The sequence below is a fragment of the Punica granatum genome, chromosome 2, assembly GCF_007655135.1.
Source record: "Punica granatum isolate Tunisia-2019 chromosome 2, ASM765513v2, whole genome shotgun sequence".
Classification (NCBI taxonomy): domain Eukaryota; kingdom Viridiplantae; phylum Streptophyta; class Magnoliopsida; order Myrtales; family Lythraceae; genus Punica; species Punica granatum.
In genome coordinates, this window is record NC_045128.1 from 16267727 (window position 1) to 16339815 (window position 72089).

Sequence of the window (72089 nt, forward strand, 5' to 3'; positions counted from 1 at the left end):
ATACGAGCCTTAGAATTGAACCAGACTTGGACATTGGAAACTTTACCTCCTGGCAAACGACCCATAGACTGTAAGTGGGTGTTCAAAATAAAGCGACGGGCAGATGGAAGTATTGAGCGTTATAAGGCACGTTTAGTTGCCAAGGGATTTACTCAGGTGGAAGGTATTGATTTCCATGAGACTTTTGCTCCTGTAGCAAAATTAGTCACTGTGAGATGTTTGCTCACTGTAGCAGTGGCGAGGGGGTGGGAGATGCATCAGATGGATGTGCAAAATGCTTTTCTGCATGGGAATTTGGATGAAGAAGTATATATGAGATTACCGTCGGGTTTCTTTTCACGAAGAGAAGGGATGATTTGTCGCCTTCGAAAGTCTCTTTATGGCCTTCGACAGGCTTCACGTAATTGGTATTGTAAATTTGCAGATGCTTTGAGAGGATACGGATTTCATCAATCTGGCGCCGATCACTCCTTATTCATTTATTCAAGAGGAGATGTCTTTCTGGGAGTTCTTGTTTATGTGGATGATCTTATAGTGGTCGGCAACAATGCTGCTCAATGTGCTTCTTTTAAGAAGTATCTTCATCAATGCTTTCGAATTAAGGATCTGGGTCCACTGAAATATTTTCTGGGAATTGAAGTGACTCGTGCTAATTCAGGTCTTTTTCTAAGTCAGAGGAAATATGCACTCGATATTCTCATTGAATGCGGTATGTTGGGGTCTCGCCCTTCTTATGTACCTATGGAACAAAATCATGGGCTTTCTGTTGATTCGGGTTCACGTCTTAAGGATGCAAGCAGATACAGACGTCTAATTGGTCGATTGATTTATCTGACCATCACCAGACCTGATTTGAGTTACTCAGTACATGTATTAGCTCAGTTCATGCAGGATCCACGTCGATCTCACTGGGAGGCAGCCATGAGAGTTGTGCGTTATCTAAAGCAATCTCCAGGCCAAGGAATTTTTATACAACCCAACTCTCTGGAGCTGATAGCCTATTGTGATTCGGATTGGGCAGGCTGCCCTATGACTAGAAGATCAGTTACGGGATATTTTATTATGCTTGGGGGATCACCGGTTTCCTGGAAGACCAAGAAACAGACTACAGTATCTCGTTCATCTGCAGAGGCTGAGTATAGAGCTATGGCTGCTACTGTGAGTGAGATACTTTGGTTACGGAGTTTGTTAAGTTCTCTTGGGGTTAGAATTGATCGCCCTACACCTCTATTCTGTGACAATCAGGCTGCTTTACATATTGCAGCTAACCCTGTGTTCCACGAGAGGACCAAGCATATAGAGATAGACTGCCATTTTATTCGTGAACACATCCAGTCTCGAATCATTGCCACTGCACATGTCTCAACTAAACTACAGCTTGCAGATATATTCACGAAGGCGTTGGGTCGAGATCGGTTTACCTTTCTCCTTGGCAAGTTGGGCATTCGACAATCTTATACTCCAACTTGAGGGGGAGTGTTACGAGATATGTTCAAGATACGCTAAATCTCCTATGACAATATCTCGGGATACATCTTGTAATATATATTTTTATTGTAATCTCCCTAAATTAGGCACCTTTTGATATTCACCTAGAATTAGCTTATTCTAGTTTCCTTTTCAGCGATGTATATATATGTAATGTCTGGTCATCGAATAAACTCAAGCATTCAAGACAATTCTTGTCTTTAGCAAATATTAACAACAAACTAGCAATATAAACACCGATGGTAGATTATTAAAGTAAAGCAATTTTAAAAACTTGTTTAGTAATTACCTTAATTCAATTATCAAAAACAGACTTCTCACAGACAATTACAGTTCTCTTGGTCATTCCATCAAAATCCACTTCCATTACGCATCTTGTAGATAGCATGGGTTTGCTTTTTCAAAGTTCTAACACGTGACTCAATATGTGTTGAACCCTTAATAGTTGTTCCTAGTACCTTCTCTTTCAAACCTCTCTCGAGAAATTAGAGGTAACCACTATTGAATTGACCACTGTCGGCTCTCCATCTTCCACTATGATAGAGATGCATTAAGACTCTTATAAGTTTGTCATCCGCATTATGCATCCATATATGGCCTTGCCGCTTCCACTATTCATTTTCTAACATCTATAAATGATGCCAAAAAAATCCAAAGTTTTGATAGTACACAGTAGAGGAATATGCAGTCAATAAACAAACAAACAAATAAATAAATAAATAAATATCACAAATAGAATTAAGAATATCGACATTTCGGTATTAATATTTCAAACTCTATTTCCAGATAGAGATACATATAAGAACTAACCATCCTTGTAGAAATTCTTTCAGTAATATAAGATTAAACATTCAAAGTTTTATAGTAAATGCTTTGTTATACAAGTATATTAACTTTGTCCCCTAGCACTCCTTCATCGATCAAACATTTCTTGAGCTAAATTATCTCGTCAAGCAGTCCACTCATTAGATGTTTCAGCGGGTCTAATTTGATCACTCTTCTTGGCCTACTTTGAACTCCCCAATCTATTTTTCAGATGCATCAATTGGCATTTCACATCGGATGTGATTGTGTATAGCTGCACATACCATAATTATCATGCACTGCACTTTTACAGAGTAAAAAGACCTTCATCTCAAGATTGCCATATTCCATTGAGAAGACCGAAAGAACGATGTTTGTAATTCAATAACTCGTGGTTGGTCATCTTGCCTACAATCATTCAAATGATACATTTGTCCTCTATACGGTATAAGAAGACCAGAATCGTTTGGATAACCAGCATTACAAGATAGTAGTATCCCGTATAATTAGAGATAAAATATTAGATTCTTATTATATATTAAACAATTTTTATGATAAATGAGGGTAAATTATGATAGGATACAATCTAACACTTTGGTATAAATTTTTTAAAAAATGTGACAATTAGGTACAAATTTGTTTCAAAATGTAACAATTAGGTACATTTCGTCAACTTCATATTAACACGTTAACTTTTGATGATATGACTCCTATGTGGGTGTCGACCTGTTAACCTTTGCCACATGGCTCTTGCATGACTATTCACATGTCAATGTAGAATTTTTAAAATGAAAACTCATTTAAGAGATTTGAAATTAAACTAAATAAAAATAAATATAATCCCCTTCTCCAACCCATCTCTCTTCTCGCGCTCTCGGCTCTGCTACGGCCTGCCACCCCTTGATGGCCGACGTTGGGAGTCCTGAGCTTGCTCGTGCATCAACCCATGCCCTTCATCTTTGTGCGATCGACCCTCTCCCCATCCCGCCTCTCTCTTTGCGAGATAGCGCCCCCACACCCAATTCGACAGAACTCAATCGAGCTCGAGCTGGAAGGATGAGGTAACTGTGAAGAATAGGGAGATCTTCGAGGAGGATGAGCTCAGTCAAGCTCGAACTAGAACAATTTCTTTGTTTCCCTTCCCCCCTCTTCCCCTTTGTTACTTTCCTCATCTTTATATATATATATATATATATATTTTTGATGAGACCACTAACAGTTTAGTCCTCCAATTTTTCAATAGCCACCACTTGAGTATCTGAATTTTCAAAAAAAAAAATTGATCCCTCAATTTCAATTCCGTCTAACAGTTTGGTTCTATCGTTAAGTGATTGAACGGAAAGCTAACATGGAAGCTGAGTTGGCCCAAACGGCGTCAAAGTCATGCCACGTAGGTACCGAAACGAGGTCGTTTCGCAACCTGCACACCGAAAAACAAAAACGACGACATGCCTTGCCGTCCTCACCTCCCAGCCTTATCAAAAACGAAGTCGTTTGGCAACATACTCCCTGCAGCGGAATAGAAGCGATGCCATTCCATGCTTCCCGGCCACGGAAAAACGACAGCGTTTGGCAGCTTCCCTTGCAGCATCAAAACAATGTCGGCTTTCTTAGTATGCGTCGGTCTTGGTTTTCAAAGGCGCGAAAATCAGCCCCAAAAATCTGTCAAACCTAATTGCATAACTGAAAAAGGAATTTTCCTAGCTAACCCGAGAATCAAACAGAGAGAAGGTTAAATCGAGCACGATTTCGCATTCATAAAAGGGAGTGAAGGTTACAATGGTATGAAGTTTGTTGTTTTCCTGCCATAGAAGATCACATATAGACTTCCTCGTGCTGATCAGTGGTTATGGACCACTGATGTTGGTTTTTGTTCAGTTTGTTTATTGTTTTAGCATTTATATGTTGGCTGGTAGGTGGACAAGGAAAAAAAAAGTAAACTTTTTTTAGTTGTGGACCATGCTTGTCTTTATGGTGTTGGACATCATGCTATTGTTTTGTCTTTGTTTATTCTATCCCTTATTTGTTTCTTTTTTTAAATGTCAGACAATGTTAGAGGAGAATGATCGGTCGGATGGGGGATATGAGACTGGTTCTGATGCGAGTGAGGATGAAACATACGAACCTGGATCAAAGGAGTATGAGGAGTATGTAGAGAATGAGGATGATGATGAGGAATTTTTCGCAGAAGCATTTCAATTTGTAGATAAGGTTGCAAGTGATGTAATCGAGTCTTCAAGACAGAGAAAGTCAAAGTAGAGAGCTAATGTTGGTATAAACATTTCCTCAGAGAATGAGGCGTCAGAAACTATTCTGAGGGTTGAATATGATGATATTCAAATACCTGAGTTTGATTATGAAAGACATATTACTGAGGAGTATCAAGGATTGAGAGGGAGTGATGACGAAGACAATGGGATCATGCCTGTTGATTTTGCCTAGGCACCATTTGGTGAGGTCCACTTGAAGTTAGAAATGGTGTTTCCCACCCTTAAACTGTTTAAAGAGGCTGTGAAAGACTATAACATATATCTTGGGAGAGTTGTGAAGTAAGAAGAATGACAAGATTAGATGTAGTGTTGCTTGTGTTGTGGAACATTGTGAGTGGAAAATATTCTATTCATATGCTGAGCATGCAGGGGGTTACCAGATAAAGACCTTCTATCCCACTCACACTTGCAACAGGGTCTTAAAGAATCCTCTAGCAGATAGAAAATGGGTGGGAAAGAAGCTAGTGGATGCCATGAGGAGTTATCCTACTATTACAACCAAAGATGCAACGAAATTCATGGCTTATAATTATCAAGTTCAATTGGTGGAGATGAAGTTGTATAGATCTTTGGAAATAACCATAGGTATTGTTGAAGGATCTGAGAAGGAACAATTTGCTGCACTTTGGGATTACTGTCAAGAGATTAAAGGGAGCAATCCTCGGTTAACTGCAGGGTTAAGTATTCATAGGATGGATTAGAGTTTGCCTCTTAGATTCGAAAAAATTTTACATCTATTTTGAAGCAACCAAAAGAGGGGCATTAAGGGGTTATAGACTTCTCATAGGTCTTGATGGTTGTTTCTTGAAGGGATATTATGGAGGCACTCTAATAGCAGCAGTGACTCAGATTCCAATTAGGCTTTCTATGTCATTGCATACGCAGTTATTGAGATGGAGACCAAGGAAACATGGAAGTGGTTTTTAACAAGACTGTTTGAGGATATAGGGTACCTTAATGAACATGGCTGGGAAGTGATATCTGATATGCAAAAGGTTATTTCTATCTTTAATTTATGTGATTATTAATATGCCTTTATGTCTTTTACATCTAACTATTATGTATATCTATAGGGTTTGCTGCTAGCAGTTCAAGAAGTATGCCCAGGAACCAGACATAGGTTTTGTGTGAAGCACTTGGAAGCAAATCTTTGGAGCTAATGGAGAAATCAAGAGATCAGAGTGTTATTATGGAACTGTGCTTTTTCGAAGACTATGAATGAGTTCAATGCTCATTTACAAAAGATCAAGGAATTAAATGAAGCAGATTGGATTTACCTGAAGAAATTTGATCTACATAACTGGACTAGAGCAGCTTTCAGTTCATCAACAAAGAATCCAGTGTCAGTGAACAATGTATCTGAGCAATTCAATGCAGTCATAGTCAAGTTTAGAGGCAAACCAATCATCACAATATTGGAAGATATTAGAGAATACTTGACTGTGAAAATGAATAATTCTATGAAAGAAATTGAAAGTTATCATGATCCAATCACTCCAGTAGCTCAGACCAAGCTAGAGGATGCTAAGAAACATGCCAACAAGTGGCATCCAATGTGGGTGGGGGATCCTGGTGGCTCAATGTTCCAAGTGTTGCACACTTACAGTCCAAGTGACAAATTTATAGTTGACTTGAATGAGAAGAGTTGTTCTTGCAGGGAGTGGGATCTTAGTGGCATTCCCTATTGTCATGCAGTGGCTTGTATATGCCACAATAGGTTGCAGCCTGAATTGTTTGTCCATGCATACTTCTCCAAAGAAACATGGCAATCCATCTACACACCTTTCATTCATTTACTAAGAGGACAGACGTAATGGGAAAAGAGTGGGCTAGATCCAATCTTGCCACCACAATACGTGAAGGGTGGTGGAAGGCCCAAAAAGAAAAGAGACAAGAAGAAAAATATAGCACCCAATCCATTTAAGGCCAAGAGGAAGTACAACATTGCAAACAGAAGGGGTCTTTTTCTTTTTCTTTAGTCATTCTCTATTTTCTATGCATTTTAGTGCTTATTTTGCTTTTTCCACAACTAGTTTTTTGGATGGAGAGCATACAGATACCAAGACAAAGTCCAAGCACCTTGACTTGGATGCAACCAGGCCAACTAGGTGAGAACATACCAGTTTTCATCTTAACACCTAGCCTAAACCTGCAGAGAAACAACTAGAAAGCTCTGAGGTCACCCTCACGCAGGCCTCTAACACCAGCAGCTCCCTCACCTCCATTTCATGCCTTAATACCGCTTCATGCTCCTACCCCAATTCCAAGTACTATACCTACCTCAGTGCCAATGCATGCTCTTGCCCCCAGGTCAGTGATTGGTGGTCATGCAACAGGGTCTCCTCCTCTACCATCATTTCTTCCAAGGACGACTAGGAGTATGGCAAACAAGTAAGTTAAGAGGTCCTCATCTAGTTCAAGCCATAATGGCAACTTATGAATCATGCTCTACTCAAGTTCAAAAAAAGAAATAGCATGAAGAACTAAAGTAGCAACTAAGGTGCTGGTTTCACGAGGCCTACGGAAACGTAAAAGGAATAGAAATTCAAAATTTCCTACTAATGAAACTAGATCCCAAGACCTACTAGTAGAATGGGAATAAATAAAGTGTACATGGAATCTTTTAAACCGTCGACCAAGCATCCCACGCGTGACGCCTCTACCGGTATCCACACCGACTTCGTCGACGAGTTTTCGAGATCGGCGGTGCTAGCGGCCAATGCTTGAAGGAAACACTGATGCAACAATTAGTTTTATTAGACTAATTGACCTCTTCGAATCGAACAATTCGATTCGAACGTTCATAAACATTCACGTATGCAAATGCATATATCCACTTAAACACACGCACACATATATACATTCAAAGCCATCATCAAGAATCCACATTCTGACAGCAATTTTATATGCATTCGGTGAATGCATTGAATTTGCACGACTTTCATGCAAAATGGCCACATGGAATACTCTTGGCCTCCATGCAAAGTTCCACATGTGGCTTTGCATGTGTGTGCGACGTGGCCCCCAAAGTATGGTCCTGTGTGTCTTTGTTTTGTGAATAAATCAGGTCCAATTAAATCTAATTAATCGGGTCTAATTGATCGGCAAATTTAATCTCATTAAATATCTGATTAACTAATCACACTGTAACTCGTCTAATCTCTATTAGACAGTTTTAGTGTTCAAAAACCATCCCGTCGATTTGGTCGTAGTGTGTGACCCTGTAGGTTCTCGATTACGTTGACAGTAATATCGAAATCTTTATTTCAATATTACAAACAGTGAGCGGCATCTAGCAATGCATCATTGCTACTCAAGTAATCGAAAAGTCAATTTCTCGACGAACCTTGTGACCTATATTACTATGCAGTATAATCCATCTGTCCTCTATATCTCTATTGAGCCCAAAGCATGGTCATTGTCATCCTTGTATGGCTCAATCTCTCTTTCTTGGTTTATCGGGTAAGTCTATCAGAACAAATGAGATCGATATCCCTATATCGACTCAATTGGGTATGCATACACTTATAAACTCTGCCTACCAAACGGCCGTGAGATATCACTCCCATTACGTAGGAGGGACAAATCCTATCTTGGTCACTCACATTCCTCTCCATGCTCTGTGGTATACCCAATAACTATCTTTATAACCAGCCTGTTACGGTGGCGTTTGTCAGTATCAAAGTATAAGACATTACATGTAGGAAACCATGGTGACATCAAGTCAAAGGACCACTGCACCATAATCACTATGAGATCTGCTAATGACAGTCACATAACAACCCATGTAGCAGTCTCATGACGGGTCAATCCAATACACATTACTCCTGATGTATACCTACGGTGTGACTCAATGTTTCTACATCCATGACCTGTAAGACTTGGTCATCAATCTACACCCACACTAGTCTAACCGCATTATCGTTGTCCTAATTAACGATAATACTTTGACTAGGGATATTTAGGAATAGTGTTAAGTCATTATAGGATCTCACAATCAAGTCACATTTGATGCCTGTTGAACCTACTATTCCAAGGACGTTATTGTGTAAAATTAATATGTAACGCAACCCACACAAACAGAAATGCCTCGTATTATAATGAAATATATATGTCACATTACAAAATTGATGACAGATTGCCTTTAGGGCATACACCAATTCCCAACATAAGGAATCATTAATGGAAGCAAAAGCATTTTTTGGTATATTTAATGATAGTACATATGCAAGTATATATGAACTAATATTTACTCCTCGTTTTGTATTTTCGTATAGTTGATGATATGGTTAAGTTGGGCTTTTGGTATAGTTGATGCTTATGATATATGCAATGTCAAATTAGGTACATTTTGTATAGGTGACCAAATAGTAATTTCTTGTGGTCAGATTGTCATTTTCGGACTAGTTGGTACCATTTTTTGTGTTCTTGAAATGTTTGTCTGACCATTTGGACTCTAACCTTGTAATGGAAGTTAGTATATGCAACAATTATTCTCAAGAATCTTCAAAATATGGTGTTACTGCACAGTTGATATTACTGAAGTTAGTTTTTGATGTCTCAGTTATTGTTTCGTGTCTCAGTTGGTGTTACTGATGGAGTGCCTTAGTTGGTGCCTCAATTTGCTCTTTTCATAATGTGCGCACTCGAATTTAAATCTCGTCGGGGTATGCATGCGCGTGTCTAATGCAACGCGGCTTGGGAGTGTCCATCTTCCCGTGGGGACGCGTGACGGACACGCGTGAGAAGGAGTCGCCACTTACCATTTTACAACCCGAAGATCGAGGGCCGGCAAGTTACCCGGATCTAGGGGTATGAGATACACCTAGTATGCTAAGGCAATGGTCTGTACGGAATCGAAAATTCCGAATTCGAGGGTTCTATTACGTGTGGGCCTATATCTCACACGCCCTTTGGGTACTCTAACTTGCTAGGCTTTCCATTTTATTTATTTACCGCATGATTTAGGGTTGCACTCGACTCGCTCATTTTGACACCGTAAATTCGAAGAAAACACTCCGACCGTCCACTCTTCGACCGGGATTCTTACATGAATAAATGTACAACATAAACCCATACATTGTTCTCTCAAATAAATAAAATACAAATTACAACAACTGAATTCCGATCGGTTCGCATTCGGTAATTATTCTACTCGTGCTCACTGTGTGGTTTGAAAAGACTGAAATTGAAATTAAGATGCGCGTTCAGTGTTTGGGGGAGTGGACCCCGTGATCGACGGTTAGGGGCGTTGGACCCCATAAGAATCGTATCCTAAAGGATCGGGCTCGATTCGCGTAACAAACAAGTGCAAGAACGTAACAAATAAGCACAAATAAACAAACAATGGGGTTTTGTTATTGCCGAATTTATGTGAATTAACTGATTATTAACCGGGGTATCTTGGCATGCAAATCCTACCCTAAAGCAGACAAAAGTGGGCACAGGGTATGGATCGATCAAAGATCGCCCCGGGAGGGTATTTCGCATTTGACATTATCTTCACGAGGGCCTAACAGACGTGATGTCTGTAGTCAAGTCATATTTTTGTGGGTTGCTTTTAGGATTGTTCTATATTATGACACTACGGTTGTTATAGGTTATTATAGGACATGGTTTCTGCCCGTAAACCCTAGAACCTAGCGCCTAACCCATTGTTGCCCATTTTGTCTTAAACCAAGTACACAATTAGTCCGGTATTTGTGTTTTGAGCCAAGCCACCCGAACTAACTACCCGAGATTATGCTGGAATAACAAAAACTCCTCGGTCAGCTAGAGCGGGCCATGCAGATGAACCTGCGCCTAGACATGTAGCCCATCCCTACCCTAATACCGTAATGTTACTCTTATTCTAACCATAGGGGTGTCGCTAAGCTGCAAATAGAGGATTTTGCCCTTGAGGTGAAAATTATTTTCAGAAAAGAGAGACTATGCGATGCGGGCCACCTCGGCCTGTGACCAGCGTCGACTGGTCCCCTGAACCTCCCAGGGTTGTACAAGAACCCTAAAAGAGCTAAAGGACCGGTTAGTCTATCCGGAAGTAATCTAAAAAGAATTTCCACCCCCCGACCTGAGTTTCCTGAAATCAGGTGAGGCATCGAGTTAAGAAGCGCAAGGCCTTTCTAGACATCCATGTCTCATCGAGCCACGTGTCTCGAGTTTTATAAAATTTGCAAGTTTTGAGAAGGGCACCAATGCATGTTTGCAACCTATTGACACGTGTTACCGGTTAATTACCGATTCGTGCAGAATTATTAGGGCCAAGTGAGTTAATTAATCACATGAACGTCCCAATTTTCCCGTAAGTGAAATTATTGATTACATTAATTAAAATTTGCCAAATGCTTTAAATCTACAGGTTTCGGGCCACCGAGCCAACCATTGGTGGACCGTTCGATGTGAGCCCTAATTTTCGACCGTCTTGAAATTTAAAAATAAAAAACAAATTGATTATAGGCCGAGTATGCATGATTAAACTGAATCGTGTGAGGTTTCGATTAAAAAAAATAAAGCGTTTAAACACGGATCAAGAGCACATTATCACTTCAAGTGTGATAAACATACATATTTTACACAATTGATGCTGCCATGATCACAATAACCATATACAAACATACACAAACATAATATTAACGGAATCGATAAAACGACACCGACTCATGGAAGCGGGAAAGCATACAAAGAGCACGTATTATCATGTTCTACACGCATAAAGAACGAGATAAAAGCATAATAAATGAGGACATGCACATCGCCGGCCGGAGATCCAAGTAGAACAGGGACTGATTTGAAAATTCGGACAAAGTTCCAAGGGACTGATTTGAAAATTCAGAAAAAATTCAGGACTGTGTTAATATTAAAGAAAATGGCCCAGGACTTGTTTGGAACGGATTTGAAAGTTCAGGGGGCTGATCTGAAAAATGAAAAATGTCGTAGGGACCAAATTGAAGCAACATAAAAAGTTCTCAGAAATGGATTAAAAATTCTGGAAAAATTCAGGGCCGCATAAAAATTACTGAAAATGGCCCAGGACTTATTTGAAACGAATTTGAAAGTTCAGGGCTAATCTGGAAAATGAAAAATGCAGCACGGACCAAACTGAAACAATTTAAAAAGTTCTTGGGACCAGTTTGAATCTTCTGAAAACTCTGTGGCCTAACTGAAAACGTCAAAAATGGTCTTGGACTTATTTGAAGCAGATTTGAAAGTCAGGGCTGGTCTGAAAAAAAAGTGGAAGTGATAGCAGGGACTGAACTAAAACAAAATAAAAAGATTTCTGGACTGATTGAAATCGTCTGGAGATTTAAGGACTGCACAGAAAATCTCAAAAATGGCCCAGGACCTATTTGAAATGGATTTGAAAGTTTGGACTGATTCGAAAAAGTTAAAAAACGTTGCAAGGACTGAACTGAGACAAACTGGAAAGTTTATAAAAACGAGTTTTAAAATTATTTTGTTCATCAACACGATTCACGAATGTTCATTCCGTATTATCATCATGCAAGCAAGCATAAACGTTCGAAAATGGAGCCCTAAACATGCCACTAAGTCGGGAATTTTATACCTTTTCGGGTTATTGTGGAGAGGCAACGTATAAGGTTTCGAGTTGTCCACGAACGGTGACAGGAATGGGCTTTTAAAGGGCTGGCCATAGCTGAAAAAAAAATAGAAACAAAACATAATGCAACAGGAAAGAAAAAGAGAGACAAACAACAAAGAAAGAAAATGAGAAAAGAGTTGAGAGCAGGAGGCTTAGCTCGGGCATATTCAGCTGATAAGCGGAGCTCAAGAAGGGCGACAGAACAGCATAGTAAGTCAAGGGGAGACCCAGACAACTCGAGCACATCTTACGGGATCAAGGAAGCTTGACAATAACTCGAGAAGTAGTGGCAATGAGTAGCAACCAAAAATGGAGCTCGTTATTAGGCATCCGTGTCCATAGCAGCTACGAGAAGGGCCGTAAGTGGGAACACAGCCCTCAACGGCTTGGAGGATGCTTGGTCAGGAAAGGCAATGGCTCAGCAACTTCGATGGGGGCAGCAACATCAGCGATAACCTGCAAAAGGGAAGAAAAAGGAACGGCAGTTACAAAGAAGTGGGATGGACAACAAAGGAGCTATAAAGAAATGGGATGAACAACAAAGGATCAAGAAACATAGTAGCAGTCATTGATCAATAGCAGTGGTTACTTCCACATTAAATCAGTTGGCAGAGAGCTCAGGGAGCTCGCGAAGGCATGACAGCACCAGGAATGACCCAAAAGAGCTCGAGGAAGGTTCTAGTCTGCAAAGAAGAAGCTGCAGGTGACCGTGACCCTTTATGGGAGCTACCCGTGAAGATGATGAGCTGAAGGTGTTGAGCTCATGATCAAGCTAGTGTTCGGAATGAAGGCCGGTTGTGTTTTGGAGTGTAAAGGAGACCGAAAGAGGGAGGGAATGAGCTGCTCGTGGCTCGAAAGGAGACTGAGGAAATAAATGTTAGGAGGAGGTTTTTGGACGTGAACTTGGGGTGCATGAAGATGATGGTGCTGATGGTGTTGATAGAGTTCAGCTGGTGATGGTGAAGAATCGAGGGAGTTGTTGTTGCCAATCCCGAGCTCTCAGGATTACCCAGGAAGAAAAAGAAAGAGAAAGGTTAATAGTGATGGAAGTTGTTGTTGCTGATAGCCTCCCCCAAGTTGCAGCTGAGGAGGAAGAAGAAAAAGGTCATGTGAGGTAGCCGGGATCAGAGCCTTAGGGATGGCCTTTTCTTGTCGTCAGACCTCCTGAAGAAGTTCAGGCTCGGGCAAGTGAGTGCAAGAAAATGCAGAGGAGCAGATGGATGGCGTCTGGGAGAAGAGGAAAAGGGAAAAGGGTGCTTGTACTCAATTTGTTCAGCTGGAGCAGAGGGAACAGAGCTATGACCAGCAGTCCATGGGTATGACCTGAGCATCCGAAATTGGTCTGAGCTGCTCGTGAACCTTTCAGCCTATCCAATATTTTTCCTTGATCCCTACGAGATTTTGGCACATCCTTGTAAAATTTGAAGATCGTTCGACCTCGGGAAGTACCCGAAAGAATTTTTCTTCAACAGCTGGCCAAAACTAGGAGATTTGGTTCCGATCTGTGGGGAAACCTCTAATTCTATACTAATCTAGCCTAAAACGCATCCCATTTTTCTTGGTTTTCTGAATCTTCAGTGAATTGGGAATCCAATGACGTTGGTCATGCTTGAAAATACGAAGAATTGAATTGTTTTTGAATTTTCTCCCTCGACTGGCAGAGCCTGTCCCGGTTTAACTATTTTGCGCATGGTGTGCTAAAATATTCAGAACTCTCTCTCCGTATTGAATCTTGGGATGAGTGACCCATCATATCGAACCTAACTCGATTTCCTAGGTCAGTCACATGAAATTCACCCTTTTAGGTTCAAGATTGATCGAGATATAATGCGTCGAATTCCGTGCTCAAGTTGTTGTATTCACTGTTTAGGCACCTTAAATCCAACGAATTTCATCTCTTTGCTCAAATGGGCTCTCGACGTGATTTTTGTGTTGATATGTCCCCGACTCACCAAACCTTGATCTAAAAATATCGAACTTGGCTCTAGGATCCATGAAGATAGTCGTTCTCACCGAAGAAAATGATACAGAGACGTGATTTCCTCTTTGTCCACTGCTTTTGGTTCGAATATTGATAATTTGTGCCCTACTCTTCGGGATCAATTGTGTGTGCCGCAAAATTTCATATGTTGCCCTCGCCATTTTTTTGTTAGAGTTTTGGGATCTTAGTTGATGTTTTGTCCTAGAGCCAGTGGACCAAAATGGAGTGCTGACAGCTTGCCTCTCTTTGGTTGTGCTCGGAGAGAGAATGCAGACAAAGACCATGTGAAGCAACCCGTTTGGTCCCAGCGACCGTCTGGAAATTCTCCCAATAGTTGCTTGTTCTCTTCTTTTGGATGTATGGGAGAAAGTCGTGCAAGCGCAATAGACTTGTTCGTGGGAGGAAAAAAACAAAAGGAATCATGGCAATGAAGTGGGGAAGTATAAATTTGTAACTCAGAGCAGTTAATGCGAGGCCGAAGCCCGTGAAAAAAGTAAATGCTGGGCCGAAGCCCGTGGAAGTTGTAAATGCGGGGCCGAAACCCGTGAAAGCAATAAATGTGGACGCAAAGTCTAGAAAACAATAAATGTGGACGCGAAGTTCGAAAAACAGTAAATGTGGACACGAAGTTCGGGAAGCAGTAAATGTGGACGCGAAGTCTTGAAAACAGTAAATGTGGACGTGAAATCCGTGGACACGAAGTCCGGAAGACAGTGAATGTGGACGCGAAGTCCAGAAAGCAGTAAATGTAGACGGAAAGTCCAGAAAGCAGTAAATGTGGACACGAAGTCCAGAAAGCAGTAAATGTGGACGCGAAGTCCCAAAAGCAATAAATATGGACGCGAAGTCCGTGAACGCGAAGTCCGAAAAGTAGTAAATGTGGACGCAAAGTCCAGAAAGCAGTAAATGTGGACGCGAAGTTCAGAAAATAGTAAATATGGATGCGAAGTCCAGAAAGCAGTAAATGCGGATGCGAAGTCTGCAGACGCGAAATCCCGAAAGCAATAAATGTGGACACGAAGTTCGAAAAATAGTAAATAAGGACATGAAGTCCGAAAAGCAGTAAGTGTGGATGCGAAGTCCAAAAAGCAGTGAATGTGGACGCGAAGTCCAGAAAGCAGTGAATGTGGACGCGAAATCCAGAAAGCAATAAGTGTGGACGCGAAGTCCGGAAAACAATAAATGTAAGTTGATGGGAAAGTGTAGGAAATGTAGAAGTAAAGATAAGTGCTAGAGAATAGCGCAGGGCGCTGAAATGGGGCGCTTGGCATTGGGTCGGGGCTTTGCTAGTATGGTGCAGCAGTAAGCGTGGCTTACAGTTTGTCGTATGATTGCGCGCATGCTGGATGACTTGCGTCTCGTGCTTGGCGGGGATGGTCCGATCGCTATGTTCACCGGGGATGCTGTTGTTTGTGAATGTTGCCATAGGGAGGTGGTGCTGTGGGTTGGACTGACTCTCGGGACCAAGTCGCATCTTGTCTCGAGGAACGAGTGGGAACCGCACGAGGCTCACCCTCAGAGATGGGTACAACCTTTTGTTAGTCATGTGGACTGTGGTGTGCGCTGAATGTGCAGGGTTGATGCTACCCCAAAGGCGCTGATCTGTCGGAGGCTGGCGTTGCTGCTAGGATGAAGTTGCTTCGTTAGTGCCTTGCCCCTATGGCTGAGGTGTGTTTGATTTGCCAGAAGCCGGCCTTGCTGCTGGGGCTGTTGCCTGTTGGACTGCTGGAAACTGGGCTCGTCGCTGGGGTTTTCGTGGTTTGCCGGACATGCCCCAATCTCGCGATGAGGGACTCGAGCTCTGAGGTGGAGCGCCTACATACCCTGAGGAATTGGGAATCAGAGTCCACTGTAGTTTATCCGCTTGCAGTACCTGTGATCCTGACATCATTGGTAAGTCATGGGGGTTATTAGCGATGCGTAAACCCAAGTAAAAGAAAATTTTGCAACGCATGCTCTTCAGTTTCAGATCGCTTAAGTGACCCATGGAGAGTCTTTGTTTTGGGGAAGCGAATAGGGTCTCGCTTTTAGAGGCCCTGATGCAAGGCCTCCGGGCTCCTGTTGGCCATGCATGGGCATATCGAGATGTTCTCAAAGATACCACAACGGCTCTACTGGTTGTTCGACATGCCCGTCGGCTTAGGACCCTTCTCGTCAAGGTGCCGTAGGGTGGCTGCATTTGTGATCCGCATGGGAGATTTCTGTGCAAATTTATTCTGATCTCGTTCTAGTCATTTCCGAAGTGTTATGACTAGACTCCCAGAAAGGAGTGTCAGGGATTTTGGCTTTGTAGTAACCAATTGAAGGGCGGCTGTGACCCATTTTGGAGTTATGCAATGACAAAGAGAAAAGAGAAAGCGTAGGGAGCACGTTGCTCCAAGCTAAAAGGATACACGGGTTCACGCCTACAGCGAGATGTACCCCCCTTCTCTTCCGTGTTTTTGTTGGTGTTGATTGTCTTGAACTGCTTGGATTGCGTGCTTGGTCGCTCGCTATACTCGAGGAAGAATCTGCCTTAGAGAGTTGAGTCGTACAGGAGAGCCGATCGGGGATCATGTTGGAGTAGATAACTTGGCCATTTCCCTTGGGAATCCCTAGTCTGCGCAGTGTGCGAGAGCCTAGGGTGACTATTTTGTTTCTCTCTCGTTTTACTCTCCTTTTACTACGGTCACCCACCTCGGGGCCGTACCTCTCAACCTAAAGGGAATGAGCTCTCCTTTTGCCATGGCCGCCCATAAGGGGTTTTTGGCCGTGCCTCTCCTTGTCCTAACTTTTGCTTAAGCCATCCCCAAAATGGGGTTTTCAACTTAGCGAGCTCAATTCTTTTGTCTCTCGAGTTTGCAAGGGTGAAGGGTTCGAAGGATTCAACCTCCGAGTGCGTTGTGATCTGTCTCTGTTGAGGAGTTGCGTCTGCTGCTCCCCTTTTTGTCTGGGTTTGTTGATTTCTTCGAATTGGCGGCGCCAAAGTTTTAAATCTCAGTGGTGCGTTTTTTTGTTCTTTGGCTGGTTTTTCCCGCGTCTTTTCTCTCTCTTCATTGGCGGGTTTTTCCAGCTTTTTTTCGCTTTGTTTTTTTTTTTTGCAGCTGGGGTTTGTTTTGTGCCCCGTGTCTTTGTTTGAAACTCCTCGACTTTGTATCGTCGAAGCTGCTTTGGTGTTCTTTGCCCCGTGGAGACTTGTTGCATTTTGCTGTCCCAGCGTCATTTTGTGAGAGCCGGCTTTCTTGAAAGTTTGACTCTTGTGCACTCGGGAGCCGAATTTCGTGTCATTTGCCCTTGCAAGCTTTACATGTGAATTTCCTCTATTGTCTAGAAAGAAAATAAGAGATTGCCCATGTGCTAATGTTGGACGAGGATACCCCGGTCTTCATTTGTTGAAGTGCAGATGCTTTGTGCGATCATTGTCCCTGATCGTGTCTTCTGATTCCCCTAGCGGGTGCCTTCTGGAGAGGTATGCTTTTGAAGCCGATGGATGCATTTGGTCCCGGGGCTCGTTGTCACTTGACGACTGTTAGTGGGCCTTTGCAGTGGTGGTGGCCTCGGGGCGTCGCTCGATCTCAATGGAGACGCTTGCGGTGACGTTGAATGGTTTGTTCGATCGTCTCTTTCTTCGACTTCGAAGGGGGGGTACCTCTTGATCAGACCCTATCCCTGTCAAAGTAAAAGGTGAAGGGCCCGACAGAGTTCTCGAGGAGATGTGAACCCGTGCATCGTTCTACGCCTGTGACCGGCATGACCGTGTGAAGAATGACGAAGAAAATGTTGCATTAGACGATTGTCGCGGTGGATTATGCGGTAAGAAACATGGAGTGGACCCATGAGAAAATCTTTTTCGTCCTGCGAGCGACCCATGGGGTGCCGCACATGAGGGACACTCAATTCTGGGAGTCCGGTCATTACCACAACAGAGTGGTTAGACCGTGACTGGAGGTCGCATAGGTGTACTTCCCCTGATTGCGGGTAGGCATGCTCAGCCGTCCTAGGGAAAGCTTGAGGAGTTGGGTCCCACTAGGCATGCGAGTCGGACAGGTCCGACATAACCAATAGGGCGTCTTCGAGACTATCCTAGTGCCCCTTGAATGGTTCGTTCATGCCGGGAGCTTGTTTGAAAATGCAAATAAATGTAAAAGAGCATTTGAAGGAGAGTGCATGTTGCCCCAGTGGCAGGTTGGTGGCCATAACGAAGGATGGGTTGGGCCCATTCTTCGATCGACAGTGTGATCGTGCTGGCAGCCCTGTGGCGGGTGGGCTGGGACATGTTGTGTTCGTCGGAGCTATTACCTGTGATCTTTTGTGGAGGGGGGGTCAGCCCTCATTGTCGAAATCACGGGGGTTAGCTGAGAAAGTTTTGCTGTCCTAATCCTAGACATTCGGTATTCAGACTGTCTTCTTGTTGGGTACTTCCTGCAATGAGATAAGAAAAACAATGAAAGAGCAAGAACTGTCTGCAGTTTTAATGCAAGGGCGAAAGGGAGTAGACTGGCCTGGTAGGCGTTGTGCGAGCACGCCGAAGTACGCGCACGAGGAATGTTGAGGATGCGGCACGGGCAAGGAGAAATGTGCTCGCACGACGCTGAGTAACGCTCTCGGTCGCGCAGAGGGACATGCACGGGGCATGCCAAAGAGCGTGTCAGGACACGTTAAGACATAGAGGTGTCTACCGGCGAAATTTGGCACGACTCACCTTTTTGATCGAGAATGTGTGGTACCTGTAAAATAATAAATAAACAGAATACATGCGATGCATAAGTTTTGAAAATATTAATGCGGTCATTCACATTGACTAGGAAGGTTCAAAGTACAATGCAAGTTTTGAAATTGAAGTCCTAAGTCGATTTTTCACCGCGCTTGGGGCGTGAGCCTACGCCGCTTTGGAAAACACCGATTCTAGACCGAGACCTCTCCAAGGCAGTATTTGCTTGGGCCAACTCTTGATCACGTCTCGAAAGCTCAATGTGGGTGCCTACCAGTTTCCTCAGAGTCGACTCTGGTTGGTGAGTTCCTCATCCTTCTTGGCTATACCCAGCGAAAACGAATTGCCTCAACTCTGGTGCTGTGGAGCCGTCCAAAGCGGCTGCATCTGAAGAGAAAGATGCCCTGATAGGTTTGCTAGCCTCACTCTATGAAGGCTTGGTGAGATCCTTCAGTGCGGTTAAATGAGGGTTTAATATCCCTCAATGATTGGTGCGGATTCGGTGTCTTGGATGTCGAAGACCGTGTTGATGGGATCCTAGAATGAAACAACTTCAAGGAAGTTCCAGTCTGTTTGGCGAGTGGCTAGTAGAGGGATGTCTCTGATGAAGGCGGTGACGTAGTCGTGGTTGACTGTGTGCAAGACTAGTCCAGATGCGGTTGATGTCGTTTAGCGGTGGCAAGACGCAGTCGAGGCACGGACAAGAGGCCGATCACTGCAACCCTCATCAAGATGACAGGAAACCGACTTAGGATTCGTTAATATGAATGACCCCTAACTTTTTGAAAAATCGTGCGATGCATGCTTGCAGGAAAATAAATGCCCACGGCTTAATACACATGGTACAAAGTTTATGTACAATCTCTCTCAAAATAGAAAAAGACTCAAAAGTCTTAAGACCGACTCAATGAACAGCTGCTGAAGTCGGGTTGGAGGCTGGCATGGAGGCATAGTACGATGCATGGCTTGGTACTACAGGGACCGTGCTACCTAGGGATGGGGGCTCCCAACTCAATGGTGTGAATTTCTTGAAATCAAGCGGGGTCTTTCAAGGCCATGTCGGCGGCCCAGCCGCACGGCGTGCCCATACTCGAAATCCCTATCTAACTTGTGCTTCCTAGTATCGGTCGAGGGACGCGACCCATAGGTACCTAGTGTTAGCGTGATATGCAATGCAAGTGCTTTAAATAAAAGTGCGGAAAATAGATAAGCAGGAAATTGCGAAACGCAGTAAATAAACAAGCAAGCAAAGCAAGCCTTGAACGAGCACGAACCCTCTAAAGAAGTCCCCAGTGGAGTCGCTAAGCTGTGCGCACCCGAATTTAAATCTCGTCGGGGCACGCATGCACGCGCCTAATGCAACGCGGTTTGGAAGTTTCCATCTTCCCGTGGGGACGCGTGACGAACACGCGTGAGAAGGAGTCGCCACTTGCCATTTTACGGCCCGAAAATTGATGGCCGACAAGTTACCCGGGTCTAGGGGTATGGGATACACCTAGTATGTTAAGGCAATGGTCTGTACAGAATCGAAAATTCCGAATTCGGGGGTTCTATTACGTGTGGGCCTATATCCCACACGTCCTTTCGGTACTCTAGCTTGCTAGGCTTGCCATTTTATTTATTTACCGCATGATTTAGGGTTGCATTCGACTCGCCCGTTTTGACACCGTAAATTCGAAAAAAACACTCCGACCGTCCACTCTCCGACCGGGATTCTTACATGAATAAATGTACAACATAAACCCTTACATTATTCTCTCAAATAAATAAATACAAATTAGAACAACTGAATCTCGATCGGTTCGCATTCGGTCATTATTCCACTCGTGCTCACCGTGTGGTTTGAAAAGACTGAAATTGAAATTAAGATGCGTGCTCAGTGTTTGGGGGATTGGACCCCATGATCGACGGTTAGAGACATTAGACCCCATATGAATCGTATCCTAAATGATCGGGCTCGATTCGCATAACAAACAAGTGCAAAAATGTAACAAATAAGCACAAATAAACAAACAATGGGATTTTGTTATTCCGAATTTACGTGAATTAACTGATTATTAATCGAAGTATTTTGGCATGCAAATCCTACCCTAAAGCAGACAAAAGTGGGCACAGGGTATGGATCGATCAAAGATCGCCCCGGGAGGGTATTTCGCATTTGGTATTATCTTCACGAGGGCCTAACAGATGTGATATATGTAGTCAAGTTTTGTGTTTGTGGGTTGCTTTTAGGATTATTCTATATTATGACACTACGGTTGTTACAAGTTATTATAGGACACAGATTCCGCCCGTAAACCCTAAAGCCTAGCGCCTAACCCACTGTTGCCCATTTTGTCTTAAACCGAGTAGACAATTAGTCCGGTATTTGTGTTTTAAGCCAAGTCACCCGAACTAACTACCCAAAACTATGTTAGAATAACAAAAACTCATCGGTCGGATAGAGCGGGCCATGCAGATGAACCTGCGCCTAGACAGGTAGCCCATCCCTACCCTGATACCGTAGTGTTACTCTTATTCTAACCCAGGGGTGTCGCTAAGCTGCAAAAAGATGATTTTGCCATTGAGGTGAAAATTATTTTCAAAAAAGAGAGACTACGCGATGTGGGCCACCTTGATCTGTGACTGGCATCGACTGGTCCCCTGGACCTTCCAGGGTTATGCAAGAACCCTAAAAGAGCCAAAGGACCGGTTAGTTTATCCGGAAGTGATCTAAAAAGAACTTCCACGCCCCGACCTGAATTTCCTGAAATCAAGTGAGGCCTCGAGTCAAGACACGCAAGTCCTTCCTAGACGTCCATGTCACATCGAGCCACGTGTCTCGAGTTTTATAAAATTTGCAAGTTTTGAGAATGACACCAACGCATGTTTGCAACCTATCGATGCGTGTTACCGGTTAATTACAGATTCGTGCAGAATTATTAGGGCCAAGTGAGTTAATTAATCGCATGAACGTCCTAATTTCTCTGTAGGTGAAATTATTGATTACATTAATTAAAATTTGCCAAATGCTTTAAATCTACGGGTTTCGGGCCACCGAGCCGACCATTGGTGGACCGTCCGATGTGAGCCCTAATTCCCAACCGTCTTGAAATTTTTAAAAAAAGAAAAAATTTGATTCTAAGCCGAGTTTGCATGATTAAACTGATTCTTGTGAGATTTCGATTAAAACGAAAAATAAAGCGTTTAAACACGGATTAATAGCACATTATCACGTCAAGCACGATAAACATACTTATTTTACACAATCGGTGCAGCCAAGATCACGATAACCACATACAAACATACATAAACATAATATTAACGGAATCGATAAAACGGCACCGACTCATGGAAGCGGAAAAGCATACAAAGAGCATGTATTATCATGTTTTATACGCATAACGAACAAGATAAAAGCATAATAAATGAGGACATACACATCGCCGGCAGGAGATCCAAGTAGGAAGGGTTGGGCATCTTTAGAAAATACCCAAGGATTGAATTGAACAATTTCAAAAGAACATGGACTGATTTGAAAATTCGGACAAAGTTCCAAGGGACTGATTTGAAAATTCAGGAAAAATTCAGGACTGTGTGAATATTACCGAAAATGGCCCAGGACTTGTTTGGAACGGATTTGAAAGTTCAGGGGGCTGATCTGAAAAATGGAAAATGTCGTAGGGACCAAATTGAAACAACATAAAAAGTTCCCGAAACTGGTTTAAAAATTCTGGAAAAATTCAGGGCTGGATAAAAATTACTGAAAATGGCCCAGGACTTGTTTGAAACGAATTTGAAAGTTCAGGGCTAATTTGGAAAGTGAAAAATGCTGCAGGGACCAAACTAAAACAACTTAAAAAATTCCCGGAACAATTTGAATCTTCTGAAAACTTTGTGGCCTAACTGAAAACATTGGAAATGATCTTGGACTTATTTGAAGCAAATTTGAAAGTCAGGGCTGGTCTGAAAAAAGTGGAAGTGATGGCAGGGACTGCACTGAAACAAAATAAAAAACGTTGCAAGGACTGAACTGAGACAAACTGGAAAGTTTATAAAAACGAGTTTTAAAATTATGTTTTTCATCAACGCGATCCACGAATGTTCATTCCGTATTATAATCATCCAAGCAAGCATAAACGTTCGAAAATGGAGCCCTAAACATGCCACTAAGTCGGGAATTTTATATCATTTCGGGCTATTGTGGAGAGGCAACGTATAAGGTTTCGAGTTGTCCACGAACGGTGATGGGAATGGGCTTTTAAAGGGCTGACCATAGCGGAAAAAAAAAAAAACAGAAACAACATGTAATGCAACAGGAAAGAAAAAGAGAGACAAACAACAAAGAAAGAAAATGAGAAAAGAGTTGAGAGCAGGAGGCTTCGCTCGAGCATATTCGGCTGATAAGCGAAGCTCAAGAAGGGCGGCATAACAGCATAGTGAGTCAAGGGGAGACACAAACAACTCGAGCACATCTTACGGGATTAAGGAAGCTTGACAATAACTCAAGAAGTAGTGGTAACGAGTAGCAACCAAAAATGGAGCTCGTTATTGGGCATCCGTGTCCATAGCAGCTACGAGAAGGGCCGTAAGTGGAAACACAGCAACTCAAGGGCTTGGAGGATGCTTGGTCAGGAAAGGCAATGGCTCAGCAACTTCGATGGGGGCAGCAACATCAGCCATAACCTGCAAAAGGGAGGAAAAAGGAACGGCAGCTACAAAGAAATGGGATGGACAACAAATGAGCTATAAAGAAATGGGATGAACAACAAAGGAGCAAGAAACATAGCAGCAGTCACTGATCAATGGCAGTGGTTACTTCCACATTAAATCAGTCGGTAGAGAGCTCAGGGAGCTCGCGAAGGCATGACAGCACCAAGAATGACCCACAAGAGCTCGAGGAAGGTTCTAGTCTGCAAAGAAGAAGCTGCAGGTGACCGTGACCCTTGATGGGAGCTACCTGTGAAGATGATGAGCTGAAGGTGTTGAGCTCGTGATCAAGCTAGTGTTCGGAATGAAGGCCGGCTGTGTTTTGGATTGTAAAGGAGACCGAGAAAGGGAGGGAATGAGCTGCTCGTCGCTCGAAAGGAGACTGAGGAAATAAATGTTAGGAGGAGGTTCTTGGACGTGAACTTGGGGTGCATGAAGATGGTGGTGCTGATGGTGTTGATAGAGTTCAGCTGGTGATGGTGAAGAACCGAGGGAGTTATTGCTGCCAATCCTGAGCTCTCAAGATTCCCCAAGAAGAAAAATAAAGAGAAAGGTTAATAGTGATGGAAGTTGTTGTTGTTGATAGCCTCCCCCAAGTTGCAGCTGAGGAAGAAGAAGAAAAAGGTTACGTGAGGCAGCTGGGATCAGTGCCTCAGGGATGGCCTTTTCTTGTCGTCAGACCTCCTGAAGAAGTTCAGGCTCGAGCAGGTGAGTGCAGGAAAATGCAGAGGAGCAGATGGATGGCGTCTAGGAGAAGAGGAAAAGGGGAAAGGGTTGCTTGTACTCAATTTGTTCAGCTGGAGCAGAGGGAACAGAGCTGTGACCAGCAGTCCATGGGTATGACCTGAGCATTCGAAATTGGTCTGAGCTGCTCGTGAACTTTTCAGCCTATCCAATATTTTTCCTTGATCCCTATGAGAGTTAGGCACATCCTCGTAAAATTTAAAGATTGTTCGACCTCGGGAAGTACCCGAAAGAATTTTTCTTCAACAGCTGGCCAACACTAGGATATTTGGTTCCGATCTGTGGGGAAACCTCTAATTCTATACTAATCTAGCCTAAAACGCATCCCATTTTTCTTGATTTTCTGAATCTTCAGTGAATTGGCAATCCAATGACGTTGGTCATGCTTGAAAATACGAAGAATTGAATTTTTTTATGAATTTTCTCCCTCGACTAGCAGAGTCTGTCCCGGTTTAACTGTTTTGCGCATGGTGTGCTCAAAAACTCAGAACTCTCTCTCCGTATTGAATCTTGGGATGACTGACCCGTCATATCGAACCTAACTCGATTTCCTAGGTCAATCACATGAAATTCACCCTTTTAGGTTCAGGATTGATCGAGATATGATGCGTCGAATTCCGTGCTCAAGCTGCTATATTCACTGTTTAGGCACCCAAATCCAACGAATTTCATCTCTTTGTTCAAATGGGCTCTCGACGTGATTTTTGTGTTGAAATGTCCCCGACTCACCAAACCTTGATCTAAAAATATCGAACTTGGCTCTAGGATCCATGAAAATAGTCGTTCTCACCGAAGAAAATGATACAGAGACGTGATTTCCTCTTTGTCAACTACTTTTGGTTCGAATATTGATAATTCGTGCCTTACTCTTCGGGATCAATTGTGTGTGCCGCAAAGTTTCATACGTTTCCCTCGCCATTTTTTGGTTAGAGTTTTGGGATCCTAGTTGATGTCTTGTCCTTGAGTCAGTGGACCAAAATGGGGTGCTGACACATAGTTCTTTGTGTCTTTAAACTGAAGTTAAACAAGACTGAGTTATTTGTCTGTCTTGTGTCGTAGTTAACTGTACATCAGTAGCATATACACCGATGTAAAAGCAAGATACATCGGAATCTATGTTCTGCAAAACTTGCAGACAAAATTGTTTCCAGAAAAAAAGATACATCAGTAAAAGCAAGACTAGATGTACCGGTGTTACTGCACAGTTGTTGGACTGTGCTCAGTTGGTCGGTGTTAGTGCTCAATGCTCGGTGCTCGGTGCTCAGTACTCTGTGCTCGGTGCTCAGTGCAAAGTGGTCAGTGCTTGCACAGATCAGTTACCAATAGTGCAACAGTTCAGTTGCAAAGTAAGATATAAATGTCATTCAATTGGTGAAGATGTAACAAATGATATCAACAATGGCTCTTCATTAGATATTGCTATAAAATAGGTACATTCAGTTTATGCATGCAGAGCATCCAAAAAAAAACAAACCCAACTCCTAAGCACTATCTACCCGTGCCAGACCACCAATACCAGCACTCCAACACATTGATCAACTACCAACACAATGATCAACCCTACAGATTGATCAACTCCAACGCCCACTTCCATCACAGCAACCCAAAAGCACTTCCACTGCACATTTACAGTCCAACCCACACCAAATAAGCCAGCTTACTTCCACAATTTCAATGCCAAAACGGTAACCAACAAAGTCAATATCAAACACAAAAGCCGTAACCTTTTCAACTGTAGCTCATTGGTGGCATTCCTCCTCCTAAGCTCATTGATCAACCTCTGATCAGGAGAGGAGTTTGACAAGCCAATTTCATCTTCCAATTGAAAATAACCATAGTTGAGACCTTTGTTCCTCCACTGTGGGCAACGATAGAACACCCTACTAGGATTGCATTTGGTTTTTGAAATCATCCTCAGAGCTCTTCGCCCACAGTGACAGTAGATGTCTTCATTCCTATTACTGCTCTGATTGCTCTTTCTTCAACCGCAATCACAGAACCCATCATCTTCGTCATTGGACATGCTCAGATTGCTCATTCTCATGCTCTTGGGGTAGACGGCTGAATCCTCACGTAGTCGACGGTGATAACAACAGCTGCACTCTGATTGAGAATTGCAACTCAAGGTGCTCCAAATTGGGATCACAATCAGTTGAAGGATTTCGGGAATTTGTTGATTAGGGTTTACGATTCGATTGAAGGATTCTGGAAATTCGGGGCTTAGGGTTTACGATTCGATTGGAGGATTCTGGAAATTTGGGGATTAGGGTTTTAGATTCGATTGGACGATTTTGGAATTCAATTAGGGAATTTGGGGCTTAGGGTTTTCGATTGGATTACAAGAATTTCAGAATTTGGGGATTAGGGTTTTGAGAGGATTTGGGAATTTGGGGTTACATTCTGATTTCGCTCGTAAGAAGACTAAGGCAAGGACGAAGCCAATGTCGTTTTTTTGTAAGGTTGACAAACGATGACATTTTCGCGTTGGGGGGGTGGGGGAGGGGGAGGGGGGGAGGTGAGGACGGCAAGGCACGACGCCGTTTTTGTTTTTCGGTGTGCAGGTTACGAAACGACTTCGTTCAGTACCCACGTGGCATGAATTTGACGCCATTTGGGCCAACTCAGTTTCCACGTCAGCTTTCCATTCAATCACTTAACGATGGAACCAAACTGTTAGACGAAATTGAAATTGAGGGATCAAATTCCCGTTTTTGAAAATTCAGGTACTCAAGTGGTGGCTATTGAAAAATTAGAGGACTAAACTGTTAGTGGTCTCTATTTCGATTGAATCAGACTGGTGGGGGCTCATGAGACACTGCCGGTGACCACAGTCATGAGTGGGGTGGTCTACGGGAGCGCCACCACCCCTATTTAGACAGATCTCAGTCGAGATCTACTTTTGTTTTTTAATAAATAATTTTTAATTTTCTTTTAATTTAATTTAATTTTTTAATTTTCTTTTATTTATGTTTTTATCTTAATTATAATAATTTAAGTTAATTTATTTTTATTTTCCTATATTCTATTTGAATTTTCAAAACATTTTTTATATTTATTAATTTATTTTTAATTTAATCATTAAAATAATTTTTTATTTATTTGATTATTTTTATATTAAAATAATTTTATTTATATTTCTTTCATTTCTAATTTGTAAATCATCTTGTAGGAGTCATGTCATCAGAATATGACATGTCAACAACCACTTTAGCACAAAATTAACGACGTTAATCTAAATTTGTACCTAATTGTACTCACATGTTACATTTGCAATAATGTTTTACATTCAGTATAATTAATCTGATAAATTATATTTATTAATATTTTTACCTTGGGATTTTTAATCCATTTTTTTTTCTAGATATTGCATCATGAAGTATTTTGGAATCAACAACACTATAAGTTTTGAGAAACTCGTAAAACGTTGGTTAGAATTTCGTTCTTACTGGTACAATAACGTTGCCTATCGACAAATTTTGATATAGTTTTTATCTACTGTCCCAAGACAGTTCAAACAATAAAAAGAAATACGGAGATAAATGGATTAGTTTGTTCAATATTTACCTCGAACTTTGTAATTTTATTAAAAAGATCAATCTAGGGCAATAAATGATACCTAATAAATGTTATATCAAAATCAATTTTTTTTATAATTATGAAATTACCTTTTTCTCAAACAATCTTTTATATTTCTATTCTTTTTAGCAATAATTAATTTGAAATTGTATTATTTTGATGAATTGAAACTTTTACTATAACAAATATTCTACCTTAAAAAATTATATTTTTCACAATCTTGAATTTAAAATGTATTTTTTTTATTGCCACTATTGGAAGAAATTGTCTTTACTTTTACTCATTAATTAGTTGTTTATTTTTACTTTGAATTGAGGGAAAAAAATTGTAAAATAATATTTTTGAGGTGTTTTATGTGAAATTTTAATATAATAATAATAATTATTATATATAGAATAATAATACATATGTCTACTTGTCTTCGTGCTTCTCATTTTGATAGTTGGATAAGGGTTTGCCGAATAGAGATATTATTATTCATAATCAATTTCCCATTTTTTTATGGAAGTTACTTGAATTTACTACATGTGGCATACGTAAAACCAATGAATTAGAAGCTCCCATTTTAACTTCTATATAATGCGAACGGCCTAGCAATTATATATTATACTAGTTCATCGAACCCGTGCATTGCACGGATGTTCTAAAGAAATTTTCATTATAAAAATTTAAATATGAAAATTTGTTTAAATTTATTATTCATATGAACATATAAAAGTTTATCTTTTACATTGTATAAATTTTATTATAGTAAAATCAAACTTGTGATAGAAGATTATATATCAAACATATATGCAAAGTTCTTAAGGAATCAATATAACATATACATCATTGTAATTACCAATTTAATTTCTAGATCAATTTATTTAAAATTTGAATACTTTTAGGTCAAATCTATAGTTTTATTTGATGAAAGAATAATAATCTTGAGCTTATAAAAACTTTTAAACTTCATTATTTGCTTGTGTTCTTTATTATAAATTTGAAATTCTGTAAATTTGAATACTTTAAGATAAAATAACTCAATCCCTTGAATGAAAAATTTATTTAATTTAGCTTTTATAAAATTAGTTATAATTCTTAAAATTCTTAAATTGATTTTAAGTTTATATAATTATAAATGACTTCTTATTTTCTTAGTTATGAATATATTTATTTATTAATGAAATGACAATAAGTGATTGAAAATTTGAAATATTCTCTTCTTTGAGTATTTTCTTTATATTCATATATTATTAATAATAATATTATTAACTATTATCTTTTAATTTCTATATAGTATATTAACACATGAATTAATATTGGATTTACTATTTTGCCTCTATTTATTAGGGTGTTGTCAACCATTGTTATCAGAATCAGACCAGACCGGCCGGATCGAGAACTAGCACCATGTCCGGTCTAGTCTACTTAAAAATTCAAATTGGATTTGAATCGCCGGACCCATTGAATCGGCAGATTTCGAGCAAAATCTCTTTGAACCGGCCAGTTCTGGATTTGCTGTTTGTGTCTAAAAATGTTCAAAATTATTATGCTTGAGGCAGGATTCAACCTCCTAACGTCTCACTAGCCACCTCTACACCACTCACTAACCACACAAGCCATGCTTCTCATTTGGTTTATGTACTCCAGTTTAAAACTTTTATATTATTGAATAACCTTGTAAATTTTTTGAATTGGTGTATGTTATAAATTGATTTTCTTAATAATATAGCTAAAATTTACATTTTAATTAAACGTGCGGTCCGATCCATTGAACCCTCGGTTGGATCGGTAAACCCATAAACCCATGTTTCTTCCAGTTCAATGTCTGGTCCAGTTTTGACAACACTATTATCAACTTTATATATATTAATAGATAGATTTATATAATATTATAAAAATTCATAACTCTCGTACTTAAGTGATTTGAAATAGTAGCTTCTATTTTCATATTTTTTTTAGTAAAAAATTTACTATTATACTCCTATTTATTATGGCCTAATGAAGTTTATATAATATTTAGATGGTAAATTGCATCGGTGATCCAAAAGATTTCATGAATATTTCAAGTTGGTCTAAAATATTTTTTTTGGTAACTTGTTGGTACAAAAAGTTTTAAAACCATTTCAATGTAGTACATTTCGTCAATTGCTTCTGACGCCGTTAACATTTTGCTGACGTGGTGTGTCATATGTGTCACTTTTGTTACGTGGAACCAATAATAGTGCGCTACGTCATTTAAGAGAAAATAAAATTTTAAAAAGTCCAATAAAATACAAAAAATAATAAAAAATAATTAAAATAGTAAAAATTATAAAAAAAAAATTTATAAAAATTTTAAAAAATAAAAAATATTAAATTATTTTTAAAATTTTTAATTATTAAATTTTTTAAAAATAATTTAAAATTTTTTAAAAATAATTTAATATTAATATTTAAATAAAATTTTAAATTAAATTAAAAATAATTAAAATTATTTAAAATTAAAAATTAAAATTTAAAATTAAAGTTTTAAATTATTTTTAAAAGTTTTTAAAATTTAAAATTATTTTTAGAATTATTTTTAAAGTTTTTTATTTTTATTTTTAATAGTTTTTTAAAAATTTTAAAATATTTTTTTTATTTTTTCTAAATGTTTACTAATTTTTGTATTTTTTTATATTTTTATTGGACTTTTTCAAATTTTATTTTCTCTTAAATGACGTGGCGCACTATGATTGGTTCCACGTAACAAAAGTGACACATAGGACGCGCCACGTTAGCAAAATGTTAACGGCATCATGGGCAATTGACGGAATGTACTATATTGAAATGGTTTTGAAACTTTTTGTACTAACAAGTTACCAAAAAAATATTTTGGATAAACTTGAAGCATTCATGAAATTTTTTGGATCACCGGTGCAATTAATCCAATATTTAGATATAGATAGATACCGTGCTTGCGGAGATCCGATCTGGGTTCGGATCGGGTTGATGGACCCTCCTCCTAGTCTCAAAATCAGACAAACACGAGAGCAGTTCCTGATAATGTTCTGCATGATCATATCTGGATTTCAGCCGCACAAGCAATGCCACGTGGACCACTGGGCTTCACTAATCCCAGATACCATTTTTCTGCGGGGGCAATATTTGGAGACAGCAGACACAAAAGAGTTGGTCGTTATTCGAAGCAGAGGAAGAAAGAGAGCTTAGCAAGCAGCTGTAACCATTGGAGAAATGGCAGCCTCAATGATGTCCGCAGTGAGCCTGAAGCCGGCCCCCTTCACGGTGGAGAGATCGGCAGCGAGGGGACTGCCTTCGCTCGCACGGACATCGACCCTCAAGGTCCAGGCCAGCGGTGGCAAGAAGATCAAGACCGACAAACCTTACGGTACTACTATATGTCCAGAAGAAACCATGTCATATTTTTATTAATTTTGTTCATTGTTTTGCACCATATGGTTGGGAATTATGCATAGCAGTAGGAATACGAAACTCAGTTTTCGAATTATGCATAGCAGTAGGAACTAATAAGGATGTGTGTTCTAGTGGTACTATTGTGTTTCTCTGAAAAAAAACTAGTGAAAGTGAGGGCATGTAATGCGCAGGAATCAATGGAGGCATGAGCCTCAGGGATGGCCAGGACGCATCCGGCAGGAAGTCCAAAGTTTGTTCTTTCTCTATGGACTTGTTTATTTGTTATGACGTGATAGTCTCCATCATCTTATAGCGATAACCCTCGCAATTCCTTAATGTGTGAATGACTTTTGAATTTAGGGAAAGGGTGTGTACCAATTCGTTGACAAGTACGGTGCTAATGTCGATGGTTACAGGTATGCAACGGCTTCTTCTTTCCTTTACTCAGCTTGGTAGATGAATACAGATCTTGGATAGACAGACTAAATAGATCGATACAGAGTCTTACATGATATGTATGCGCTATACATAATGCTGGTGAATGGTGTTTCTGCAGTCCCATCTTCAACACTGATGATTGGTCCCCGAGCGGTGATGTTTATGTTGGTGGTAAGTCGTAGACTCAGATCCCTCTTCTTCAACCATTAAGCCCTCTTCCACTATCCAATTAGCAACATCATCAATCATAACTCGGATGAGCGCTTGCTCTTGTCTTGAATTTATTTAATCGCAGGAACAACCGGGTTGGCCATTTGGGCAGTTACCCTGCTGGGTATACTCGCCGGAGGAGCTCTTCTTGTCTACAACACCAGTGCCTTGTCTCAGTAGAAGAAGATATTAATGCCTCGTCCCCTTCTTTAGTTCCCTCCTAAGTCCTCGTGTTCAAAACAAGACCTCTCTCTGTAAAACACTCGAATTTCATGAAATTATGCATAAGATTCCTATGTTACGTATACATGTCTGTCTAGTTACTCTTGTAGTATTGTGGCATTGGTTCCATGCTTGTTATCTGCTCCTCTATGCATGCATCTAAAACCTTTAGGCCTCGTTTGGATCTCGGGTTAGGAGGCTTATGGAGTGACGGGTCATGAAAGGTTATTAGGGTTATAGAGGGTTATTATATAATAATCCTCCATAATCTTACCTGACTTGGGATCCAAGCAAAATTTTAGAGGGTAAGTATGAAAAGTAGAGAAAACTAGTAGACTTCATGAGGAGACAATCCCTCTCTTTTTTAAATCGTCTTATGGAGATTCTATTTTAAAATTTATCCCTCTCTTTGTGTGAAGCGCATTCGATTTGGAGTAAAAGGTGGTAGGGCGACAGATTTGAGAGAGAATAAACTCCCGATTTTATAGAAAATTTGTAAATGGCGTGATATATTGATATATCTAGAAACTTCTATTGAAAGTACCTCATATTTTTATAGGGTTAATTACCAAAAAATACAAACTTTACACTTTGTTCCAATTTCAGTATAATTTTCATTTTAATCCTAACAATTCACCAACCATCGGTTAGTAACAATTATAACATGATGTCACATTTTCTATTAATAGAATTGCTGATGTGAGACTTGTCGGTGCCACTTGGCCCACATTGATTGCGCCTCAAATATTTTTCTAATGAAAGATACTCTGAAAATTTATTAAAAAAAAGAAAAAAATGGAAAACCACGACTAGGATTTCAATGGGGGAAGAAAAGGGGGAGGCCGGCGGTGGGGGCTTGCTCGACAGCCACCACCCCTCCAATTGGGACCTCCAGTGATCTCAACGGTCGACGGTGCCCCAAAGGGGCAGTAGTGGTCTCCAACGAGGCCCTCACCATCCGAATTAAGAAAAAAAATAATAAGTCAGAATCGGGAAAGGGAAGGAGGGAGCCGGAGATGAGAGCCTCAACGACAACCACCACCTCCCCAGTGGGGTCGTCAGAGACTTATGTGGTTATCAGCGGCCTCTATGGAGGCCAATGACACCGATTGGATGGAGCAATTGCCGCCAATGAAGCTCTTATTGTCAGCCCCCTTTCCTCTCAATTTTTTTTTAATCCGAGGAATAGGGGCCTCACCAAGGGTCACCATCGACCCTGTAGGGTTGCCAACAACCATTGAGGTTGCTGGTGATCCCAATCGAGGAGGTGATGGCCATCGGGCGCATCCATTGCCGATCTTCCCCTTACTCTTCCTCCATGAAACCCAATTAAGGTTTTCTTTTAAAAAAAAATTCAGAATATATTTATATTTAAAAATCTATTGGGACCTACTTAATGTGAGCCACATTAGCAATTCCATTTAAATTAACGAAAAATATGAGTTTGTACTTTGATACAAAACTAATAATTGATGAATTGTTTTTTTTCGGTGGATTAATAGTTGATAACTTGTTAGGATAAAAAAAGTCCAAGCTATTTGAAACAAAGCGTTTTTTTTTTCGATGGATTAATAGTTGATAACTTGTTAGGATAAAAAAAGTTCAGGCTATTTGAAACAAAGTGTAGAACTTTTTTTATTTTAGGAGAGTCGGGAGGTAATTTACCTAATTTTTATAAGGGTAAATTTCACAATATAATATGATATTTTAAAAATTTTCACCATATAATCCATATCATATTAATTTCACCAAATTACACTATATTATGAAATTTTTTCATAGCATAGCACAACGTCATTTTTTCTTCAATTCCTTAATAAAGAACTAACGTGGCCGACGTTGTGAACGCACCTTGAACATCTAGACTTTTTGTGGGTTCTGAAACTTTTCACAGTATAGCACGAAATTTGAAGAATTTTCACAATGTAGCACATATAGTATTAAGGATGAGCTCACAACGTCGGCCACGTCAACTCTCCGTTAATGAATTGATGGAAAATTGACGTCCTGCTATGCTATGAAAAAATTTCAAAATATTATGCAATTTGATGAAATTAATACGATATGTATTATCTATTTTTAAAATATCGAGTTGTACGGTGAAATCAATCATTTTTATAATGTTTTCCTTATTTACTCCCTTTCATCCTCCAATATGGACCTACACTCTGCAAGTGAGAAAGGACCCACCTCCACCTATGAACTCTTAAAATCGTTTTGCGATGGTCTTATAAGCCTCTTTTTCACTTTTGGACTATAATCTTCCTGGCAAAAGTCGAATTTAGATTAAAAGCTCCTCTGTCATCCCACGGCGTCAGGAATAATTAGCATTTAGAGAGTCTCCCATTGCCGCGCAGCACTGGCTTACGCCCCTGCGTGGAGATCAATAGGCAATTAGCGCATGGCAGCTATTGGATCTCACTTGGGCGCCGAGTTTTTTTTTTTTTTTTTTAAATCAAGCCGTTGGCAGCAACGGCTAGAAATGTGAGCGTTGTTGCCAACGGTTGGAAATTTGGCCGTTGGTCTCCGACTGATAGCGAAATTCAATATATTTTTTTAATTTTTGTTGCAATCTTTTTCATAAATTTTTCCTATAAATACCCACATAAATCCCAATTCAATTTCATCCCAAATTACTCACAATCTTCTTCTTCTTCTGCGAGCCAAAAAAAATAACGGATCCAAATCAATTTCCACAAAATTCGAACTTCTCCCGAGTTTTATATGTAAAATCCGAACTTTCTCTAAAATCCAAACTCTCATCCAAATCTGAATTTTCCCCTTCTAAATTATCATCATCCACATGCTCATCCGTATTATCATCATCCATATTTTGCTCCGTATTATGAATTTTAATTAATTTACATTTTTTATTATAATCATTTAAATCATTTTTAAATTTTTAGTACTTTTTAATTATACTTAATTAATTTAATTAATGAAAACTATTAAGAATATATATTAATTATATATGATAGTAGTTATATTCACTTAATTAATATGATATGTATGTGAGTCCAGACCAGAGACTTAAATTCAGAGACTTGTATTGGAGATGGTCTCTTAGCATTTGTTCCTCTTGAAGTGGTAAATCTAGAGGCCCCTGATGCATACATTTTCTAATAATTCTATAATGCGCGTATGAGCCTACCAGTAAGTTTCTATAGCCTTATAACAGTTGAAACGGGAGACATATATCCGGAGAACCCGTCCTCTTTTGCTCATAGCAAACTGTTATCTATTTATCGGATATGAGTTTTGCTCATAGCAAACTTTTAGAACTATCAGTGTCACATGTTGGATTATTAACGTCAAGTTCAACTGCAGGCGATTGCCATCTCAATTGTTGGATTTTTCTTCCTTTTCTTTTGGGTAAAGCAATTGTTCAAAATTTTAAGCAGGCGCAAGTAGAACTTCTACAGAAGAGAAGGGCTCGGCCCAATCAATGACAATTAATAAACTGAGTTTAAAAAAAAAAAAGTTTTTTAAAAGACAAAAAAAAAATTTGCAAATATGAGAAATTCACTTTTTAATCCTCAAAACTCAAATAGATTGACCCTCTTCCACTTCCTCTTCAGCCTTTTTCCATCTTCATCTTTAGCTTATTCCTCAACTGCCAGAGGAACAGATCCGGCCTACAATGACAACACAGACAAAAGTGAGATAGAGTTCCGAAAAATCAGAAGACTATACACAACAGTAGTCAACTTAAGCTATCACAGTATGTTGTTGGTTCATTACCAGCTTACGATACTTGAGGGCGTAGAACATCTCAAGGTACCGGCGGCTCTCAAGCCGATCAAGGTTCGACACATGCTTCCAGAACCCGTAAACAGCAGTCAGGTTCAGCAGCCTTTCCGAGTAAATTTGCCATGTATACCTGCAAAAGACGAGGATGAAACGAACCAATTACATCCATATCATAGGCATTGGCCTATCTTTTCTGCCTCATTGGGATGAAACAGGCCGTGAAATAATTCGTCAAAGTGTCAGCACTTACTTCTCCCGAATCCTCTGCATCGCGCCGCTGGAGATCTTATCCCAGTGGCTCGGGTCCGTCTTGCACTTCTCAAAGAACTCCACGAGAATCTCTGCAGCCTTATCCCCGTGGTACGGATCAATATGGAACCCTGACTTTCCATGCACGATGATCTCAGCTGGGCCACCATTACATGTCGCAAATGTAGGCAGCCCGCAAGTCATGGCCTCTACCACTGTCAGCCCAAAAGCCTCATAGAGGGCAGGCTGGACGAAAGCTCCCTTGGTGTCGCAAATGAACCTGTAGAGCTCTCCGTTCCTCACCCGATTCATTTGGGATGAAATCCACCGCAATTGGCCATTTAGTTTGTAGGTCTCAATGAGGCCGTACATCTTCTTCATCTCTGCCTGCTCCTCCAAGTCCTTGGACTCCTTCCTTCTGTCTCCTCCAACCACGACTAGGTTCACGAGCTCTCTCAGTTTAGTGTTCTTACCATACCATTCCACAAGCCCAGTGAGATTCTTCACTCGGTCCAGCCTTGCCATTGTGAACAGGATGGGCTTGTTCCGATCCTTCAGCATGCATCTATTTTCAAATAGAATCAACAAATAACCATAAATTAGTAGATGAACTCATATGTCCAAAACAGGACCAAACTAGAAACTGCGCCCCGGCCTATCCAATTGTTTGGTTTGTTGTGCTGCCAATTGAACATGTTAAATCATCGGATTCTTGTCTGCTGAATGGGACAGCGCTTGCTTTAAACCAGGCATCTTTCCCCCATTAAATTTATTAAATACATATCCAAAAGATTTAGGAAGGGCTAAAAATGGATTAGGAAATGTTAACTTACAAGTGCTCCGTGTTCTCTACTTGGCTGAAGAGAAGCTCTTCGATCTCGGGGTGGAAGGACTTCAGCCTCTTCTTCTCCTCAGTGTAGGGGAAGTAGATGCTCATATCGGCTCCAGGGGACACAATGTTGAACTTGGGATCAAAGACATCAATCCCGTGAACAACTCGATATAGTCCAGGAAGGGTGAAAGCCGTGTGGCTCTCATATTGTCCAACAGTATCCTTGCTGAAAAAAGGGACAACACGGCAACTAAGAGTCTGGTTCAGAAGAGTTTCACATTATTGTACGTATAAGCTCGGTCAGAGGACCATTACCTTCCAGCGATCTCCTGGAAGGTGCTGGTGATAATAAAGTCGGTGTGGTTCATGGCAATAAGATCAGCTGTGAACTGACAAGAGAAGTGATACTTCTCCTCAAACTTTTTCCAGTAGATATCTGACTCAGGGTACTTCGTCTTCTCGAGTGCATGGGCTATTGTGCACTGCAAAAGAGAGTGGTTAGTGCTTAGTTATTTGTCTGAAGTGGAAACTTTTGGACAAACTCCACAAGAGACTTTTCAGGGCTTTAATTACCTGTGTGACACTGAGCTTATGGGCTAACAAGGAAGCAACGATGTTTCCATCACTATAGTTTCCAATGATCAGATCAGGTTTGCCTTGCAATTCTTTACCAATCTCTTTGGAAACATCCTGAAAATTTGGACACAACGCATTAATCTTGAGATAGGTTCGGCAACAGCACTTATAGCCTGATCTTCCCACACAATCAAGCAGATAAAGTTCAAATGAGTATGGATAAAAAGACAAACCTCAGTGAAGGTTTCCAAATAAGGCCAGACTTCGAATCGTGAAATCCATTTTCGTACAATTCCTTTTTCATTTCTGAAGGGAACCCGAAGGATATGTGAATGCTCTGTTCCAAACACTTTCTCAAGCCGTTGGTTGCATGTGGTTCCAACAGCATCAGGAAGAAGACGAGTAATCTGAGGATGAAAAGCAGCATGAGCATGTTCTTGAATGAACTGGAAAACTCTATAAAGAAAAGGGAAATGAAAAGCAGAGAGGATCTTACGATGAGGATGCGAGGAGTAATATCAAGCCCTTGTTGCTTGATACGATGAAGCATCTCACTCTCCAAAGCACGGACTTGATCCAAGACGTAAACAACCTGCAAAGAACGGTTTTCGCCTCATCAATAACTTTTTCTTGATAGAAAAGAACTTTCCAAACCAAATGAAATTGGTCTGTGAAGTTCAACTTAATTCAATTGAATGTAACCATTACCCAGTACTCGAAGTCAACAACTAGTGCATTGTTTGAGCTAACTCTCAAGCTGTTTGATATTTACAACTAAATTGAATCAAAAGAAAACAAACTTATTTATTGCCTTTAGTATTTCTGAGTGTATGAATAAGCCAGCAGAGCTTGCTTGTTTTACCTGCCCGCCAGTGTCGGGGTACCCCAACACATTGTCCTGAGCAAAGTACCCATGAGGAGACATGATCACGACATTAAAGACCATCGGGATCCTTCCAAGGAACTTCTCGAGAGTGCACGGGTCAGGAGCCTCAAGAAGGTCGAGCAAGAGTCGGATCATTTCCAAAACACGCTCGGCAGTGTTGCCCCAGCCGCGCTCAAACCCGATCTCCTGGAACTTGTGCTCAAACTCAGAGTAGGGCGTACTGGGCTTGAGGGTGGACAGGTACTCCTCAGCCTTCCGTAGGACGCGTTGGAGGGAGAACACGTTCTGGATCCTCTCATTCACCATCATGTTCTGCTAAAAACATATATTTTGAGTGGATGATCGAATGATAATGCTTAATGTTACTAGGCATGACAATAAGTACCTTTCCTTTGTAGCAGTGAACTTGGAGAAACTCTAGTAAAGGGAGAAGGCTCTCCTTGTCATGGAAGAGTTTTGCAGAGAGGTGGCGGTTAAGGAACTCAACTCCATTCCCAATCGACTTAGAGAGAGTCGGACGTGGGAAAGAGGCGGTGAAGGGCTCAAAGTCCAACTCGAGCACAAAGTTACCATTCACGCTGAAACAATGGGAAAAATATAATCCATTTAAGATCAGGAAATTCCATGATCAACCATCGCAAGAAGTATATGATCACAAGAGTTGGACAAACAAGTAATAAATTACCTTCCATCGACGAGCTCTTCTTTGAAGTGAAGAAACTCGGAGACCCTCAGCTCTTCGAGGACGAGGGCGTGAATATTCACTCTGACGTACTCCCATACACCAGGCCTTGGACGAACAGCCAGGGCAATCCATGGAGGCAGCACAATTGCTTCCTACACATCACATGACAAGGACAAATTAACAACCACAAGAACCCACAACCAATGCCAAGAATCATGATCACGTATTGTCTAATAGATGGTACTCTGGCATTTGGTTTGCTAAGATTTAGTAATGGCGATACCGTTTTGAGATCCGATCTCGCCAGAACAAAATAAAGATGACAAGTCGGCGAGATCTACTAGTGAATGTGTCCAATGCTAACCAATTTTAGACTTTTAACATGATTCTGAGGGAGTGCTGGGTACCTGAGTGGATCTCAAGACTTCCCCAAAAGCACCCTGACTGAGCTTGTTCCTGTGCTCTTCGGGGATTGCCTCAAACTCAGCAATAAGCTGATGGTGCTGCAATATTCCCTTGCCCTTTGCTTCCACCCTATCAAAGATTACAACCCGACAATTCAACCAAACAGCATTATTTTCCGCTAATCAAGTAAATAAATCAAAGCAAACATCAAGAAAATTGAATTGAATTTCCACGAAGAAACCCAAAAAAGAAAATACAATATACGGTGTAACTGTACGTACCTTGAAAGGAAAGCCAAGACGTCATTGCGTTGGGCTAAGAGAGTCTGGTCCAAACGTTCACGGAGGCTGTGAACTCTAGTAAGCACACGCTCTCCCATCTCTGAATTTCTTATTAATAAATTAATAAAAATGAGATGATGAATGAGAACTAAATAAAAAGAAAAAAAATATTATTATTATTATTAATCATCAGAAAGTCAAGCTCTACTATCCTACCAATTAGGGATTTTTCCTTTTCCTCGGTCAGATATTACTAGTTAGGTATTATTTTTCTTTGAATTACGGGCCAATGGCCGAAAAGAAAATTAAGGTACATAGAAACGGGGCACGTAGACCCGACAACATGTAGTTTATGTCTTATGCAACCTATCCACATGTCCCACCATCGCCACAAGCCCATCTTATACATCTCACTATTAAAAATTAAATTATTTCGACAATATAGTTTTCTTCCGGTTAAAAAAACAAAAAGCCCAGGGGAGGTAAAAGGGGAAAAAAATAGCAACACGAAATCTCACCGAAGAGATCCGAACTCAAGACCTCTTAGTCTTAGATCGAGTCTTAGATCAAGAATGATGCAATTGTGTCGAACCCCTTTTCTCAATTATATGGCAATATATAGTCGAAAGAAAAAGAATGGGGGATATTGTAATTTGAGATTAAACAGAAAAGAAAAGAAAATTAATTTTTCATCTAATCTAATGTCTAAATTGAATGGGTCGATTGATCCCGCACCGCGTGGTCCGGTGCCAAACGTGGCATGCAAAAAAGCAAACATACATAAACACCCAGAGAGAGAGAGAGAGATCAGTCGGGTGAAAAAGGCTCACAGATGATAGGGTTGGTTGGATGGATAATCTCGATAATGCAATGCAATAGTAACCGACGAAGGGCAAGGGGGGGGGGAGAGAGAGAGAGAGAGAAGACAGTTTCTTGTTGGGTGGATAGATATATCTATGTATGAGGGTATTTATAATTATATATACAGTCGCGTGACACGAAGCTTATATAGATATAGATATAGATAGATATATAATAAGGAAACTGCATGCGGCGACTTGGAAAACAAGAAAAGTTTTGACCAAAAAAGGAACAGCAACATAAAAGTAAATTCCCGTGAACTCAGATGTACATTCTAGAATGCGAAAAATATAAAGATTGTGAGAGAGATATTAGCTACTCTCTCTCTCTCTCTCTCTCTCTCTCGAGGAAATTCATGTACTGTTAAGAATATTCAAAAAAATAAAATAAATGGGTATTCAAGTCCAGCACGTCGCCTCTCACCGGTGAGGTATCTTTGATTCCGGATCAAGGACGAGTGTAATAATATATTAATTATGTCAAAAGCAAGTGTCACTTAACTGCAAACTAATTTTTTCACTTTTTGAAAGAAAGAATAAACGATACTAAAGTTTCTCATATCATTATTATTCAGTATGAGAGATAGATCTTCCAAGTACCATGTACCCTGACCATATCTTGAATCCTAGGTGAAAAAATTAAAAAAGAAAATGATAAGAAAAAACTATATAAGAATACCTATAATTGTATGATGATATAGTAGGTGGGCCAAAAGATGACTAAATCGGGCCCATTGGCCCCAGCTTTGGGTGACGATCATTTGATCACCAGGAAGACTTTGGGCCCATTGGCCCCCGCTATGGGTGATGATCATCTGATCACCAGAAAGACTTTGAGGCGCCACCTACCGTAAAAGTTATGGCCACGGAGTTCGGGATACAAATATAAGATCATGCACTAGATGGTGCTCTTCGGGCCGATTGCTCAGATCAAGAACTGAAGACCCCTTAATTGTCGCTTAAAGTCTCGGTCTAGATCCACTGTCGGGTCATATTTTGTGCATGCATTATCACACTTGACCCGAGCTTCTCATCGGCGTAAACGCCATGCTGATCTGTTCTATGAACTAGCAGATCAGCGTGGCGATGAAAGTGCAAGCTCGGTAATGGCCACTAAATCAACACGCACAAAGCAAAACTTGATCGGGTATATGCATAAACGATATCAAAGCAAAATGTACCTTAAATGTTAGTGATCGAGCTGGGGAAAGGGAAACAGAGGATGAAGAGCAGCAGATCTTCGGCAAACTGAACGAACGCACCGCAATGGGACGGGAAAGGGATGAAGTCCGAGTAGGACACAAGGAGGGAATGCAAGAGAACGCAAATGGGTATGTGTGTGGTGAAATGAGCCAGGAGGTGCACCCTTTAAATACAAAATAAATAACTATGGGAGTTGCCCCATGGTTAGAGCTAGTCGACGCCCGAACGTGGTAAGTATCAGTCAACATGCAGAAAATATTAGATGAAATTATCTCATTAAAGTGATATGCGCAAATTTTAATCAAATATCAGAAAATATGTAAAAATAATAACATTGCATATTGAAATAATTACATAATATAATACTTTTATGTTAGTCTCACTTAATATTTTTTCCATTTCGATGCCTTGGAATTGAAAGAAATGGTGCCGCTGTTTCCGTGAAAAAGCCATGCATAATTACATCCCACCCGACCCCACTCAATCCAAATCCTGTGGGTTTCAATATTGCTTTCACAAAACCGCTTGTTCTGTCCCTCCCGGCATCTTTATATTATTTTACTCGTTTCCTTATCCACTAGTAAGAGCGATGCACAGGTTTTTGACATATATATATATATATATATATGTATGTATGTATATGTTCTATTCAAATTTGTACATCCCTTTTATGATCCTTCCGCCAAACGTAGCCGATCCCTCGAGGTTGCTTCTGACTCTCCTGGTTCCATCTTTCTTCAAAACCGTCTACGATGTTATAATCCCTTGGCCTTCCTTTTCATTGACTCCTCTCCAGCCCATTGAGGCTGTTTGAGAAACTCACTTCCATGTCGAATTAGTAGTTTTTAGGGGAGCGTAAAAAGGTAAATAAAGACCGTAGCAAAAAGCAAAGGACTCTCGGGACCTGAACGAGAGCGTTTTGAAATACTTTATAGAAGATGGATAATATTATTATATTATTATTGAAGTATTATTTGATATATATATATATATTCCGGTAGGTTTAATAAAAATTAAAAATTATATTCATAATTTAAGTTCATAAAATTAACATATAAAAAATACAATTATACAAAGATTACTCTTAATTCTTTGCTAGGTGAATTTTCTAATGAACAAATCAGAGATGTTTGCATAACTATATCGATTAATATATAAATTACTTGATTTCATTTTTAACAAAAATATGTAAAATAAATTTTTTTAAGTTAACCCATTTTAATTAATATTTAGCCATGATATTTTAAAATAGTAACTTTTATAATTTAGTTACACTTACCAAAAGTTATAATAGAAATTACAATCGATATTCAAATAACCTTTAGTACGTAAATTTACTATCATAAATTATTAATGTTTCAAATTTTTCGTAATGAATTATGAAGAGAAAATTAAATAAATTATGATACATACCAATTCTTTCATTTTGATATTATCGATACAAAAATTATATAGATATTCTTAAATTGTTGCAATATAATAAGAGCAAAGTACCTATATACAATAGTTCCTTTTAAATATTTCAGAGCACGATCTTCTATGAAATAACTTATATTATTCAATATGTTTTAAAAGTTTTTTATTATTACGTATCATTTATTAGAGAAAAAATTGAAATTCATTAATCTTTTAGAGAAAATGACACTAATTATCTATATTAATACATTTAATGCATAATAAATGTTCCAATTCTAAGTCACATAATGTATTATTATAGATTATAGATTTATTTCCTATCATTTATTAATTCGTTGAGCTCTCATTAATTACTAATAAATTTAAGTTGTTTTTTTTCCGGTAATTTAACGAGGCAGAAGCCCAAAAGAAAATTAAGAGATACAATAACAGGGCATGAAATCCCTAGAGATACTGCCTAACAACAAGGACCCTAGGCTATTAGGAACCGAACTCAAAAAGCGAAACCCCAAAGACATCGAAAATGATCTACTCATAAGCCAATCTGCACATTGATTTCCCTCGCTAAAGGTATGCACCAACATTACCTCCCACTCCCTATTCAGCAAACTACGAACTCCAGCAAGTAAGGAGCAGAGCGCCAGAGCCCCAGTATCATTACCAATTACTAGATGCTTGATAATAAGTGAGTCAACCTCTAAGATCAACTTCCTATATCCCAATTCCCAAGCAATGAGTAAACCAGATTGTACACCCCACAGCTCAGCAACCGGTGACGTTGCGAAGCCAATATTGTGCATAAAAGCAACTATCTGATTACCATCATAGTAGCGGAGAAGGCCACCCACTTTAGCCTGGCCTGGATTAAAAAATACTTTTCAAACTACGGACACATGATTATGAAAAACATATTCTCGTTAAGTAAAGTCTTAAATTCGAGTTTTGCAAAATGATGAAAATCCACGAGAGTTTTACTCTTTCACTAGTCAATAGTAGCCTGACATTACACGGACATTTGCAATATATGTCTAAATTAAATTTGTGAAATAAATATATGAAAATTAAATCATGACGATGGGAAGTACATACGTATGATAGTCTTATGCTAATGAAATAATCTACATAGTACGAAATAATAATAGAAGTAGGTATATAAGAAGAGTGAACGGTACGCGTATAGATTATAATATAGGGAAAGCTTCAAAGATCATTAGAAATATGACGTATGAGATAAACTCTCGTGTCTCCTATTTATAGGAGATTTAACACATAAAATTTAGACATATCACATATTTTGAAAAATCATTTTAATTATCAAGAAAACTTTTAAGTTTTTAAAATATTCTTTTATTATATATTATTACATACAAAGAATGTAGACAAATAGCTTAAATATGTCGAGTATAACGCAAATGACCGGAATTGAAGAGTCAATCGCCGTGGAGCTTAGGGTTTTGTGATTTGGCTAACCACATCTTCTCTTGCCGGCTTTTACATATTATAATGATAAAGGGGTAATTAATAGTCAGAGATGGTTCTATACGATGTTCCGATCGAGAATTAATAGCCGGAGATGGTTCGGTACGATGTTCCGAGCAGGTGAAGAGAGCCGAACAATTACGAACATAGGGTTTTTGACGCAACGTACAAAGCGAGTAACCGTCACAGACCCGTTGATTCGTGCATGAATACCGGAACTACGACCTTATATACCTGTTGATTTTATGAATACCAGGAAGTAAGCATCAAACTCGAATCGATCCGAGATTGGACAAAGCACGAAAGTTCTGAATTTTATTAATAATCTGAAAAGACGACTCTACTCTGCCTTAAGGCTTACAGAAAGCTTAAATAGGGTATTAATAAACCAAAATTGCATAAAAAGAACTAAACTTTCCAAAAATTGCAAAAACACCCTAATTAACATAAATTGTCTGTTTGAGACCCTAAACGATGGAATTTGCCTTAAATATCAAAACATCACAGCTGTGAGTTTTGCTCCGGAGGCCATTTCCTTCAAAATAGGGCCGTCATAACTTATTTTTTTTTTTCAGGTACCGACTTATCAGGTCTTCTGCCGCATCAATTTTCAAACAGAAGCATCTCAGAAGCGCTTTTTTGACTTTTATATATATATATATAATAGATAATAGATATAATAGATTGTTGTAATTAGAATTTCTCGTGCCCTTTAATTCCCTTCTAATAACCCCAGCTCAATCCTCCAAATGGTAGTTTGTTTCTACTAATTAGGAATATTCTCCGCCGCCTCTTTCGTCTCTATATACTCCCATTGATCCACCAATACGATATACATAGTTTTCTCATCCTATAACATCGAAGCTGACGAACAGTGGGGACAACACACATTATTAAAGAAATACTCTCATTAAAGTCATCGCCTACTCCCCTCTTAAATATCCTCTTGGCATTGAAAAAGAAATGCATCAAAATAATGGCAAGACCGTTCATCTCTTCAACTAGCTTCACCATCTGCATTTCTTCACTTCTCTTGATCCTCTTCATCTCTTCTACAGCATATGGAAGTGAGTTGGAGAAGGGGAAGAAGAGGGCTTTGTTCGTGTTCGGGGACTCCACGGTGGACCTGGGCAACAACAACTACATCGAGACGATCCCAGAAAACAGAGCCGACTATGAGCCATATGGGCAGAACGGCTTCTTTGGTGGACCCACAGGGCGGTTCTCCGATGGCCGCGTAATTGTGGACTTCATTGGTAACATTGTTACTTGCTGATCAGAATTACACACGAGATTAAAAAAAAAAAAATCTTTTGGTTCCTGTCTGACAGTTAGTTGCTGGGAGATACTATTACTCGGAAAGCTTTAACTTTGTGCTTAGCCATAAATATACTTTTGGTTGTCGGTTCAATTATGATCCTGCCAAAAACCATTTGGTGCAGCCTCAATTGCTCCCTCGCCTCCCTAGGATTGTCGAACTTATCCACTATTTATTAATTTGTTTGAGGCGTATTTGACTAAGGTGTGTATGTCGTACATGAACAGCTGAATATGCGCAGTTGCCAGTGATCCCTCCATTTCTAAAACCCTCAGCTGATTATTCCAATGGGGTCAATTTCGCTTCAGGCGGGGCCGGCATCCTTCCTGAAACCAACCATGGATTGGTACGCAAAAGTTTCACATCTTAAGAAACGAATTGATATTCATGATCTAATCGAATCAGGTCCATATGGTGAGCGGAGCATCATCTTATAGTATGCAAAGTGACCTCTACTTGTTTTGCCATTCTTTTTTAGGTCATCGATCTTCAGACACAGCTAAAGAGCTTCGAGGAAGTCGAGAAGACGTTAGCAGAAAAGTTTGGGAAGGATGAGACCGAAGAACTGATATCAGCAGCGGTTTACTTCATCAGCACTGGAAGCAACGACTACATGGGTGGATATCTAGGCAATCCGACGATGCAACAGCTTTATCAGCCTCAGGAGTTTGTTGGGATGGTCATCGGTAACTTGACTCAAGCGATCCAGGTAAAAATCCTTAGCCTTCTCATTCACACTTGCACGAACTGTCATATGATTTGTCTTTTAAGGCCTGAAATTGATTGTATCATCATCGGGATCCAGCTGCCCTTTCTTCAGCAACTGAAGCCTAACTTAATCCTGTGATGTGTCCTTTCAGGTTTTGTATGGGAAAGGAGCGAGAAATTTCGGCTTCCTGAGCTTATCTCCACTTGGTTGCTTGCCCGCCCTTAGGGCTGCAAACCCAAGAGCTAATGAAGGCGGTGGTTGTTTCGACGAAGCCTCTGCCCTCGCAATGGCACACAACAATGCTTTAAAGACTGTTCTAACGAACCTCGAATACATACTCAAGGGTTTCAAGTACTGCAACAGCAACTTCTATGATTGGCTTCTTGACCGAATCGAGAATCCATCCAAGTATGGTATGTCTTCAACTTTTCAAGTAACTCTAGTCACTGATACCATTGCTACAACCTTCGATATGCAAATCTTTACATATCATTAAAAGATAAATATATCACAGCTTTCTTATCCATTTTTTAGTTCAATTGGCTAGTGGTAAACCGAATTTTTCATGGAGATGATCTCCAGACCATGTTATGCTGCAAATGCTAATTGCTGCATTTGAACATCTAATGTTAGGATTCAAGGATGGAGTGAATGCCTGCTGCGGGACTGGGCCATATAATGGCATTTTAACTTGTGGAGGCACGAAGAACATCACGACGTACGAGCTTTGTGAGAGAGGAGAGGACTATGTTTGGTGGGATTCATTCCACCCGACAGAGGGGATACATAAGCAGTTTGCCGAGGCACTTTGGAGCGGAACTCCACCATCAGTCGGGCCATACAGTCTCCAAGACCTCTTCTTCAGTCAAGAGAAGCTAACGATTGCCGATGTAGTTGATGATCCAGAAGGCAGAGATTTCTCGCACTTTCAGTAAATCAATCTACAAAAGTCTCAACTCTGTCCTGCACTTCTTGTATACCATTTCTTACCATAACTATAACATTTCTTAGTAGAATCTTAATCGCCGCATAGAAAGATCTATGAATTTCTTATTTGACAATTCATTGCGTTCCAGTTTCTTGAAGCGAAGAACGTGGCGTTTGGTTCGGTGGAATGAAATTGAGGGGAATAGAATTGAAAAGAAGAGGGAATTCGAATTATTAGAATTGAAATTCCGATTCAAATTCTTTGTTTGGTTGCACCTCAGAATTAATAAGGAATAAGATGGGAAAAATTATGAAAAGACTGAAATGATATTAAAATATTTATTCTTAGAGCGCATTCCCTCCATTTAAAAAAAAAATCAAATTAAGATCGTCTTTAAAAGAGTACGGTTCATCTTCTTCATCAACGAAGAAGATGAACAGATGCTACAGCGGGAGTGCAGCGGATCTGGAGGTCTCGATCATCCGCCGAGCCACGAGCCACGAGGTTCTCGATCTTCTCCAACTTCTTCATCAGCCGAGCCACGATGGCACCCCGGAAGGGCAGCGGAGGCAGGAGCACCTCGATCTCCCGCACCAGTCGTCGAAACTCGACCTTGGCCGCGAGATTTGGCCACGGCGAGGCTGGATCTGGCATGGCCGTGCCGAGACCGGCCATTAGATGTCGGGTCTGATGGTTGGGGTGGAGATCGGATGGCAGCGATGGCGGTGGCGATGGGCGACAGTGGCGCGACGGGTGGTGCAACGGCAGTAGCAGTTTTGTAAATAAAACAAAGACCCAATTCTTGAAAGCAAAAAAATTGTAAATCCGAGCAAAATGGGAGGAGTCGTTATTGGCTTTTTTATTTTTTTGACCAAACATGTTATTCGGAAATCCAATTGGATCCCGATAAATCAAGTTGAGCTGGTTTGACCCACTATGGATAAAACTCTTCGAGTGTAAATTTTTTTACATTCATAAGGAATCGAACTCGAAACCTTACTTAGTGCCGAATCGCTTAAATCAACTCACATTTTGCGATTCTTCATTTTTACAGAATTCAGGTGCCGAGAGAATTGCCATTGTAACTCCATTGGCATCAAGGAACATGGGAATGGGAACCAGCCCGGAAAGGGAATTTCGATTCCCTGCTATTCCCATGAACCAAACATGCCAACGGAATGGAATTGTTGATGAATGGTATACATAAGGAAAATAATTTGTGAAGAATAGATAGGGAAAGGATTATTAACTTTACTTTTCCATAGTTTGGTTGCAAGGAAATCAATAATGGGAATCAACAGAGACTGGATAATTATTACGTTCTGCATATAAGAGGACTGCCATTGTTTTGGTAATTATTAGTAAACAAATTTCACACATATACACAGATATATATTTAGATGATAAGACTGGCAACTAAAAGATAACTTTGGATAGAAAATGGGTAGCTTATACGTTGAACTGATGGATTTTACAAGCTGTGAGTGTTTGATGCCTTCATTCATGATTGTCATCATGTATATCTCTACATGTGCACTCTGGTGTAAGGAAGTTCAGTGAGCCTCCAACAAATCTAGTCGAATCGGATCGGCTCACTAAAAAATAAAAATTTCATGCATATCTATACTTGTAAATACCTATTTTAGATCGTGTATTTTCACATGAAGATAATAATGGAATAAAAAGAGGGTTGAGCTTGAACCGCCATGGCCGCCCATAGATCCGCCTCCCCGACTCCTTGGTTTCAACTTTTGAGCTAATGTACTTTTGAGCGAATAATCAACGTCATCAAAGCAGACCCAATATCATATCCATGTCGAAGTTTGTAATTAGTTAGCTTCAAATTAACAAGTTGTAGGCCTTGTAACTCCTCACGGCGTTTTTGGTAGGGGTGATCGGTTCCAGATGCCTTTTTTTTTCACGATACCCGGATCTTATCCTGTAAAGGATAGGTTTCAAGATTTTGAAATCGGACCCTACCCTATTGAATCCTGGAACTAGAACCTACCCATAACTTGTATTATACCACGGGTTTCGGATACCCGGTAGAACCTGTAAATTTTTTTTTTCCAGTACCTAGAATCGACTCTGTTTGTGCTAACATTTCCCAATTCAAGAGTCCAAAACATGAACATTAGAGTACTTGTCGGAATACATGAACAGGATCATTAGAGTTAAATGCCACCATCAAAGGATTAGACAAGGAAAGCAAGTGACTGAGAAGTGAGAATATACCGAAGTTGGTCTGTGGTCTGTCATGCTCGTCGAGGACCTAGTTTCCTATCTACCTGAAAAATAGTCCAAAAACTATTAACTCGAATTTCCTCATGGTGGGAACTACAAATTTCAAATCAATCAACTCATAAACTGAAAAGCCATCAAAATTTGACGGGGCTAATATTCATCTTCCTCAACTAATCCATAAGAGGGTGAAAAATGACCCGGTTCACTAACATCTTTGCATGTTCTGCATCTGGGAAAATTGCAAGATCTTTTTGTGCATCGCTCCACATAATATCTAGAACTCTGCAGCAAGATTTCCCCATTAAGTATAAAAGAGAAAAGTCCAATCACATTTCTGCTCGACTAATGTGCATTCTCATAATGAAACGGATGTAAATACAAGGAAAACATGCAACATTCAGAACTAAGAAGCATAACGGTGGTGAAATTATCAAATTCTGTGAGAAAGGTAAACTCTTAATTCATTCAGAGATACAACATCAAACTCCTGAAAACATGCAGGAAGGTTATATCTCATTTGTTGCATACCTTTTTTTTTGTTACAATATGAGGCTCATGGTACAAGGAAATGGAAAGGAAATCTAAATAAAGGGGCACGGGTAGTCCCACTGATGATAATCGAGCTTGAAACCTCTAGGTTATCAGGTGAGGGCGTTAGCCACTGCAGTACACCCCTTTTCTCATTGCATACTTTATTTAGATAGACATTTGGCCTGAAAAGATGTATATATTAGTTCATTTTTGTTTTATTTGCCAAAAATGTTTACTTTGCTGCTCTTTCTCCTTCACCTCGTTGCTCGTTTTTATTGGGAGAGGATACCTACTAAAGAGATCTCGCTCAATATCCATTATGGAATGGAAATTGGCCTTATCTAGAAGTTATTCCCGAGTACACATTTGCAGGCTTTTCTCCTGCAACCAGATTCACGGGAGCAGCCCCCAATTGAAGAAACAAGTTTGCATATCAGATGATCATAGTTGTTAATATTACTGAAAGTAAAGAACTAAAAATAATTTCGCAGAAAGAAAGATGACTCATCACCTTATCTCTTCCAAGAGCAGCAGCCGAAGCTGGACATCGACAGCCACAGCCCATAGGGCCGATTGCCGAGACTCGAGAGAGAGTGACTGAGTGAGAGACAGACACTAGCCAAGGCCACACGGCAAGCTTTAGAGGGAGCGACGGCCGACGGAAAGGAATGCAAGGTAGCGGGAGGCTAGGAGCGACAACCACGAACGGGTCTAGAGAGAGTGAAAGACAGACAGCGGCAGCCAGAGTCGAGAGTCTTGAGACTAAGTTCATCCAATCTGCTATGTCTGGGGTCTGCTATGTAACTTTACTCTTTTGTTTTTGTTTTTTTTTAATTAGTAAGTATTAGTCGGTTTCGGGCACCGGTTCCGATTCTGGATACCTTGTAAGTAGGAACCGGAATCGGAACCTATTTTCACCGGTCCCTGATTTTAATACCCCGACCCTATCCTATTTTCAATATAAGCTATCCGGACCCTACCCTAACGGGTAGATTCTGACAGATTCCGGAAATACCCGGCATTCGTGCACACCCCTAGTTTTTGGGATACAAACTGTTGAGCTTGGGAATAGGGGTCCCAAAAGTGTTAGGCCTAGCTACCAAGGCCCACGGGCCAGCGAGCCAGTCAAGAAGAAGAGCGGGAGCAGTTATTACCGGCGTCAAATTCAAAATCTATAAAATTTGATTTTGAAAATCACGATTTTTATTTTTATTCCCAAATTAAGTCAAATGGTTAGTTTGACCGTTAAGTGGTGACATGACTATTCGAGTGTATTTTTTTTTCTGACATGGCAAATAGAAAAAATTTCTAAAGTAAAACACCAAAAAATATCGTAGGAGGCTAGTGGCCACCACTGCCTCATTGAAGTTGATGGAGGCCATTGTGTTTGTCAACGACATCGGCGGGTGTAGATGAAATGTCAAAGTCACGCGTTGTTAAGTAAGGGCGAGTATTAACAGTTAATCACACATGGAAAAATATAATAGAAAAGTATAAGTTTATAAGAAATTGAATTTCGCAACCTACTAGCTCGAGCTTTTAGGCTGGAGATTGGTCCAATAACTTATTGAATTAGTGGAATTTAATACATTACCCCCTTATCAAGGTCATCGGAAGACAATCTCGATCAAGAACCTTAAGAGATATCGAGTTCTTCATCAGGGGCAAGTGGCCATGTCGACAACTAGCACCCTCTCGTCGAGGTTACCGGCGACCACGATATCCTCCGACTACCTCAATAAGGAGAGTGACCATTTTTTATTTTTAATAATTTGTGGGCATGGTGGCCCCTAGGAATGGCAATGATGTAGTAAAAAAAACATCATAACTAACCGCACCTTTTTTTTAAACCAAGTAATCGCACCAAATTGATATGGTGTGAATGAGGTTTTAAATTTTAAAAATCATCATGGTGCAGTATGAATACAGTGTTCATAAAAAAAGCGAATAATACAACATCGCATATCTTCTTTTTGGTGAATATATCTATATTTTTACGTAAACCTCCTCAGACACGCATATTGTTTAGCCTCGGCCCATATAAACCAAAACCCACTTCACCCAAATTATAATGAAGAGCCCATGGCTAGCCCCAACTCGCTTAAGCCGTTCAACTATTGAATTTAAGAAAAGATAAAATAATAAAATTAATAAGGTGGTTCTTGTATTGTAGTAACTGACAAGTGAATGAAAGTGAAACCCTAACTCCAATCATGTGAACTTTATACGGCAAATATTTTCTTCAAAACCCGAAAACATTACTCAATGACATTTCAAATAGAGGAGTGTCGTTTGTTGAACAGCTCTTTACTTACCTAAGGACGAGTAAACCCAATGCTCGTGATTTCGGTTCGCAGGGGATGTCAACCATTACGGTCCGATGAACCGTTACACGAGGATAACGAACCTATTCCTTGATATACGGGCTTACTCTTCTATCAGGCTCTTAGTCCGAATCGACTGTTTTCTTCGAATTTACGGTATCAAAACGAATCAAATGAGCGCAGCCTAATCATGCGATAAATAAATAAAAAGTAGCAAGCCCTAGGCAAATAGAGTACCGATAAGGTGTGTAGGATATAGGCCTGCACGTAATAGAACCCTAAATCTGAAATTTTCGGCTCTGTAAAATCAATACCTTAGCAAACTAGGTGTATCACATTCCCCTAAACCCGAGGCAACTCACCAGCCTTCGACCTTCGGGTTGTAAACATGTAGTGGTGACTCATTCTCACGCGTGTTCGTCATGTGTCCCCATGGGAAGGTGGACACTCTCAAGTCGTGCGATTGATCGCACGCATATGGGCCCCGATGAAATGAAATTCAGGTCTGCATAGCCCGAGAGCAACGAAGTGATTTTGATTGGAGGTTTGATGAAAAGTGGGACCCAAGCGGCAATTGTGTTCCTGTATGAGTCATCCAATCAGTGCAGACATTCATCTCCCTATAGGTATGATGAACCCCGACACTCCAATTTAGATTTTTTTTTCTTTTCCTCGCACCAGTCAGTGTATAATCTTTTTTCCTTTTTTGCATTGCCCAATCTACTTATTATAACATACATGTTGCATACATGTGTACTATAAATAGTACATATCTATACTAAATATGTGAATGTATACTATATATAAGAATATATTGAAATTAAAAAATATATATCTTTTAAGGATATTTTGTTTATAATGTTGTACAGGACTTCCCAACCAACGCCGTTCAATTATCTTTTTATGCCTCACCGATACCCCGATACCCAACTTCACCTACCCTATCTTGATGATGGTTATTCATAGATAGAAATTATTATGAATAATAATCAAAATAAGGAAGTTCATTTCAGATAATTCAGGAGAAGAAACTTTTTAATAACTAAGCCTTGAAGTTGCTAGAACCTTTAGGACCAATAAAGTTTTAGTCGAGTTTCAATTGTCTCTGTTCCACAGCCAAAAGTCTGAACAACTAAACAATGTTTTGGTTGCTAAGGGTACAACCGCTGGCAACCGTAAAGTATTTAGTTGTCAAAGATATATCTTATAACAACCAGGTGTTAGCAATTATCTTTAGTTATTATATATGTACTTTGGTTGGGTTAAGGGATGTCATAAGAAACTACTGCCTAAAATATAATCATTACTTTCTCTCAATTATTCATTACTTTTTTATTATTTTTCTCATAATTAAACAATACAATCATTACCACCCCAAATAAATATAATTATTTATAGTTGGAACGGAGTGAAGTTAAACAAAGCCCTACATGTTGATTTTGGTGACTAAATTGAATCTAGTAGTCTTAATCTTTGACAACTTTAAACCTGTTGCTGAAGTTGGCAAATACTATTTTAATTGTTATTATCAAGTCATAGATAAATGACTAGCAACTAAGGTCATGTAATTGTTGGTTGCTACTGCCATGTTCCAAATAGATGAATCACAAGCAATACCTTAGTTGCTACTGTAATATTATAAATATATAAGTAACAACTAGCATGTGCTACTGTCACGTTCCAAATAGATTAATAACAACCAACGTCTTAGTTGCAATTGTGGAGTTCATAACAAAATTAACAATTAAATTTCAGTTGCCAATGCTAACAAATAATATGTGTACTCATTGAAACCAACCATTAAGAATAAGAGTTTGACAAAAATATAATATGTTACAATTACAGGCAGATAACCAATCATCGAGAGTAAGATTTTAACAAGTATTCCCAAAAGCCTTCTAAGTAACTATAAAAGTCCAATCCCCAAGCCTTTTAAGTCATAGTCAGAGTTCACAAGAGCCTTTTAAATTATTCATCTATTGTTAAGTTCTCAAGTTACCAAAGTCTTCCAAGCCTTCCGCTGTGGAAGCCTTGATCCATCATTCCCAAAAGCCTTGATAAAAAAATCATTTCCCAAGTCACTCACCATCTGTAATCATACAACATAAATGATCATTCGCTAAGGTTTATAGAGAAACTAAAATAAGCAGAAGAGAATTGAAAATAAATTATCACTTTACAAAGAGGGGAAGTTAAAAACTGAAAAACGTATCTAAACTACAAAGAAACAACTACAACAGAGAAAAATAAAACACTTACTACAAAATAATGTTCTCTCTTTTTCTTACCACAATTTTCTCCCACATGTCTCTCTCCTCTCTCTCTTTCCCACATTCAATTTCCTTCTCTCTCCTCTCTTTCAGGTTGAACTCTCTCTGTCTCTCACATGTTAAATTAAAGTAAAAAATGTGTAATGCAGGATAAAATTAGAGGGAAAAGAAAGAAGAGTGAGGACATGACTTAAAAAACTAAAATAGATGGAAAATTGATTTTAAAGTTAGTTAGAAGGATTAAAATTAAAAGTAATTAAAGGTACAAGAGGAAAACAAAAAAAAAGTGCCTGATATAGTAAAATATACATATATGCAAGATTAATGGTTAATGACGCCATATATCCATCAAGAGAGGGAATAACACAGTGGTGCACATCTCGTCTGGTGACAAAGAGGTCTCATGTTTGATACCTAGTATAATTACCCGTACCCTTTTATTAGATATTTAGAATTTCTATTTCAATGTACTAGGCCTATGAGCTTCCCTTGTAATCGAAAAAAAATAACGCCATATATCCTAACCTTTTAATGCTTTCTCAAATTTATCAACATTTAAAATTGACGAGATTCAGTTTCAAATCTATTCCGCCATTTATTTTCCATCCATTTTTTACGAAGAATGTGACATGGCATGTTAATTGTTGTAACGGTGCCGAGATGGAGATTGTGTGAGCCTCGATACAGGAGAAAATAACATATATCCCAACTTTTTGAAGTTTTCTCAATTTTATCAAAACATTTAAAATTCTTTCTTTTCTTTATCGTTTCCCCTTTCATTTGTATCAACCATTTCATTTCCGATCTCTCTTCCACCAAAATTACTAAAGGGTTTTTGCAATTAGGATTCAGAAGGAACGATCAGTGTGGAAATCTGATCAATTGGTGTGGTGACGATGAGGGGTTTGGGACTTGATTCTTGTTAGGGTTTGTGCTTTATTATATTTGCAAGGGTTAATCACATCAAAAATCATAAACTTACACTGTTTTTCCAAATCTAGTATCAACTCTCAATTTTATCAAATCTAACAGCACGTTACCCTCGTTAGACCAAATATATCACTCGTTTTCAATTCCGTCACGATCTCTGACGTGCAATTAACGACTGCCAACATGGCTTTCCATTTTCATCCGTGGCAAAAAAGAAGAGAGAAAAGATATTTTTGACCTGATCGCTTATTTTATCTGAGCTATCGACCGAGGGGCAAAAAGGCGACTCTAACCTAACCCCTTCAAACCTAATTACTGCTCCTTATTCCCACCCGATTTGGAGAAATTAGGGTAACCCTCCACGAGTAATCAAAGATAGGGTTCTGTAGAGCAAAAGATGAAAGAGGAAGATTGGGGATTTACACAATGGTGCCAAGCTGATCAACGGAGTCGGTGGATTCATCTAGTTATAGAGCAATTGGAGCTCACAAAATTGGTCACCATGGATCCAAAGCCAAACTCTTAACGTCATGGAGCTACCATAATCCAAGTGGAAGATTTTGGGGTGTAGACATTGGAAGGTACCCTTCTTCTTTTTTTCTGCAAATGCTAAGATTGCTAGTTGTGGTGACAACATTGATTAAATATGTATTTGGATTTTTTTTTTGGATTATTCAGGACGATGATCGTAAGTTCTTCCAATGGCATGATCTCGAAAATCAGTCACATACAAATGAGGTTTTGAGATGTTTGATTGTTGAGAAAAGAACCATAATTGAACAAGTAAAGTTCCTCGAAGAAAAGCATCAAGCATTGGAGCGGAAGAACAATGCTTTGTGACGAAGAGTCCAGCCCAAAGTAACGGCCCATATTCTAGAAGACTCCGGCTGCTACTAAAGGAAAATATTGCTATAATATAGTTTCTTTTAATTAGATGTTATTTCCTATATTACCTTTAGAGAGGAGTCAGAAGTTTCCTATTTTAGATTATTTCCTTGTTCCATTTTAGGAAAGTAATCTAGAAAAATTATATGTCAGTTTTCTATTCTATAGTCAAGGGAGGTGTCTTCCCTCTATATATAGGTTATTCACCTCATTGTAAAAGAATATCTCAGAAACTCTTATCGTTTAATAATACTTTGAGTTTGCACAACTCTTGGTTTTTAGCATATCGCTAGGGTTTACACGTGTGCTATACCCTTCGAGTCTAAATTCTAATTTAGGCGCGAGAAACCGTGATCCGCGCTACGTTAGTTGGTATCAGAGCAAGAGTTGCCTATATCTAATCATGGCGGACGAGGTGATTCACAACCACCCTAATGCCGAAGAGCAGGAGGTGGACGCGATTCAAGCATTGGAGCAGAGGATCGAAAGGATGGAGCGGACTCTCAAGCGAAGGTTTGAGCAAAGACTAGACCAGAGGTTTGAGGAGCTACATACCATGCTTAGTGCTCTAAACTTGCGTGCTGACCATAATACGGTAGACGGCGGTCAGGCACAACGAGTTTTTCCTCGTGAGCCACCCGTTGTTCAACGTGTTCCCCGTAGGATCCAATATTATGAAGATTCAGATGAGGATAGTAGAGTTGCATACGATTGATTTGCTTATCAACAAAGGAATCAAGGAAATCGCCAGGATGCTAGAGACTTTCGTTTGAAGGCCGATATTCCCATTTTGAACGGATGCTTAAACATCGAGGAATTCTTGGATTGGCTATCAGAAGTCGACCGGTTCTTCGAATACGCCGAGGTTCCAGAGGAGAAGCGCATGAAGCTGGTGGCATACCGATTGAAGGGAGAAGCAAATCATGGAGGTGCCAGAGGAAGCGAAGCCCTTACTTGCTGAATTTGAGGAGATTATTCCTGAGGAGTTGCCAGATGGGTTGCCTCCAATGAGAGATATACAGCACCAAATCGACTTGATACTTGGGGCAAGCTTACCTAATATGCCTTATTATCGCATGAGTCCACACGAGAGTGCTATACTATAGGAGAAAGTAGAGGATCTGCTAGGAAAATGTCATATTCGAGAGAGTCTGAGTCCTTGTGCGGTGCCTGCATTATTGACAGCAAAGAAATATGGGAGCTGGCATATGTGTGTCGATAGCAGGGCAATCAACAAGATTACGGTGGGATACAAGTTTCATATTCCAAGACTTGATGATATGCTAGATCAATTATACGGGGCGGTGATGTTCTCCAAGATTGACCTTCGGAGTGGGTAAAACTAGAGATGGACTTTATGAGTAGTTGGTAATGCCATTCGGGTTGTCGATTGTCCCTAGTACGTTTATGAGTTTGATGAATCAAGTACTCAAACCTTTTTTTGGCCAATTTGTAGTTGTCTACTTCGATGATATTTTGATATATAGTAGATCGACCAATGACCACCTCAAGCATCTATGTGAGGTATTGTGCTGCGGAAGAATAAGTTGATTATCAATCTTAAGAAGTGCAATTTTATGACGTCGCGCTTGCTGTTCCTTGGGTATATAGTAAGCTCGGAAGGCATTTGGGTTGATGATGAGAAGGTCAGTGCAATTAGAGATTGGCTTACTCCAAAAATTGTTGGAGAAATAAGAAGTTTCCATGGACTAGCTACATTCTATAGACGGTTTATATGCGACTTCAACACGATCATGGCCCCAATCACCGAATGCTTGAACAAGGGGAGGTTTAATTAGGAAGAAGAAGCAGAAGCTAGTTTTGCATTGATCAAGGAGAAGTTATGCTCAGCTCTAGTTCTAGCCTTGCCATGTTTTGAGAAACTATTTGAGATGGAATGCGATGCGAGTGGTATTGGCATTGGAGCTGTTCTATCACAAGAGAAATGGCCAGTCGCATATTTTAGTGAGAAGCTTAGCGATGCCAGTTGGAGCTGGTCAACCTATGACAAGGAGTTCTATATTGTTTTCCGCACCTTGAAGCATTGGGAGCATTATCTTATAGGCAAAGTGTTCATTTTGTACTATGATCACCAAGCATTTAAGTATTTGAATAGTCAAAAACGAATCAACAGTAATATGCATGCTCGGTGGACTACATTTCTTCAAAAGTTCCCTTTTAAGCTAGTACAAAAATCGGGGGTGCAAAATAGGGTTGCCGATGCGTTAAGCAGGCGAGCAACATTGCTGACAATGTTGAGAAGCGAGCTTATCGGGTTTGAAGAGCTGAAGGAGCAGTATGTAGATGATGAGGATTTTGCTAAAGCTTGGTCCAAGGTGCAAAATCGCTAAGCGGCTGGAGAGTTTCACAACCATGAGGGATTTCTGATGAGAGGTAACTAGCTTTGCATTCCTCGTTCATACATCCAAGAAAAACTGATTAGGGATTTACATGGTGGAGGACTAGCTGCACATCTTGGACATGACAAGACCGTAGTTGTTGCTTCGAAGAGGTTTTATTGGCCTAAATTGCGTCGTGATGCGGAGAAGTTCGTGCGAAGGTGCTATACGTGTCAGACTTCTAAAGGACAAAAGCAAAACACCGGTCTCTATCTACCGTTGCTGGTACCTGAAGATTTTTGGGAGGATTTTTCCATGGATTTTATATTGGGGTTGCCTCGTACTCAACGGGGTATGGATTCCATCTTTGCTGTTGTGGATAGATTCTCGAAGATGGCACACTTCATACCATGTCGAAAAACTACAGATGCTTCGAGTGTGGCTCGATTGTTTTTCAAAGAGGTGGTTCGTTTGCACGGTGTACCAAAGTTCATCGTTTCAGATCGTGACACCAGGTTCCTTAGCCATTTTTTGCTTACCTTATGGAGAATGTTTGATGCCACATTAAAGTTCAGTAGTATAGCTCACCCGCAGACAGATGTTCAAATGGAGTCAATGAATAGGACCTTGGCAAATATGATTCAAAGCATTTGTGGAGAAAAACCAAAGCAATGGGATTTCGCTCTTGCTCAAGCTGACTTTGCCTACAATAGTGCAATTCATAGTGCTATTGGGAGATCTCCATTCTCGATAGTTTTTCAAAAGGTTTCAAGGCATGCTATTGATTTAATCAAGCTACCAAAGACCTACAGAGGCAATGCTGTAGCTGAAAGCATGGCAAAGGAGGTGTAATCAATGCAGCAACAAATTCATCAAAAGTTGGAAGCTACCAATGCGAAGTACAAGAAGGCCGTTGACAAGCATCGTAAGGAACGACTCTTTTCAGAGGGGGATATGGTGATGGTGTTCCTTAGGAATGAAAGATTTCCTGTTGGAAGTTATAACAAGTTGAAACCGAAGAAGTATGGTCCATACAAGGAGTTGAAAAAGATAAATGACAATGTGTATGTCATAGATCTTCCTGAGTCTATGGGTATTTCACGTACATTCAATGTGGTGGGCATTTACCCCTACAATGATTCGAATGAGCCATTATATCCTGAGTTCAAAACAAACTCGAGGACGAGCTTTCCACAAGTGGGGGAGACTAACGAGGAGTCCAGCCCAAAATGACGACTGTCAGCACCCCATTTTGGCTCACCAATTCAAATTACATTATCAGCAATGATCCAAGCCACAATTTGAGTAGAATACAGAAAAACAACTTAACAGAGCAAAAAATCACTATTCATCCTCAAGTCGGCGAAATCAGGCAAATGACACATGGACATGACAGAAGGACTCCAGGGGTCATCAAAAAGCAACAGAGTGACTAGAAAGCTCAACAATGTCCAAAACCGGCATTTTCAATATATCACATGGACGGTTCTATTTTCCGATAGTTCGCTCGATCATCGGAAGATAGCCAATATTGGACTCCAAAAATCCACTCCAATGCCAAAAAGATGAAAAGCGTCTCCAAAGGCATTTTGCAAATCATCTGCTCTATACAGAACAACTTTCTGTATACAGACAACTTTTCAGTGGAAGTCCAAAAATGCCGATTTTTCGGAGAAAAGTTAATTCCAAATATCAGATGCGGCCATGCCTCACAGTCATACAGAGCATGAGCAATGCTTCAGATTGTCTTTTGGAAGCCATACAGACACCCTCAATGACTTCCGAGCGACAAAACGGGCATACCCCTCTTCGGAAGAGCATAATCGGAGACCGATCTGATGGAATTACGGCAAACGAAGTTCACACTACATTGCCCTGAAAACTCCAGCGGACATTCGCAATTGGGCAAAACAAACAGCAAAACCCTTCACGGTTTCCCGAGTAACCTCCGAGGAGCACAAAAGGCCATTTTTAGTGAAGATCCATATCCGAAAGTCCTCTTTGGGGAAACTTGACGCCGGATGCTTACGTTACACAATGCTAGCCTTCTCAAGGCTCAATGTGGAATCGTCGGAGTGAATCACACAACTCATCTAGACCCCTCGAGCAGTGCTTTAAGGGTCTCAGATGCACTTTTCATATCCTTAGAGGCACAATCTCGGCAAACGGAGATCATAGTGATCTCCGAATTGCCAAAGAAACTCAAAAAGCAATCTGAGAAATCCAATTTCGGCCTCCTAAGACATCTCCCGGCTCCATATTTGCATTTACTGGCTTAAGGGACAAGTGCCCACGTAATTTGACAATTTATGTCAAAATGATCGACGTGGGATGTAGATACAAGATATGCTGTCAGAAGTGGGTAACCTTGCTCTGAATGCATAAAAGGAGCAAAACCGGCTTCCGAGCCTCATACAAATATTTGGCAATTCCTCACGTAAAATACCAATCTCGGATTCATTAAATCTGTTTCCTCGCGTATATCGATAATTCAACATTCGGTTCGAACCACGAGCCTCGAATGCGCGATCAATCGAGACTCGAGCTTTTTCCCGATTTCTCCTCTTCGGTCGTGGGACCGACGGGATGCCCAAGATGAGTCACCTTTTATTCTAGAAGCTTCTTCTTCTTCAATGCAAGAAGCCAACTTGCACTCTTGCATGAAAATATCCAAGAAATATGAAGACAACAACACTCAAGCCTTCATCAATGCTTATTAATGCTTTTGGCTCTTCCACATGAAGGATACTTGGCTCATATCCATCCTCATCCTCATTAGGCAAACCGAAATTTGCTAATGGGAGGCTTAAGTGTGCTTGCTTTTGCTTAATTGCCCATTAGCTTTGCCTATAAATAGCCCCAAAGTGATTAAGTTAATCACTTCTCCTCTTGCACACTCTCTCCAAGCTTTCTCCCTCAAGAAAAGCTCTCAACTCTATAGCCAAAACCAGCAAGCTTCAACACTTCAAAACCAAGAGAGAAAAACCGAAGAAAACCCGAAGAAAGCTTTGAGTTTCTTAAGTCTGAAGCCGATGTTCATCATCCCGACTTAAGTTCAAAAATTCTCAAACTCCATGGACCACATGTTTTGGACCCAAGGAGTTCATTTATGAACTTAGATTTTTGGTTTGAAGTCATTTTGCTCATCATTTTAGGTCATTTAGGTGATTTCGGGTGAAGGACGTACTCTCGGGTGAACAGTACACCCGTAGCCGCACAGACGAGCACGCCCACGCGCCCGCGCGAGCCCGCTGCCGCGCGCGCCTACTGCCCGCGCACGCCCGTGCGCCCCGCGCGCCCGAGCGCCCTGCGCGCCTGACGCCTCCCGCGCGCCTCTCGTGCACTCCAGCCGCACGCCCTATGCGCCTAGCTCCCCGAACGTGCATGCCCTTGCACCCGAGCACTCTTCCAAGCGTTCAACCGAGTCACCCGACTCTCGAACACTTCCCCGACTCTTCCCTTGTATCCCGAGGCTAGGTAAAACATTCTCGACTTAGAGAAGTTATAACCTTTTACGTTATTTGCATGTCTATGGAGTAATATGGCGTTTTATGCATGTTTAACTTGCAATACTTAATTTTTATACACTTTCATGTTATATTATGCATGTTCATCATCATATAACATGTTAGCATGTCGGGAAACGTTTGGATCGACTCTCGGAAGACCTTCTCGGCCCGAAATAAGCAAAAGAGCTCTCGGGTTTGCCTCAAGAAGAGGTGACCAAGGCTTGGCTTGCTTTCCTCGGGTTAAGATCGGCCTTCTTAGCCCGATCCAAGCTCGATTCCCGAGTTTTCTCGTGTTTTCTTACGTGTATGAAGTCGGTATTGTTTTATCGTTTCCTTAAATAACTTGTTTGTGCATGTTTGCATGTTCGAATGCGTTATTCAAATCATGACAATACCGACTTTCGTTTAATCGTGTCATTTATCATGTTTATCATTTAAGCATGTGAGAAATGATTCGAAACGAGACGGGGAAACCTCGTGGAACCCCATTCGGGCCATGGGACCTCTCGGCTATCTCCAAGGAGAAGTAACCAAAAGCCTCTTAGACTCGTACGTGTTGCATGAGGTTTCCTCTTCCCGTTTTGAGTCTGTTCTCAGCTTTCATGTAATTTGCAATTTACATTAGTGTACCAATATGGCATGAAAATGTCTTTTCAAAACAAAGCATGCATGGATTCGGGTATCAATTACTCATTCGGGTCCAATCGGTTACGAGGGTAGTTTCGGTTATTTAACCGAATTATCCTCGATCCTTATGGAATCGTCTTGGTCGTCGAGTCACGAATCGTTTTCATAATTAATGCATTCGGCACAACCCTTAAGCATTAATTTCATGAACGAGTTAATCGGGACGCTCACATGATTAAACTCACTTCACACTGATAAAGTTTACACGAATTGGCCATTAACTGATAACTCGCGTCGATGAGTTGCCAAATGACGTTGGTGCCCTTTTCAAACTTATCAATTTCAAAACCCAAAACGCGCGGTCCGATGTAGCACGGACGTCTGAAAAGGGCTTCTGTGTCCCAACTTGAGTTTTTACTTGATTCCAAGTAACTCAGGTCAGGATACAGAAGATCTTTCTAGATCACTTCCAGGCAGATCGACCGGTTCTTTGGCTTTTTCGGGGTTTTCGCACAACCCTGGACCATCCAGGGAATTGGTCGACACCGGCTACAGGCCGAGGTGGCCCGCACTACGATGTTTCCTCTTTTCTGAAAAGAATTTTCCAATAAAGGGCAAAATCGTCTTTTCACAATTCAGAGATACCCCTAGGGTTAGCATGACAGAAACACTACAGTACAGGATAAGAACGGGCTACCTGTTCAGGTGCAGGTTCATCTGCATAGCCTTTTCTTATCTAACTGACTGCTGACTTGGTATAGCAGGTCCTTGGGGTTCCTGTCGTGGCAATTGCTGACTTGATGTAATAGATCCTTGGTTTTGCTGTTGATTGATGGGAGCTGCACTTGTGAATTATCCTCCAAGCCCGCCATTTAGATGGTCCTCAAGCTTTCACCAGGAAATGATATAATGTAGTAAAACTGAGAAAGAAAAATGTTAACAAATCCTTAACTTACATGTAGATAGGCATATACAGTCTCAATGAATGTGAATTGCCCATATCCTTCCATTACTTGTGTTCTTTCCTTGTGGACAAGTTGCTCATAAGTTAGGGTAAACCTCTTAACCTGGTTCAGCATATTTTAGGTGTTCATCATGCCAATTATCTCAAGTAATATTCAATGTATGTATACATCTATACTTACCGGAAGCTTTGACCTCAATGAGGGTTGGATGTGTTCTTAGACCTCTTAAGGCCTTTCACCATTACTGATTGATCCAACAGGAACCTTAGTACGTGGTCTTCCCCTTTTCTTGACCTGCAGAGACACACCCATGAGGTATAATTCGCTAATGAAGTTAAAATATAATATACAATGTACTTTTGCATGTTTTGATCCACTTTCCTAGTCTGAGGTGAGAGATTTGGGATGTCCTAATATTTTTACATGTCTTTCTATTATGCCTATACTCCTTGCATATGAAGCACCTCATTCTGACACCTTTCTTAGAAGCATGCTATTTGCAGCTCCTTTTGTCTCACTTTGTCTTTCCTTCTTGACTTTTTTAGTCTACTCGATTGCTTGTTGATAGTTGGAGGCAAAGCAATTTCACTATCAACCTTGGGCCATATTCTCCGGCCATTTAATGGTTGAGGAGGACTGTGACATGCCTTTTATATCTCCTAATGAGCATATATTCATCTAATAATATTTAATGATTTAGCCACAACCAATTGATACAACATATGACATGAGGGCAAGGGATCCAATATTATGCAAAAGCAAGTTTAGCTGGTAGATCAACAACAAATGCATATGCACCATGGAGAACCTCAAACTTATGATTACCAACATGTATAAAAGAGCATGCCCCACTCTTCAACTTTTTTTCTCCCAATATCTTCCTTATCTTGGGCATATATGAAGTCATCCACTTTCTTAATCATCTCCATCTTCTCACCCATCCTCCTCATCACAGCTCTTCTAACATATTTAAGCATGTCGATGATAGGCTTGCTTCTTGCCTGTAGAATGTAGGCATTAAAGTACCCATACAAGTTGTTGCCTATTGAATCACATTTGGGTAATATCCTGATTTTGCTCCTATAGAATTTTTCTACCCATTAGCTGTGAAATCATTATAAGTTTTCTCTGAAATTGCTCTCATTTCAACCGAGCTTTCTTCAAAATCAACAATGGTTGTGCTTTTCACAGTTCACTAGAAAATATTCTTCAAAAGCTTTGACCATGTTTCAGAGTGATATTAACACCTTTTGCTAGTTACTTATCACTTAAGTCATATTATCACCTTTTGCTGGTCACATATCATTGTCCATCCAATTATATCTTGTATACTTAAGTCGTCACATAACCTTATAATAAACCATGTCCACAACTCTGGGTTCTCTCCTTCTACTATAGCCCATGAGATTGGGAACATTTGATTGTTCCCATCTCGACCTACAGCAGATAATAGTTGCCCATCAAAAGGAATCTTAACAAAGCATCCATTCAAACTAATTACAAGCCTACAACCATTGCGGAATCCCTCTCTCAATCCAGAAAATCCAACATAAAATCTATTGATTATTGGTGTTGCATCTGCAACAACCCTCTCCAATTGTAAACAAAGAAACCATCAAGATCCACCCTCGTTAACTCTTTCACATATGATTGAAGCATGTTATACTGCTTACCCAAAGACCCATATATCATGTTTAGAGAAATTGCCTTGGCTCTGTATTTTGTGCCCTTGCTCACTGTAATGGCAAATCTTCTTTGAACATCGGAAACCATCTCATTCACACACCACTCAGGATTTTCTCGAAACCTCTCCAAATATTCTATGGCAAACCATTCAGAAGTTACTTGTTTGTTCTTTACAGGCCTGTAACATCTGTGCTCATTTTCATACGTCTTCACCATGAAAACATTCTTGTCTTGTGTCCAACTTGCCATTATTTTCCATGGACATGAATTAGCATATTTTTCCTCAAGTCTCTCATCCCCAGTTTTTTTCTACTTAATAGCTTTCCCTCTTGTAACTATATAATTCTGCACAACTTTCTTAAATTGCATTGGTGTCTCAAACCTCATTTCACAGCAAAATTGATCATCTTCATTGTTTTCGTTTCCTTTATAGGCCTTCCCCTTCATTTTCCTCTCCCTCTTGCTGTGCTTATAGTCATCATCATCAGTATTATGTGGACTGACTGGTTCATTACCAGATTCAATAAATTCACTAAGGTCAGCCTCGCCTTGCCCGCTATGTTGATCATTACTATGCTCATCATCATCATCATCCTGACCCCGCCTATAGAGCCTCAGCTTCCTCTTAGCTTCAACAAACTCATCGTTAGAAGCAACACTTTGATAATCATCATCATCTAACCCCACATAATCATCAAACTCTTCAAGATCATAATCATTATCTTCATCAACAATCTCACTATGCTTTACTCCACCAACAACATCAGACTCCCCATCGTTTTCAGCATAAACAGTAATAAATCCATGAGTAAACCCAAACTTAGCCATCTTAGTAACATCAGTCTCTACTAATGTCAATCAATGTATTATCATTGGGATTTTTGTACCAAATCTTCTTAGGGTTATAACAACCAAAATCAACTAATTTCTCTGTAAGATCCTTCAAGGAAATCCTACCAGCCTCCATCCTGGCAAATATTCAAGTCACTATCCACGTATTCAACTTTAGGTTCGAATGGTATAAAAGCAGAGTAAAGTGGTCTTTCATATACAATTAAAGAAGACATGTAGATAGCACATTAATATAGTAAATTCCTATATTAATAATCCATTATGTAAACCCTAAGCTACTTAACAAATCAATAAACTGAAAACGAAAATAAAGAACTTTACATTATGGATGTGCTGCCAAAAGTGTTAAATATTCCAAAACAGCAAAACAACCTACAAATGCAAGTCTGCAACAGACATCAAGGGACCACAACGACTCAAAAAAAAGAAAAAAAAAGTCATCTTGCTTGAACTACAACAACCCAACTCTGTAGTAAAACTATTGTACGGACCCGAATGTGGACTCTCGTCGGGGCCCGCATACGCGCTTTTGGATCGCGCGGCTTGGGAGTGTCCACCTTCCCGTGGGGACGCGTGACGAACACGCGTGAGAAGGAGCCGCCACTTATCATTTTACGACTCGAAAGTCGAGGGCGGATAAGTTACCCGGGTCTAGGGGTATGGAACACCTAATTGTTGTTAAGGCATTGATTTGTGCGGAACCAGAAAGTCCGAGTTTGGGGGTTCATGTTACGTGCGGGCCTATATCCCGCACGTCCTTTCGGTACTATGGTTTGCTAAGCTTGCATGTTTTATTATTTACCGCATGAATTAAGTTGCGCTCGACTCGCATGTTTTAACACCATAAGTTCGACGAATCAAACAATTTCGATTGAGAAGCCGAGAGAGAAGTAAATCTGTGTGTCAGGGAGTTGGTTCACAATCTCGCGTTACAGTTAATCAAACCATGGAGGTTGAATCCCTACGTGAACCAGAACCGTGAGATCTTGGATTTCCTTTCCTTTAGGCAAGCATTAGACCGACTCGATTAATTCGACTCTCGGACCGTTCGCTTACTAACTGGAATTCTTACAGAATGAATATATAGAATAAAATCTTTACAATGTTCTCGAAAATAATAAATACAAATTACAAAAAAGGGTCGAATTCCAATCGATTCGCATTCGGTTATTATTCCGCTCCAACTCACCGTGAGTTTAGGAAAAAAACCGAAGAAATGGAACTCAATGCACGCTCTCATTGAATAGGGCGTCGGATTCTGTGAGTGATGATTAGGGTGTTGAACCCTGTTGAACGATGATTAGGGCGTTAAACCCTAATATTATTCGGCCTAGGGATCAAGCTCGACCCACATGGCAAACATGTGTAGAAAAGTAAAACACAACATGTTAATAACAGACAGAGTGTTTGTTACTGTCAAATGTACGTGTTTTAACAAATTGTTAATCTGGGGTATTTTGGCATGCAAATCCTACCCTAGACAAACAACCGTGCCAATGTTTTAGCATTCGGCTTTGGTTTGAGAATCTGACATATCGGATGTCCGTAGTCAAGTTTCCTGTGTGTGGATTACGTTTACAGTGATTCGGTGTTGTGATACTGAAGTTACACTGAATTAATCCAAACTTGTGTTTTGACTCTAGATTTAGAACCTAGAGTTCCACCTAACCATTTTCTAGCATTTGGTTAGATCGAGTGAAACGATTAGTCAATTAATTGTATTTTGATACAGAATACTCGACTAGCACCCTGAACTATGCTAGGATGACAGAAACTCATCAGTGGGAATAAGAAAGGATATGCAGATGAACCTGCGCCTGAACAGGTAGCCCGTTCCTATTCCGATACCATCGTGTTTCCATCAAACTAACCCCTGGGGTGTCGCCAAATCACAAAATGATGTTCTTGCCCTTGACTTGAAAATGTATTTTCAGAAAAGGGAAACAACGCAATACAGGCCACCTCGGCCTGCAACCGGTGTTGACCAATTCTTTGGATATTTCAGAGTTATGCGAGAACCCCGTAAAAGCCAAAGATTTAGTCGATCTATCCGGAAGTGGTCTAAAAGGAGCTTTTGTATTCTGACCTGAATTACCTGAAGTCAAGTAAAACTCAAGTCAAAACACACAAGTTTATGTTAGATGTCCATGTTACTTCGTATTGAATGTCTCGAGTTTGGAAGTATGCGTATTTTGAAAAGGCATTAACACCATTTTGTAATTCGTCGACGCGAGTTACAGATTAATGTCCAATTCGTGCAAAATTGTTTAAATTGAATGAATTAATCGTGTGAGCGTCCCGATTAACCCGTTCGTTAAATTAATGTTTAAGGGCTGTGCCAAATGCATTAATTATGAAAACGATTCGTGACTCGGCGACCAAGACGATTCCATAAGGATCGAGGATAATTTGGTCCAATAACTGAAAATACCCTCATAACCGAATGGACCCAAATGAGTCATCGATACCCGAATCCATGCATGTTTTGTTTGGAAAAGACATTTTCATACGATATTGGGACAATAATGTAGATTGCAAATTACACAAAATCTGAGAACGGACTTAAAACGGGGAGAGGAAGCCTCATGCAACCCGTACGAGTCTAAGAGGCCCTTTCTCCTTGGAGAAAACTGAGAGGTCTCATGACCCACATCGGGTTCCATGAGTTTTCCCTGTCTCTTTTTGAATCATTTCTCTCATGCTCAAGCAACAAACACGATAAATGACACAATTAAACGAAAGTCGGTATTGCCATGATTTAAATAACACATTCAAATATGCAAAGATGCACAAACAAGTTATTTAGGGAATCGATAAAATAATATCGACTTCATGGATGTGGGAAAACATAAAAATTCGGAAATTAACTCAAATCGGGATAAGGAAACCGATTATAACCCGAAAAACCAATAAAGGGGCCACGGTTACCTTTTCTCAAAGGAAACCCGTGAGCCTCTTTGGTCGTTCGGGTTTAAATTGGTCTCCTCGACTTCGATTTAAACGTTTCCCAACATGCTAGCACATTAAACGATGATAAACATGCATGATATAATAAGGAAATTGCATAATATTAAAATTTGGGAGTAAAACTTGCATAAAAATGCCTTATGACTCCATAAACACAACAAAATGTAAAAGTCCTAACTCCTCTTAGTCGAGAATGGTCATACCTAGTCCCGAGATATGAGATGAGACTGCAAAAAGTCGGGTTGGACCTTTGTTGGGTTGGGTTTGGGCTGTTTTGGCCTTGCACAGACCCCGCTGGAAACTGAATAGATCTGATTGGCACAAGTCCAGTTGGATGTCGCCATGGAGGCTCCCGATGGAATTTTGAGGTAAGGTCAATAGCTCCTGACTCCTAATAGACCCCCGGAGGTGACTGTGGTGGTCGTTTGGTCCCAGAGTTATCGAGTCGACCCGTACAGCCCTGTAAAGATCACGGAAAACAGAGCACGTCTGGAATTTCGGACCCATCTGGCACCTGTCGGGTCGGATATGGCCACGGTGTCTCCAAATGGAATTTTGAGGCAAGGTCAACGGCTCCCGAATCCTAACTGACCCCCGGAGGTGACTGTGGTGGTCATTTTGTGAAAGGAGTCTCGGATCGACCCGATTTGAAAGAAAACCACAAGAACAGTCAGAAAAATTGACTCGATTGGGCAGTCGGGCTGTTTTTTCGTGTTAGGTTAAAATCGACGGGTTTTTCTTAGATTTCTTGACTCCTTGACACCCTAGGGTTGTGTAGGGATGTGTTTGATGGGTTTTGGCGACTCAAACAGACCCGGAAGGGCTTGAAACCCAGGTTGGAAGTTTTGATCCGAGAAGGACCAAAACATGATCCGATTCTGTGGTTGCTTGTTCCGATGAGTTGGAGGCTCCAAAACTAAAATCTAAGCCCGGAAATGGATAGAGGAGGTCAAAAACATATAGGATATGAAGTTTGGTGAAGTTTGGATTTAAGCCGGGATGATTCCAACTTAAATCTTTGATGTTGTTGCTTGGTGTTTACTGAACTAGAGCTGTGATTTTTCTGAGTTCTTGAGAGGATTTCAAGAGTGAGAAAGCTAGAGAGATGATGTGTGGTGACTTGTGATTAAGTTAATGACTTAAAGGATATGAATAGGTAAAGATTAAGTGCAATTAAGTGAGAAAAAGCTTGATTAATGGCATGGATTAGGGGGGATCCGAATTTTTAATGAAGATGGGGATGAAGACGTCTTGAAATGCATTAATGAAGAAAAGCCAAATGCATTGATGGTGAAGTGAAGTTAGAGTGTTGAAATGAAATTGTAGGCTTGATATTTTGAATGGAAGATAAGGCAACTTGCATGGAGAAGAAACCAAAGGAGATAGGGTGGTCAAGAGGGAGTCATGGCTGGTCATGGAGGAGCCATGGGCCCCACAGCCTTGAAGGAAAGTTCGGGACAAAGTTCGGATCTCAGTTGATCGCGTGTTCGAGGTTCGTGGCTCAAACGAACGTCGAATTTGATACGACTCGGGGTCAAACCGACGAGCTTAGGTCGGAAGGACTTCGTGATGAGGATCATGGGCACGATGATGGGGCTGAAGCACACGAGCTCGGAAGTGGGATTCGTGAAGAGGGAGCTGATGCACAAGATCTCGGAGGCTTACATGTTTCGAGTGGACCAATCACACGAGCGAAGGCAAGACAAATCCAGCAAGCTGTGGAGAGCTCATTTGCGGGTTTCTTGGGCCAAGAGGAGACTAATTCGAATTGGTCTCTAAAGGGCCTTACCCAATTAACTTGTCTTGAGATGGTCAATAGCCCATCTAAGATTAGAGTAGACGTATAAGGAAAGCCAAGAGATGCTGAATAAGGAATAAAAAGACTGCCAAATATTCTAGGGGGGCCTTTATTTAGTTTCCTCTATTAATTCCGGTTTTAGGAAACTAAAGATATTCCAGTTGCCAAGTTTATTAGTTTCCAGATTCTCCAAGGCTTATATAAAGGAGGCTGAATAGCTGATTAGAGGTACTTTCAGACTACACTGGTGAGAATTTTCCTCTATGTTGTTCTTCGGCAACCTTCCGTGATTGTAAGCATGGATGCTTGTAATTCTCGGCTATTTATAATATTGGTTCTTGGTTTTCTATAACCATCGGGTCAATATTCCATTCCTTTATAATATTGGTTCTTGGTTTTCTATAACCATCGGGTCAGTATTCCATCCCTCTTAATCTCTATTGGCGATTCGGGTTCGATTTCCAGTCTTTGTTATCGGGTCTTGCGGCAGGTCTC

The 72089-nt window shown here is 40.2% G+C and overlaps 3 protein-coding genes and 1 long non-coding RNA gene across 7 annotated transcripts; 2 read left to right on the top strand and 2 right to left on the bottom strand.

The window, feature by feature from the left end:
- Nucleotides 1-30894: 30894 nt before the first annotated feature.
- LOC116193615 (photosystem II 10 kDa polypeptide, chloroplastic-like) lies at nucleotides 30895-32175 on the top strand. The gene is made up of 5 exons (XM_031522357.1): nucleotides 30895-31194; nucleotides 31412-31470; nucleotides 31581-31636; nucleotides 31777-31829; nucleotides 31954-32175. Exons 1-5 carry the CDS (start codon nucleotides 31041-31043, stop codon nucleotides 32046-32048), a joined length of 417 nt encoding a protein of 138 aa, XP_031378217.1. The 5' UTR covers nucleotides 30895-31040; the 3' UTR covers nucleotides 32049-32175.
- Nucleotides 32176-35400: 3225 nt separating this feature from the next.
- On the bottom strand, nucleotides 35401-41970 carry LOC116197401 (sucrose synthase). 4 transcript variants are annotated; one of them, XM_031527544.1, is made up of 14 exons: nucleotides 41796-41970; nucleotides 39755-39854; nucleotides 39476-39602; nucleotides 39069-39220; nucleotides 38769-38961; nucleotides 38360-38695; nucleotides 37994-38089; nucleotides 37731-37904; nucleotides 37495-37611; nucleotides 37237-37403; nucleotides 36923-37147; nucleotides 36091-36654; nucleotides 35832-35970; nucleotides 35401-35725 (listed from the first exon to the last, which is right to left on the bottom strand). In XM_031527544.1, the coding sequence occupies exons 2-14, from the start codon at nucleotides 39850-39852 to the stop codon at nucleotides 35693-35695; spliced, it is 2421 nt and encodes an 806-aa protein (XP_031383404.1). In that variant the 5' UTR covers nucleotides 39853-39854; nucleotides 41796-41970; the 3' UTR covers nucleotides 35401-35692. The 4 variants fall into 4 exon arrangements, with proteins under 4 accessions (XP_031383404.1, XP_031383405.1, XP_031383406.1 ...); XM_031527545.1 differs by having other exon boundaries at nucleotides 39755-39862; XM_031527546.1 differs by lacking the exon at nucleotides 41796-41970 and adding an exon at nucleotides 40585-40719.
- A 3682-nt stretch (nucleotides 41971-45652) lies between these two features.
- Nucleotides 45653-47824, top strand: LOC116197919 (GDSL esterase/lipase 5-like). Its single transcript, XM_031528195.1, has 5 exons — nucleotides 45653-45968; nucleotides 46258-46376; nucleotides 46509-46739; nucleotides 46891-47152; nucleotides 47373-47824. The coding sequence occupies exons 1-5, from the start codon at nucleotides 45689-45691 to the stop codon at nucleotides 47672-47674; spliced, it is 1194 nt and encodes a 397-aa protein (XP_031384055.1). The 5' UTR covers nucleotides 45653-45688; the 3' UTR covers nucleotides 47675-47824.
- A 2483-nt stretch (nucleotides 47825-50307) lies between these two features.
- LOC116197920 lies at nucleotides 50308-51243 on the bottom strand. Its single transcript, XR_004155117.1, has 2 exons — nucleotides 50954-51243; nucleotides 50308-50823 (listed from the first exon to the last, which is right to left on the bottom strand). It is a non-coding gene; the product is annotated as an uncharacterized LOC116197920 (long non-coding RNA).
- Nucleotides 51244-72089: the final 20846 nt, after the last annotated feature.

Bases quoted from the DNA above. Each gene is read 5' to 3' on its own strand.
- LOC116193615 (XM_031522357.1), top strand. From the start codon at position 31,041: ATGGCAGCCTCAATGATGTCCGCAGTGAGCCTGAAGCCGGCCCCCTTC. The intron at 31,195-31,411 runs GTACTACTATAT...TGTAATGCGCAG, and splicing joins CAAGACCGACAAACCTTACG to GAATCAATGGAGGCATGAGC. The intron at 31,830-31,953 runs GTAAGTCGTAGA...ATTTAATCGCAG, and splicing joins CGGTGATGTTTATGTTGGTG to GAACAACCGGGTTGGCCATT.
- LOC116197401 (XM_031527544.1), bottom strand. From the start codon at position 39,852: ATGGGAGAGCGTGTGCTTACTAGAGTTCACAGCCTCCGTGAACGTTTG. The intron at 37,612-37,730 runs GTTTGTCTTTTT...CCAAATTTTCAG, and splicing joins ATTTGGAAACCTTCACTGAG to GATGTTTCCAAAGAGATTGG. The intron at 35,971-36,090 runs GTAAGTGCTGAC...CGTCTTTTGCAG, and splicing joins ATGCAGAGGATTCGGGAGAA to GTATACATGGCAAATTTACT.
- LOC116197919 (XM_031528195.1), top strand. From the start codon at position 45,689: ATGGCAAGACCGTTCATCTCTTCAACTAGCTTCACCATCTGCATTTCT. The intron at 45,969-46,257 runs GTAACATTGTTA...GTACATGAACAG, and splicing joins CGTAATTGTGGACTTCATTG to CTGAATATGCGCAGTTGCCA. The intron at 46,740-46,890 runs GTAAAAATCCTT...GTGTCCTTTCAG, and splicing joins ACTTGACTCAAGCGATCCAG to GTTTTGTATGGGAAAGGAGC.